General features: G+C 44.1%; 1 protein-coding gene across 1 annotated transcript; it reads right to left on the reverse strand.

Moving 5' to 3' along the window:
- Positions 1–35,129: 35,129 nt before the first annotated feature.
- On the reverse strand, positions 35,130–55,042 carry LOC137375084 (extracellular calcium-sensing receptor-like). Its single transcript, XM_068041712.1, has 6 exons — positions 54,930–55,042; positions 53,538–53,829; positions 47,949–48,767; positions 47,387–47,614; positions 36,122–36,245; positions 35,130–36,034 (listed from the first exon to the last, which is right to left on the reverse strand). The coding sequence occupies exons 1-6, from the start codon at positions 55,016–55,018 to the stop codon at positions 35,130–35,132; spliced, it is 2,457 nt and encodes an 818-aa protein (XP_067897813.1). The 5' UTR covers positions 55,019–55,042.
- Between the last annotated feature and the right edge of the window lie 17,047 nt (positions 55,043–72,089).

Raw genomic sequence — 72,089 nt, forward strand, 5'->3', positions numbered from 1 at the left:
GTAATGGAATACTCTCCACTTGCCTGGATGAGTGCGACTCAAACAACATTCAGGAAGCTTGACACCATCCGGAACTAAGCATCCATCCACCACCTTCAGCTTTCACTCTCTGAACCACTGACACACAGGAGCAGAAGTGTGTACCGTCAACAGGTGCACTGCAGAAATGCACCACATCTCCTTTGACAGCACCTTCCAAACTCACAACCTCTTCCACCTAGAAGGTGAAGGGCAGCAGATGCATGTGAAAACCACAATTTGAAAGTTCCTCTCCAAGTCACACACCATCCTGACTGGGAAATATGTTACTGTTCCTTCTCTGTTGAAGGGTCAAAATCCTGGAACACCCTCCCATTCAGCACTGTTGGTGGGCACGCACCAAATGGATTGCAGCAGTTCAAGAAGGCAGCTCACCAGCATCTTCTCAAGAGCAATTAGGGATGGGCAATAAATGCAGGCCTAACCAGTGATGCCCTTGAATTTTTAAAAAGCTCCCTCAATGCCAGGCACTGGGACTTTCACTTTCATTGAAATTACTTGGGGGGAAATTCACATCCTTTGCTACAATTAATGATTGGGTTTTCCCTGTATCTCTAAGCAGAACAATTGACTTTTCTGCCTCACCAAATGGATGCAGACACCTTACACTTGAACATAAAACGTCTATAACCTTTCAGGCCCTAATTTAATTCAACAACACACAGGCAACAACCCCTCTGCCCATTATTTAAAATTACCAAAGCCACTGGCTTGTCAGCCGCATCTCCTTTTGGGCATTCCTTTTAGTATAGGCGACCACAACTACCAGTTTGACTATAAAGTCCCAGCCTTCTGATTTTATATTACCACTTTTATGATAAAAATAGTATGTTGGTCCTTTTGACTCAACTCTAGACTCCTGATTATCTTTCACACTACTCTGGGAATTGCCACATCCTCTCCTTTATCTCTCACTAAAACCTTCTGTCTCTCCAACGTCTCTGAACGTTTCCAAACTGGGGCTTGTAACTACTGTTTTTGTGGGTCAATTCTTCATCATCTGACCGTACTGCAACATCCCTTATTTCACCAACGTTATGTTCTTCTACATGGGAGAATATTCCTGAAGGGACGCTATTTTTAAATTATTCTATTAGAACTACGCCCCTAAGGCTCTCAAGGTCTTGCTCAATCTTCATTGAGCTATATCACCTATCAAAAACCATTTCCTTCTCTCTAGTACATTCCATATATGTCTGGCCCTTGTATTTAATTCCTAATTTTTGCCTGTAAGCCTCTGGTACCAATTCATAAGCATTGGGAAAAGCAGTCTTTACTCAACCATAGTCCCTTGAGTGTTCATCTGACAGAGGTGAGTACACCTCCACAGCTTTCCATGCTAATAGCAACATCCTTTTCTTCCTCAAGCTTCAAGTGAGGAACCAACTCTTGGACTATCTCCGCTTTCCTAGCACCTGATTTCACACTAACCCCAAAGTGTGCAGATGTAGCGTCCAAATCGACCATTTTAAACTGCTGCAATAAACTGAGAATCAAATCTTTTTACTGAAAAAATCCTTTTTACATTGATGGCACTCATGTTGATTTCCCACTGAACACTTCCAAAGTAAATATTAAATCTTGTTTGTTTAAACACTGAAAAATTCCAGGAAACCCGTTTTACAAACTGATCGTGAATGATTAATATCCCACACAAGTCCCCAATTCGTTACGACTTCAAGAGAGACCGTTAAATTTAAAACACGAGATTTGAACTCCCCAGACCAATTAAAGAATTACATCACAAGATGTCATATTCTCAGACATTTACTACAAGTTAACTAAAAATCAACATTAATTAAACAGCACTTATTAGGTAGCTAATACACTAAATTACAGTGAAGGGTATTGCCTGTTAACTTATTAAGACACTTAAAATAAACACCACATTCATCTATTATACAGTGTTGTCAGCAAAAAAAAATGCATCCTTGCAGTTAAAAACTCCAAACTCCTCCCAGTTGCAATGGCTTGGATCTCCTAGTCCTCCTCAAAGCCAATATCCTGTTTGCTCACTTCTTCTGAGCACATTTGACCTGGACATCCATTAATAAGGCAACACTTGGTGAGCCCGGTAGTCTTTTCCCCTCCACTAACCTCAACTTTGGAATTGGGTTCAAGTTTTAGCAGGCTTTTCCTGCATCCATGATCTGAGAGCAGCTGCTTCCGTCTCTCTCTCTCTCTCTCTTGAGGTTGTTTTTAGTGATCTTCATGTCTTTGTTTCAGCCTTCCAGACTTAAGAAAGCCTCTTGAATTTATTCAGAACAAAAATATCAATAGTCTTTTGCCTATTGAGTCCAGAAGTCTAAGCATAGCTCAACCACCTGGGACTGCCTTTGTTTCCACGAGTTAAATATTGCAATTCAAATTTGCATTTATATATTTATAGGACCCTTGGCTCCTTGTTTATGATCTGAGACTCTGGGAGAGGAAAACCAATTATCCTTCAGGTTTTACAGCCTTTACTCTGCTTTCAAACAGGCCTTCGATCTGGGTTCCTTGTTGTCTTGGAAACCAAGATTCCTGACTTATCTCTGGGCTGAAATATTGTGAGGTCATGTTTCCTCCAAATCCATTTTTCACAGCTTTAAATACCACAGTGTTTAAAAGATAACCATATTACAATTATTAATATAACATATATTTAATATTACATATTACAATGCTAAGCGCATTGCACTGTCGAACTACAAGAAAACCTCCAGCGAGTTGACATCTGTAGCATTTAAAGCAGCCAGAAGCACTACACAAAGAACAGCCAGGTGCTGCGCAAATGACGACTGGCAACATCTATGCAGTTATATTCAGCTGGCCTCCGACACCGGAAACATCAGAGGAATGTATGATGGCATTAAGAGAGATTTTGGGCCAACCATCAAGAAGATCGCCCCCCTCAAATCTAAATCAGGGGACACAATCACTGACCAATGCAAGCAAATGGACCACTGGGTGGAAGACTACCTAGAACTGTACTCCAGGGAAAATGTTGTCACTGAGACCGCCCTCAATGCAGCCCAGTCTCTGCCAGTCATGGATGAGCTGGATGTACAGCCAACAAAATCAGACCTCAGTGATGCCATTGAATCTCTAGCCAGCGGAAAAGCCCCTGGGAATGACGATTACCCCTGAAATAACCAAGAGTGCCAAGCCTGCTATACTTTCTGCCCTCTATGAACTGCTTTGCCTGTGCTGGGGCGAGGGAGCAGTGCCACAGGACCTGCATAATGCCAATATCATCACCCTCTATAAGAACAAGGGTGACCACGGTGACTGCAACAACTACCGTGGAATCTCCCTGCTCAGCATAGTGGGGAAAGTCTTCACTCAAGTCGCATTAAACAGGCTCCAGAAGCTGGCTGAGTGTGTCTACCCTGAGGAATAGTGTGGCTTTCGAGCTGAGAGATCCACCATTGACATGCTGTTCTCCCTTCGCCAGCTACAGGAAGTGCTGCAAACAACAGATGCCCCTCCATGTTGCTTTCATTGACCTCACCAAAGCCTTTGACCTCGTCAGCAGATGTGGTCTCTTCAGACTACTAGAAAAGATCAGATGTCCACCAAAGCCACTAAGTATCATCACCTCATTCCATGACAATATGAAAGGCACAATTGAGCATAGCAGCGCCTCATCAGACCCCTTTCCTCTCCTGAGTGGTGTGAAACAGGGCCTTGTTCTCATACCTACACTGTTTGGGATCTTCTTCTCCCTGCTGTTCTCACATGCATTCAAGTCTTCAGAAGAAGGAATTTTCCTCCACACAAGATCAGGTGGCAGGTTGTTTAACCATGCCCATCGAAGAGTGAAGACCAAAGTACGAAAAGTCCTCATCAGGGAACTCCTCTTTGCTGACGATGCTGCTTTAACATCTCACACTGAAGAGTGTCTGTGGAGACTCATCGACAGGATTGCGGCTGTCTGCAACGAATTTGGCCTAAACATCAGCCTCAAGAAAACAAACATCATGGGACAGGATGTCAGAAATGCTCCATCCATCAATATCGGCGACCACGCTCTGGAAGTTGTTCAACAGTTCACCTGCCTAGACTCAACTATCACCAGTAACCTGTCTCTTGATGCAGAAATCAATAAGCACATGGGAAAGGCTTCCACTGCTATGTCCAGATTGCTCAAGAGAGTGTGGTTAAATGGTGCACTGACACAGAACACAAAAGTTCGAGTGTATCAAGCCTGTGTCCTCAGTACCTTGCACTACAGCAGCGAGGCCTGGACAACGTATGTCAGCCAAATGCAATGTCTCAATTCATTCCATCTTCGCTGCCTCCGGAGAATCCTTGGCATCAGGTGACAGGACCGTATCTCCAACACAGAAGTCCTCGAGGCGGCCAACATCCCCAGCATATACACGCTACTGAGCCTGTGGTGCTTGAGATGGCTTGGCCATGTGAGCCACATAGAAGATGGCAGGATCCCCAAGGACACATTGTACAGCGAGCTCGTCACTGGTATCAGACACATTGGCCATCCATGTCTCCGCTTTAAAGACATCTGCAAACATGACATGAAGTTCTGTGACATTGATCACAAGTCGTGGAAGTCAGTTGTCAGTGATTGCCAGAGCTGGTGGGCAGTCATAAAGGCGAGGCAAAAGTGTGGCGAGTCGAAGAGACTTAGCAGTTGGCAGGAAAAAAGACAGAAGTGCAAGGGGAGAGCCAACTGTGTAACAGCCCCGACAACCAACGTTATCTGCAGCACCTGTGGAAGAGTCTGTCACTATAGAATTGGCTTTTATAGCCACTCCAGGCGTTGCTTCACAAACCACTGACCACCTCCAGGTGCTTAACCATTGTCTCTCGAGACAAAGAGGCCAAAGGACAAGAACATTACAAAGTCCAGCGTTCATAACAGTTGATGAGAACAAAATACTAAAACCTGATTTGGACGTAGGCTGGAACTTTACCTTCCCAAATCAGGCATCCTCGGATGTGGCCAAAGTGAAAAATGGCGGCCGATGACGTCAGATGTGGTCCCCGACGTCATCACGCCATGGCCGGTATTTTACGCAGCCCCAGCGGGTCGGATGGTGGTATGGGGGTGGTGTAAAATTGAGCGGCCTACCCACCCCAATTCCACCTCCGGACAAGTTTACGGCGGTCATGCGGGGTGGGGGTGGGGGGGAACAGCCTCCCCGCCCGAAGTCAATCAAGACCCTTAAGCGGCCACTTAACAGCCACATAAGGGCCCTCGCCCCCCTCCACGGGTATTTTACCCATGGCAAGCGGGTGTGCTGGGGACGTGAAAGGCTGGCCAGCGATAGCTGCCGGCCTTTCCGCACCCGGGGTGGGGGGGCGACATGGCAGTCGGGCACAGGATGCCCTATTGAGGGTCACCCCTGCCTCCTAACCCCCAGGACCCAAGACACCCCCCCTCCCCCCAAATGACCACTCAGCCACACCAGGGAAGGACCAATCCCCCTGGTGAGGCATCCCCCTACTTACCTTCCCTCCTCGATCCATGGAGTCGGATGGGCTGCAGGCTCAGCAGTGGCCACCGTCCCGGTGCAGCTGCTGGGACTAAGAGCTGCTGGCCTGCTGATTGGCCGGGACCTCCTCCCTCAAGTGGGGGAAGTCCCACCTTGGGGCAATTAATGCCTGGGGATACGTAAAACATGAGAGGGATCCCCAGGCGAGGTGGAAGCGGGTTCGCCACCGACTTTCACGTTGGAGTCCGGCTCCCATCCATCCACCTTGAAATTCCAGCCCGTATCGTGAGTCGAAGAGACTTAGTAGTTGGCAGGAAAAAAGACAGAGGCGCAAGGGGAGAGCCAACTGTGCAACAGCCCCGACAAACAAATTTCTCTGCAGCACCTGTGGAAAAGCCTGTCACTCTAGAATTGGCCTTTATAGCCACTCCAGGCGCTGCTTCACAAACCACTGACCACCTCCAGGCGCGTATCCATTGTCTCTCGAGATAAGGAGGCCCAAAAGAAAGAATCGCCATTTTATGCTCGTGTGATGGTAAGTGAGAGGGGGCCATCATTTGCAGTCCAACTGAAGGCAATTGACTGTCAATTAAAGTGATTAAAAAGCCAATTGTCAGCCATTATACGTCAGCCATTCGATTTCACATTCTGTGCATGGGTCATACAGGGGGGTCACAGACCCGGCTGCTTTAAATGAGCAGCAACCGCTGTGTCACTGAAGGAGTTGGAGGTACTTGAATTTTCTTTTATGTGTGTTGTATTTATCAGTTAATTCCAAAGTTGGGGCAGATATTGTAGGCTCACCAGGGCTCTTCTGAGTGAGTAATACTCCTAGTAGGGCCGCAGCATATCTGTTTTATCCTCACTAGGGGAAAGAGGCTGTGAGTGCCTGTCCCTGAGTAGGCAGCAAAAAGCTGTCCCCAATACATCTTTGGGACTCTGCAGCCATGGACATTGTCTACTCTGGTAGAGGGTCCTCCAGCGAGAAAGACAGCACCAGAAGGTGGGACAAGGGGATAAGTGGCCAGGGAAATCAGCGACCTACTGGCCAACTGCAGCCTGGTTATGGGGGTGGGGCAGACGCCCACAGAGTGCACCGTGAGCAAGCATCTGTGAGGAGGTGAGTCAACACAGAAGGCAGGGTGTGCCTGCAGATGTCAGCTTCCTGCAGATGTCAGAGTGCCAGTGCCTTAGAAGACTCTACCTATCCCGAGAGACTGTGACATCTCTGTGTGAGATGATGGCAGTGGAGGTCAACTCTAACTGTATGGGTGGCCATCGAATGCCTGTGGCACTAAAGATCACAATCACTCAGAACGTCTATGAATTAGGCTCATTCCAGGCTTCCACAGGAGACGTGTATGGAATCTCACAATAATCTGTACAGCACTGCATAGGATGGTAATCGATGCCATTTCAGGTATGCCAAACAGTTCATCAAGCTCAAGACTGATTCTGCCAGTCAGGCCAAGACAACCAGAGAGTGCAGCGCCATCACTGGGTTCTCCATGGTCCACGTCGGGATTGACTGCACACATGTGGACATCAGAGCTCCTCTAGTTCAGCCACGGGCCTTCATTAATCAAAAGGAGTTTCAATCAATGATTGTGCAACTTGCCCCTAACCACCATAAAAGTATATTGCAGGTGTGTTCTCGTTATCCAGGAAGCAGTCACAACACATTTATTCACCAGAACTCCCAGGTGCCAAAGATTTTCAGCCCCTCCGAGTGCATGCAAGGATGGATACTTGGCGACAGGGGGTATCTGCGGAAGAGATTGTTGCTGATACCTGTGAGGAACCCACAGAATAAGGCAGAGCAATGGTACAATGCGAGATATGTGACCACTAGAGTCACCATAGGTCTTCTGAAGATGCGATTTAGGTGCCTAGATCAAACAGATGGTGCCCTTCAGTATTCACCAGCATGGGTATCCAGTATTGCAGTTGTCTGCTGCGCCTTACATAACCTGGTGCTGCAAAGGGGTGAGACCCTGAATCCCGAGGAAATTGTTCAGCACGAGGCATCCTCAGATGAGGAGGTTGAAGAGTTTGAGGAGGAGGAGGGTGTGCAGCCACCTGAACGTCCTGGGGAAGCAGTTGAAGGTTTGCAGGAGTTGGCTGCAGGAGAGGCATGGAAGGCTCAAATAGTCAGGCGTTTCTCCTGACCTGAGATTCATTTCCCATGCAGTCTACCAGTGACTGACATTTCAATCTGAATTCAGGCATTCACATCTGCTGGAATCCCAAAAGCACACACTTGCAGGTGCTAATCTCAGCTGCTCTGGTCCACCTTTCCCTCGAACACACCATGACCCGATGATGCACCTCCCTCAAATCTCCATTTCATAGAGTCAGAGAGAGAGAAAGAGAGAATCAGAGAGTTATACAGCACAGACACAGGCCCTTCGGCCCATCGTGTCAGTGCCAGCCATACAACACCTAACTATTCTAATCGCATTTTCCAACACATGGCCCATAGCCTTGTATGCTATGGCGTTTCAAGTGCTCATCTAAATATTTCTTAAATGTTGTCAGGGTTCCTACCTCTACCACCTCTTCAGGCAGTGCGTTCAAGATTCTAACCACCCTCTGGATGAAAAAGAAATCCTCAAATCCCAACTAAACTACCTGCACCTTACCTTAAATCTATGCCCCCTGGTTATTGACACCTCCACTAAGGGAAAAAGTTTCTTCCTATCTAGCCTATCAATGGCCCTCATAACTTTGTATATCTCAATCATGTCCCCCACCCCACCCCCACCCCCCCCCCACCCCTCAGCCTTCTCTGCACTAAGGAAAACAACCCTAGCTTTTTCAGTCTCTCTTCATGCAGGAGAAAAGATTCACCTCATACATTATCAGTCACTTGTGTTACGAAGAGCTGGTTAATTTTGAAAACAAATTTCTTTATAATTTCAAGAACCTGTCTGTGAGCTGATTGTGACTTAAATTTCTCCCTTGTTTAAAAAAGTGGAAAATCTTGATGCCGTATTTCCCCACGCCCCAGTTTGTGAACCCTGACATTTAAAGGACACTTTTGGTAAAGTTAAAACAAAGATGTAGGATTTATTAACACACACTCTGAAACTCGGGAGGGAGTTAACTTCACAACGCATGCTCACAAGCATACAAAGAAAGGTAAAGGCAACAAAAGGGCCAGGACATTTGCCAAGTAGAAAATAGCTTAATTACAAACTGACGGGGTCCCAGTTAAAACTAGAATCTTTTCTTAACTAACATAAGGTTCAAAGCTGGAACTAACTGACTGAAAATGCCAAGTGGAGTAGGAGTCGTAGGAAATCTCTTTTCTTGAACTTTCTTCTCGTGCATTTTCGAAGATAACCGGAGGCAGCTTAGTTTCTGATCTCACCTCTTTTCGATGAGAGAGAAACTGGCAGAGAGCAGAGGGATTTTCTTGCTGCTTTGCTTTTTTTTCATTGCATTGGTTAGTGGGGTGGCTAGGGTCCTAAAGTTTGGGACAGTCTTTCGGTAATCAATACAGAGCCATTTGGATCCATCCAATTTCGGGACCAGAACAATAGGGGAGCACCATCTACTTTGGCTAGGCTCAATTATATCGTTATCCAGCATGTACTGGATTTAATATCTTACATGTGTTAACTTATTGGGGCTCAGCCGGTATGGTTTCTGTTTGGTTGGAGATGTGCCTCCCACATCCACATCATGAACACTACACATGCAGTGTCTCCCACCCATCCTCCTCCTCAAACCAAAAAAAAATGACTCTTGTGTGGAGGGTTTGGAAAGGTAAGGTTTTCATTTTTTTTTAAATCTCTGTTGTCAATTTAGTGCGGAGGGGATGGAAGCTAGGGCAGTTGCATGTTCCTCTTGCAGGATGTGGGAGGTGAGCGTCACCACTTGTGTCCCTGCTGACTTCACCTGTGAGAAGTGCACCCAACTCCAGCTCCTCGCAGACCACGTTAGGGAACTGGAGCTGGAACTGGATGAACTTCGGATCATTCAGGATGCTGAGGGGGTGCTGGCGAGCAGTTATAGGGAAGTAGTGACACCTAAATTACAGGATAAAGGTAGCTGGGTGACCGTCAGGTGAGGGAAAGGGAATAGGCGCACAGTGCAGGGATCCCCTATGGCCGTTACTCTCAATAATACATATACCATTTTGGATACGGTTGGGGGGGGGGACCACCAGAGGAAAGCCACAGTGGCCAGGTCTCTGGCACTAAGCCTGGCTCAGTGGCTCCGAAGGGAAGCGGGGAGAATAGGAGAGCGATAGTGAAAGGAGATTCAATGGTTAGAGGAACAGACAGGAGATTCTGTGGTTGCAAACGAGACTCCCGGATGGTATGTTGCCTCCTGGGTGCCAGGGTCAGGGATGTCTCGGATTGAGTGCATGGGATTCTTAAGGAGGAGGGGGAGCAGCCAGAGGTCGTGGGACATAGCGGTACCAATGACATAGCTAGGAAAAGGGATGAGGACCTGAAAAGCAAATATAGGGAGTTAGGTTGGAATCTGAAAGGCAGGACGAGCAGAGCAGTAATCTCAGGATTGTTACCGGTGCCACGTGCCAGTGAGGCTAGAAACAGGGAGCGAGTGCAGCTGAACATGTGGCTACAGAACTGGTGCAGGAGGGAGGGATTCAGATATGTGGATCATTGGGATACCTTCTGGGGAAGGTGGGACCTGTACAAGAAGGACGGGTGGCATCTGAACTGCACGGGCACCAATATCCTGGGCGGGAGGTTTGCGAGAGCACTTCGGGAGGGTTTAAACTAGTTTGGCAGGGGGATGGGAACTGGAGCCACGGATCAGTGGATGGGGTAGCTGTTGAACAGGCAGATACCGAGTGCAGAGAGTCTGTGAGGAAGGTTAGACAGTTGACAGGGCAATGTTGCAGCCAGTATGATGGGTTGAAATGTGTCTATGTTAACGCAAGAAATGTCAGTAATAAGGGTGATGAACTTAGAGCATGGATCAGTACTTGAGCTATGATGTTGTGGCCATTACGGAGACGTGGATATCACAGGGGCAGGAATGGATGTTGGATGTTCCGGGGTTTAGATGTTTCAAAAGGAATAGGGAGGGAGGTAAAAGAGGTGGGGGTGTGGCATTGCTAATCAGGGATAGTATCACAGCTGCAGAAAGGGAGGTCGTCGAGGAGGGTTTGTCTACTGAGTCATTATGGGTGGAAGTCAGAAACAGGAAAGGAGCAGTCACTTTGTTGGGAGTTTTCTATAGACCCCCCAATAGCAACAGAGACATGGAGGAACAGATTGGGAGGCAGATTTTGGAAAGGTGCAGAAGTAACAGGGTTGTTGTCATGGGTGACTTCAACTTCCCTAATATTGATTGGAACCTCCTTAGTGCAAATAGTTTGGATGGAGCAGTTTTTATCAGGTGTGTCCAGGAAGGTTTCCTGACTCAATACGTAGATAGGCCGACTAGAGGGGAGGCGATGTTGGACTTGGTGCTTGGCAACGAACCAGGCCAGGTGGCAGATCTCTCGGTGGGAGAGCATTTCGGTGATAGTGATCACAACTCCCTGACCTTTACTATAGTCATGGAGAGGGACAGGAGCAGACGGGATGGGAAAATATTTAATTGGGGGAGGGGGAATTACAATGCTATTAGGCAGGAACTGGGGAGCATAAATTGGGAACAGATGTTCTCAGGGAAATGCATGACTGAAATGTGGAGGTTGTTTAGAGAGCACTTGCTGCGACTGCTGGATAGGTTTGTCCCGATGAGGCGGGGAGGGATAGTAGGGTGAAGGAACCTTGGATGACAAGAGATGTGGAACAGCTAATCAAGAGGAAGAAGGAAGCTTACTTAAGGTTGAGGAAGCAAGGGCTCTAAAGGGTTACAAGGTAGCCAGGAAGGAACTGAAGAATGGACTTAGGAGAGCTAGAAGGGGACATGAAAAAGTCTTGGCGGGTAGGATTAAGGAAAATCCCAAGGCGTTCTACACTTATGTGAGGAACAAGAGGATGGTCAGAGTGAGGGTAGGGCCGATCAGGGATAGTGGAGGGAACTTGTGCCTGGAGTCGGAGGAGGTAGGGGAAGTCCTAAATGAATACTTTGCTTCAGTATTCACTAGTGAGAGGGACCTGGTCGTTTGTGAGGACAGCGTGGAACAGGCTGATATGCTCGAACAGGTTGACATTAAGAGGGAGGATGAGCTGGAAGTTGTGAATGATATGAGGACAGATAAGTCCCCGGGGCCAGACGGGATATACCCAAGGATATTACGGGAAGTGAGGGAAGAGATTGCTGTGCCTTTGGCGATGATCCTTGCATCTTCACTGTCCACTGGAGTAGTACCGGTTGATTGGAGGGTGGCAAATGTTGTTCCCTTGTTCAAGAAAGGGAATAGGGATAACCCTGGGAATTATAGACCAGTCAGTCTTACGTTGGTAGTGGGCAAATTATTGGAGAGGATTCTGAGAGACAGGATTTATGATTATTTGGAAAAGCATGGTTTGATTAGAGACAGTCAGCATGGCTTTGTGAGGGGCAGGTCATGCCTCACAAGCCTTATTGAATTCTTTGAAGATGTGACAAAATACATTGATGAAGGAAGAGCAGTGGATGTGGTGTATATGGATTTTAGCAAGGCGTTTGATAAGGTTCCCCATGGTAGGCTCATTCAGAAAGTAAAGAGGCATGGGATTCAGGGAAAGTTGGCTGTCTGGATACAAAATTGGCTGGCCCATAGAAGTCAGAGGGTGGTAGTAGATGGAAAGTATTCAGCATGGAGCTCGGTGACCAGTGGTGTTCCACAAGGATCTGTTCTGGGACCTCTGCTCTTTGTGATTTTTGTAAATGACTTGGATGAGGAAGTGGAAGGCTGGGTTAGCATGTTTGCCAATGACACGAAGGTTGCTGGAGTTGTGGATAGTGTGGAAGGCTGTTGTCGGTTGCAATGGGACATTGACAGGATGCAGAGCTGGGCTGAGAAGTGGCAGATGGAGTTCAACCTGGAAAAGTGTGAAGTGATTCATTTTGGAAGGTCGAATTTGAATGCGGAATACAGGCTTAAAGACAGGATTCTTGGTAGTGTGGAGGAACAGAGGGATCTTGGGGTTCATGTCCATAGATCGCTCAAAGTTGCCACCCAAGTTGATAGGGTTGTTAAGAAGGCGTATGGTGTGTTGGCTTTCATTAACAGGGGGATTGAGTTTAAGAGCCGCGAGGTTATGCTGCAGCTCGCTAAGGCCCTGGTTCACCCACACTTGGAATATTGTGTTCAATTCTGGTCGCCTCATTATAGGAAGGATGTGGAAGCTTTGGAGAGGGTGCAGAGGAGATTTACCAAGATGCTGCCTGGACTGGAGGGCATGTCCTACGAAGAAAGATTGAGGGAGCTAGGGCTTTTCTCATTGGAGCAAAGAATGATGAGAGGTGACTTGATAGAGGGGTACAAGATGATGAGAGGCATAGATAGAGTGGATAGTCAGAGACTTTTTCCCAGGGTGGAAAAGGCTATCACCAGGGGGCATAATTTTAAGGTGATTGGAGGAAGGTTTCGGGGAGATGTCAGATGTAGATTCTTTACACAGAGACTAGTGGGTGCGTGGAATGCACTGCCAGCGGTTGTCGTAGAAACAGATACATTAGTGGCATTTAAGCGACACTTGGATAGGTACATGGATGATAGTAGAATGAAGGGTAGGTAGTTCGTTTGGTCTTCGAGTTGGTTAAAGGTTCGGCACAATATCGTGGGCCGAAGGGCCTGTACTGTGCTGTACTGTTCTATGTTCTCTGTTCTATGAACTGCTAGGGTGCTACGCCCTGGCTGATCTTTACAAATTTCATTAACTTTTCCCAGCAGGGAGGACACGTCCTCCCGCTGCATTTGATTCAGGTGTGGCAGCTGTGTGGTTAAGGCATCCAGGACTTCTGCGTTTGCCAGTCTGGTAGCCAGGAGTTCAACCAGCGTCTTCTCCTCCTCCTCGACTGACTCCTCCTGGCTATCCTTAGACATTTCCACCCTCTGGCAAACACCCACTGGTTGGTTGGGCTCTCGTCTGTAATATTTCTTATGTATTTAACGTGGCATAACCAGTGCTTCTTCCTCCTGTCAGAGGTATGGATTAGATAATTAACTGTGCTGGCCCATTTGGCCACTTGATACGGGCCACTGAATTTGGCTCAGAAAGCGCCAATGGGTAGGGGTAGTGGCAGTAGGTCCTGGTCTCCTAGTTGAAGGGTCCGGACCTGGGCTTACCTGTCTGCTTTCTTGTTTCATGATTTGCGGAGAGGGTTTTAAATGCTCTTTGGCCACCACACAGTCATTGAAGAGACGTTCCCGGAAGGTGTAAACATAGTCCCATATGGAGTCCTCCTGGTGTTCCAGGAGTTTCTCTTTCAGGAGCTTCAGGGGCCCGCTCCTCATGCCTGTAAAATAATTCAAAGGTGCTGAAGCCTATGGACTCATTTGGAGAGTTCCTGGTGGCAAACACTTGTCCCAGTCATGTGGATACTCAGAGCAGTAGATTCCAATCATACTTTCCAGGGTCTAGTGATACCTCTCTAGCGCTCATTGGAACTGTTTCTTTTTAATTCATTCATGGGATGTGGGCGTCGCTGGCTAGGCCAGCATTTATTGCCTATCCCTAACTGCCCTTGAGAAGGTGGTGGTGAGCTGCCTTCTTGAACCGCTGCAGTCCATTTGGGGTAGCTACACCCACAGTGCTGTTAGGAAGAGAGTTCCAGGATTTTGACCCAGCGACGGTGAAGGAATGGCAAGTCAGGATGATGTGTGGCTTGGAGGGGAACGTGCAGGTGCTCGTGTTCCCATGCATTTGCTGACATTGTCCTTCTAGGTGGTCGAGGTTGCGGGTTTGGAGGGTGCTGTCAAAGGTGCCTTGGTGCGTTGCTGCAGTGCATCTTGTAGATGGTACACACTGCTGCCACTGTGCGTCGGTGATGGAAGGAGTGACTGTTTGTGCATGGGGTGCCAATCAAGCGGCCTGCTTTGTCCTGGATGGTGCCGAGCTTCCTGAGTGTCGTTGGAGCTGCACCCATCCAGGCAAGTGGAGTGTATTCCATCACACTCCTGACTTGTGCCTTGTAGATGGGCAGGCTTTGGCGAATCAGGAGGCGAATTACACGCCTCAGGATACCTAGCATCTGCCCTACTCTTGTAGCCACGGTATTTATAGGGTTGCGCCAGTTCAGTTTCTGGTCAATGGTAACCTGCTTCAGTATCTGAGGTGTCGTAAGTTGTTCTGAACATTGTGCAATCATCAGTGAACTTCCCATGTCTGACCTCATGATTGAAAGAAGGTCAATGATGAAGCAGCTGAATATGTTTGGGCCTCAGACAGTACCCTGAGGAACTCCTTCAGTGATGTCCTGGAGCTGAGATGATTGGCCTCCAACAACCACAATCATCTTCCTTTGTGCTAGGTATGACTGCGACCAGTAGAGAGTTTCCCCCCTGATGCTCATTGATTCCAGTTTTGCTAGGGCTCCTTGATGCCACACTTGGTCAAATGTGGCCTTGATGTCAAAGGCAGTCACTCTCACCTCACCTCTTGAGTTCAGCTGTTTTGTCCATGTTTGAACCAAGGCTGTGATGAGGTCAGGAGCTGAGTGGCCCTGGCAAAACCCAAACTGAACGACATTGAGCAAACAGAGGGTGATACACTGAGGACTTCATCTGGGTGATTCTTAAGCCACATGCAACCTCCTGAAACACGCGGGACATGAGGTTGGATCCTGGTCTGATTGGGTCTCCCTCGGCAGAGCATACCACGTGAATAACTGGGGTAGTCCTTCGATCAAGGCCTAGGCTGTGAATTTCCTGAGTGGTATGATTTCGGGGAATTGGTTGGCTAAGTCCATTATGATGAGGAGGTATTGGTAGCCGTTCTTGGTTTTGGGTAGTGGCCCCACACTGTCTATCAATATTCGGTCAAAGGGTTTGAGGGGAGAGAGTTTAATTGTAGCCTAGGGTTTGCCTGCAACCTGGCAAGCATGGCAGGTTGTGCAATATTCAGCCACATTGGACTGGAGGCAAGGCCAGAAAAAGTGCTTGATTGTTTGGGCTAATGTTTTCCGAGTACCCACATGTCCAGCCAATGGAATAGCATGGGCTCTCCTTAAAATCTCTTGCCAGTATTCTGGGGGCGCTACAATCTGGTGGAGCACTGTCCACTCTTCATCCATAGGTCTCCTGGGACGTCGCCACTTCCACATTCCTATCCCATCTCACACGTAGTAACACTCAGGAATCAGTGTGCCCTCTGCCTCAGGGCAAGCACTCTGTGCTATGCACTTTATTTCAGGATCTGCCTTCTGTGAATTAATCAAGGAGGCTTTGCTGAGCACCTCCTCCCTTTCGGACAGGCCCTTGAAGAAGGTTTCAGCCAACCAGCCTTCAGCTCATCCAGTTGGGCCATTGATTCCCTCCCAACTAATCTGGCCTGTCTGTCTGGGAACCAAGTCACCACACAATCGGGGAAGATCCCTGGCATTTCTCCTGTAGTTGTTCAGTTTCTCTGGTTTTTCTGGGCTGGGCTGAGTTTATAGGGCTTGCTATTATCTTGCTGCCAGCCATGTCATTCCCCAGTACGAAGTTTATCCCTGCTATTGGTAACTCTGGGACAATTCCTACTGTTATGGGGCCCGGGAAAGGTTGCAGTTGAGGTAGACCCGATGGAGGGGGACAGACAGGTGGCCTACCCCCATACTGATGATCAGCGCCTTGGCTTTCATGAAGGTTTCTAGGGGAAGGCGTTGGCCGTTTTCCAGCATTAAGGACTGGGTGGCTGTTGTATCCCTGAGAAGTACAATGGACTTGCTCACCTCCTGGGAAGGGTAGGCGTACATGGTTCCTGAGAGGACAAAACTCTGGTAACTCTGGGCGATTTTGTCCAGTCCAGCAATGCATAGGGCAATACTCTCAGAGGGTCTAGGTTCTACAGTGAGGGCCTCTGCCTGTCCTGCTACGCTCTCTACTGGTGTAACCCCACCCCCACACCCACCCCCCGGGGCCGCCCTTGCAGATACCTTTTAGAGCCACTGACTTTCCTTTTAGCCTCCAACGTTTCAGCCTGGAGTGACCCACTTTGTTGCAGTGGGAGCACACTGGTCTCTGGGATTTCTCTTTGTGGGCTTTGGATGGACTCTTCACACCCTTATTTATACTCCCCTCTCCGGTTTTGGCTCTATTCCTATCCCACTCTCGCCTCTTAGCCTCCCACTGATTTTGGGGATGGTCTTGAAAGGATCTGCCTGAGCTGCCAGGCGAGCGGTCATAGCTATCAGCAGCCACTGCAGCCTCTCGAACAGTGTGGACTCTCTGCTCCTCTAAGTGCATTCTCAGGTTGAGGGGTCGGCAATGTTTGAATTCCTCCAGCAATAGTAGCTCACGTAATTCATCACAGATGCACTGTATTTTTGCAGATCAGACCCACCAGTCAAAAACAATTGGTTTCAGCTTTCAAATTACAGATTGTTCTGCATAGGTTTCTTCTGAGCATTCTTGAATTGATGCTGATATGCCTCTGGGAGCAACTCATATGGACTAAGGATGGCAGCTTTGGTCTGCTCGTAATTAGTGGATATTACAGGGGTCAGCATAGAATTGACCACTTTGAGGCTTCCCTGTTAACTGACCCCGGATCATGAGAGTCCACATTTCTTGTGGCCAACGTAGCCATCCCGCTACCTTCTCAAAAGTGGCAAAAAAGTCACCTTCTCCAAATTTTGGTACCAACGTAGAGCCTCAAATCCCGATTCTGGGTTCGGGAGATTTGGGTGGTTACCAGGTCAAGAGAGATTTTCCCTAGCAGCAACCATCATTCTTGCATTTCTCACTGCTTGAGCCTTCGGCTCCATTTGCATTTTTTTTTTGAGCTGGCAAACTCTTCCCCTCTCTCTCTCCTCTCTCCTGAACCTTAAGTTGCATCCTGAGTTTTTTCAGTTCAATTCGGGCAATGGGAGATCGGGCAGTTTCCCGAGTTAATTCCTCATCTACCTGTTCCAGAGTGGGACTGTGTCCAAGGTGCTCAGCCAGCACTCCAGAACGTCAGTTCATTTCACTTGTATCTCCCTACCTATAGCTTTTAACTGGTCCATAATCAGCTTTGCCAACGTTTCAGCAGTCATATTACCTCGCTCCAAAAACATCTTTGAATCAAAATGTACCATTTTCTAATGTTAGAGTACGAGGGATTGGCTGCGGTCATTTATTGGTTTTAACAATCTTTTCAGCTACTCAATTTTCCCCTTTTGGCTTCCAATCAGTTTATTTTAATTTCTGATTCAGCGTGTTTCTTATTATTTGGTCTTAATAACATGGGTTTACCGTGGACTTGTGCTCTCAATTTCTACTATGAACAGATAGTTAATTTGAAAACAAATTTCTCTATATTTTCAACAACGCGGTTGTGATTTAAATTTTTCCCATTTTTTTAAAAAAGAGGACAATGCTGATTGCATATTTCTCCACTCCCTCAGCTTGTGAACACTGACTTTTAAAGAACCATGACAACACGGTTGTTAAAGTTAAAGCAAAGAAGTAGGATGTATTAACACAAGCCCTCTCGGGAGGGTGTTAACTTCACAACACATGCTCATAAACATACAAGGAAAGTTAAAGGCATCAAAAGTGCAAGGTCATTTATCAAGTAGACAATAGCATAATTACAAACTGACGAGGGTCCTAGTTGAAACTAGAGTCCCTTTTTTAATTAACATTGAGTCCAAAGCTTAAATTAACTAACTGAAAATGCCAAATGGAGTAGGAGACATAGGAAATCTCTTCACTTAAACTTTCTTCTCGTGCACTTTCAGCGATAAGCTGAGGCAGCCTAGTTTATGATTTCACCCCTTTTCGACGAGAGAGAAACTGGCAGAGAGCAGAGAGATTTTCTTGCTGCTTTGCAGACTAGGGCATCTTTCCTTCTTCTTGCAGGCAGGCCTGGGAAATAGTGAGATGCAGCTTCCAGGCAGCTGTTTTTTTTTTCTGTAGGAGCTGTTCTCTAACTGAAACGGTTTCAAGACCTGACAGGCTAAAAAGAGTGGCTCCTGGGTTTTTTGACCAGACCCCTTCCAGTAGCTGTCCCACCTCCCGTTGGCGAAGTGATCTCCTCTCCTCTATTTTAAACAAGTTGAACACAAAAGTAAATCAACTTAAACAAGTTGTGTATAATGCCAGCTGATAATAGCACCCAAGTGCACAAAAATACTATCATGTTCGGTTGGTTTTCATCCATTCGTGACACTTAAGGCAAATAATCCAAATGAGAAACTTAATAAACATTTTGTAAAGTTGCACGTAAATTAACATGATTCAAAATCGTACCAGTGAAACCTAAGTGCAGCTACTGTGATTTCTTAAAACATTTTCGAGTGCTCACATATGTCGAATTCCCCTCACCACCGCAGAGGCAGGTGGCTGAGCAGGATGCCCCGTGGCTTGGGATGAGCCTGGCAGCTATCTTCTGGCTGCCCGAGTCAGTGAGGGCTCGGACATGTTGAGCAGGCCCTGAAAAGTCTAAGGAACACCTTCTGTCATCCTGGCATTCTGAGATGCTAGTGTCGCTGGCAGAGGGGCCAAGGAGCCACTGCATGCAAGAGGAATTTAAGTAGTTAAGAGCTAAATGAAAAAGCAGGACCTCAAATGTAGTAATCTCAGGATTACTTCCTGTGCCACGTGCTAGTGAGCATAGGAACAGGAAAATAGACCAGATGAAAGCGTGGCTGGTAAAATGGTGCAGGAGGGAGGGATTTAGATTCCTGGGACATCGGGGCCTGTTCTGGAGAAGGTGGGACGTGTACAAGCGGGCCGAGTTACACCCAGGCAGGTCCGGAAGCGATTACCTCGCTAGTGCTGTTGGGGAGGATTTAAACTAAAATGGCAGGGTGGGTGGGAACCTGAGCAGGGAGACTGCTGAGGAGGAAACAAGGATCGAAACGAAAGACAGGAAACAAAAAGGCAAACGTGGAAGGCATAGAAATCAAGGGCAAGAAATAAATACTGCCATAGTGTGGAATAATGCTAAGATGACTAAGAATGTTAAAAAGACAAGCCGAAAGGCAATGTGTCTCAATGCGCAGAGTATTCACAATATGGTAGGTAAATGTATCATGCAAATAGATGTAAATGGATACGATATAGTTATGATTATGGAGACTTGGCTGCAGGGTGACCAAGGATGGGAAGCGAACATCCAAGGTATTCAATATTTGGGAAGGACAGACAAAAAGGGAAAGGAGGTGGAATAGCATTGTTAGTAAAAGAGGAAATCAACACAATACTTAGGAAGGATAATAGCTCAGAGTATCCTGATGTGGAATCTGCATTGGTGGAGGTAAGAAAACGTTGGTGGGGGTTGTATATAGACCCGCAAACAGCAGTGGTGATGTAGAGGATGGCATTAAACAGGAAATTAGAGATGCATGTAATAAGGGTGCAACTGTAATTATGGGTGACTTTAATCTACATATAGATTGGGCAAACCAAATTAGCAATAATACTGTGCAGGAAGAATTCCTGGAGTGTGTACGTGATGGTTTTTTGGACCAAGACGTTGAGCAACCAACTAGAGAACAGGCCATCCTAGATTGGGTATTGTGAAATGAGAAAGGATTCATTAACAATCTTGTTGTGCGGGGTCCCTTGGGGAAGAGTGAACATAAGATGATAGAATTCTTCATTAAGATGGAGAGTGAGAGAGTTGATTCCGAGACCAGGGTCCTGAATCTAAATAAAGGAAACTATGAATATATGAGGCATCAGTTGGCTATGATAGATTGGGGAACGTTACTTAAAGGGTTGACAGTGGATCGGCAGTGGTTAGCATTTAAAGAGTGCATGGATGAATTACAACAATTGTTCATTCCTGTCTGGTGCAAAAATAAAACAGGAAGGGTATCTCAACCGTGGCTTGCAAAAGAAATTAGGGATAGTATTAGTTCCAAGGAGGAGAAATATAAAATGGCTAGAAGAAGAAGCAAACCTGAGGATTGAGAGCAGTTTAGAATTCAGCAAAAGAGGACAAAGGGATTGGTTAAGAAGAGGAAAATAGAGTGTGAGAGTAAGCTTGCAGAGAACATAAAAACTGACTGCAAATGCTTCTATAGATATGTGAAGAGACAAAGATTAGTGAAGACAAATGTGGGTCACTGACAGTCAGAAACGGGGGAATTTATAATGGGGAACATAAAAATGGCAGACCAATTAAATACACACTTTGGTTCTGTCTTCACAAAGGAGGACACAAATTACCTCCCAGAAATGTTGGGGAACATAGGGTCTAGTGAGAAGGAGGAACTGTATGAAATCAGTATTAGTAGGGAAATGGTGTTAGGGAAATTGATGGGATTGATGGCCAATAAATCCCCAGGGCCTGATAATCTACATCCCAGAGTACTTAAGGAAGTGGCCCTAGAAATAGTGGATGCATTGCTAGTCATTTTTCAAACTTCTATAGACTCTGGAACAGTTCCAATGGATTGGACGGTAGCTAATGTAGCCCCACGATTTAAAAACGGAGGTAGAGAGAAAACGGGGAATTATAGGCCTGTTAGCCTGACATCAGTAGTGGGGAAAATGCTAGAGTCCATTATAAAAGATGGAATAGTAGAGCAGTTGGAAAACAACGACAGGATTGGACAAATTCAACATGGATTTACGAAAGGGAAATCATGCTTGACAAATCTACAGGAATTTTTTGCGAATGTAACTAATAGAATAGATAAGAGAGAACCAGTGGGTGTGGTATATTTGGGCTTTCAGAAGACTATTGATAATGTCCCACATAAAAGATTAGCATGCAAAATTAAAGCACATGGGATTGGGGGTAAGGTACTGACATAGATAGAGAATTAGTTGGCAGACAGGAAACAATGAGTAGAAATAAATGGGTCTTTTTCTGATTGGCAGGCAGTGACGAGTGGGGTACCACAGGGATTAGTAACAGGACCCCAGATATTCACAATATATATTAATGATATAGATGAGGGAATTAAATGTAATATATACAAGTCTGCAGACGACACAAAGCTAGGTGGGAGTGTGAGCTGTGAGGATGATGCAGAGAAGCTCCAGTGTGATTTGGACAGGTTGAGTAAGTGGGCAAATACATGGCAAATGCAGTATGATGTGAATAAATGTGAGGTTATCCACTTTGGTGGCAAAAACATAAAGACAGATTATTATCTGAATGGTGATAGATTGGGAAAGGTGGAGGTGCAGCGAGACCTTGGTGTCCTTGTGCACCAGTCGCCGAAAGTAAGCATGCAGGTGCAGCAGGCAGTTAAGACGGCAAATGGTATGTTGGCCTTCATAGCGAGAGGATTCGAGTGCAGGAGCAAGGATGTCTTGCTGCAATTCTACAAGGCCTTTGTGAGGCCACATCTGGAGTATTGTGTGCAGTTTTCATCTCCTTATCTGAGGAAGGATGTTCTTGCTATGGGGGGAGTGCAGCAACGGTTCAGCAGACTGATTCCTGGGATGGCAGTACTGACGTATGAAGAGAGATTGGGTCGATTAGGCTTGCATTCGCTAGAGTTTAGAAGAATGAGAGGGGATCTCATAGAAACCTACAAAATTCTGACAGGACTGGACAAACTAGATGCAGGAAGGATGTTCCCGATGGTGGGGGAGTCCAGAACCAGGGGTCACAGTCTAAGTATAAGGGGTAAGCCATTTAGGACTGAGATGAGGAGAACTTTCTTCACCCAGAGAACGCTGAACCTGTGGAATTCTCTACCACAGAAAGCAGTTGAGGCCAAATCATTAAATATATTCAAGAAAGCGTTAGATGTGGTTCTTAGCCCTAAAGGGATCAAGGGATATGGGAAAAAAGCAGGAACAGGGCACTGAGTTTGGATGATCAGCCATGATCGTATTGAATTGCGGTGCAGGCTCAAAGGGCCAAATGGCCTACTCCTGCTCCTATTTTCTGTTATGTTTTCCACGTTTCTATGCATCAGAAGTGCCCTGACAGGAGCCCCCAGATGCATACTGCTGTTGCGCCTCTGCCCTCAGAGGTTCATTTGGGACTCCCTGCTGACCTGAAAGGAATGAGCACCTCGATGAAACCCCAGGAGCCTCGTCCCTCTGTCGCATTGACACTGATACATGGAGCTCACTGGCACTACATGGAGTGCAATTCTCCTCGCATTTCCAGCAGGCCTAGGTGATCTGCTGGATATGGCTCTCCACTGCAGTTGTCAATCTGTCAATGGAGGAAGCGACTCGCTCACATGAAAAGGACTGTACAGAACTCATGGCCTGGAAAGACTCCTCCAAAGTCCAGGCAGAGCACGCATAGTCTCTGGTAACTCTGCCAGATCTCCACGCACCTCAAGCTGCACCTGCAGCATCTCTCGCTGAATGGATGACCTCAGAGACTCAACATCAGCATGGGGCTCAGCCTGGCCTTGCCTCCAACAGTCCGCTGAGTGTCAGAAGCATCGGTTGAAACTGCCTCTGGCAGCTGATCTGACACTTGTGTAATGCTAGCTCGAGATTGCGACCACAAATCTGAAGACACTACAAGCCAAACCGAGGTGACTGTATCTGAGCTGGCACTTGGTGCGGGGAAAGAATGTGTTGCTGCAACCTTTGAGGTGCCTTCCTCCTCCTCAGACGTGGTTGGATGTCGTACAGATACATCGCCTGGCAGCAGCTGTGATTCACCTGCTGTGGAAAACAGAAAGATCTGGTCTGAGCAACACTCCAGACTGAAGTACATGACTTAGATTGCAGTGTGAACACATGGCTGTGAGTTTGAACGCATGAACTACCTCCATTCAGGCCTTTCTGGTGATCTTGGGGGGCCACCTTCTTCTGTTTTGTGGGCAGAAGACCCCTTGCCTTGCCTGCGCCGCCTGGAGGAGGACATGCAGGGAGTAATCAGTGAAATGTGGAGCCATCCGGTTGGTTCTCTCTGTCATTGCTGCAAGTGGCTTCTGGTCTTCCAAGGTCTCAGGCTGGATTCAGACAAGTTCCAGGGATCGCCTCTTTTAGTCAGAGGACAGTTCCTATTCCCCTCAGCCTGCTATATATGTCAGAAACGTCACTCTTGCTCCTGCCACCGTCCTCTGAGAAGAAAGCAGCGTTCTCAGAGCCACTTCTTCCGGCTCTTGCCCCGCCTCCACTGACATTGACCTTCCTGCCTGCGTGCACCTTTTCCATTCAAAGGTCTGCTGGTGAGATACGAATTAACTCGCGCTCAATCGCAGCAGCAGTTGCGCATGGAGCAGGAATGACTTCACCACCCGCTTCCACTTCCCAGATCACGGTCCCACCGGGTCACGAAACATTTCAACCATCGAGTCATAGAGTTATTACAGCACAGAAGAAGGCCATTTAGTTCACTGGAGGCCACGTCAACTCTCTGTAGAGTAGCACAGCCAGTCCCATTCCCTCGCTCTATCCTTGTAGCCATGCAAGTTTATTTTCATCAAGTGTCTATCCAATTTCCTTTTCAAATCATTTCTTTCCGACCCTCTTGTAGGTAGTGAGTCCCACGTCATTGCCTGTCATTGCGTTAGAAAGTTCTTCTTTACATTACCCCATGCATCACATGACCCAAACCTGGTAAGGCACTAGGGAAAAATGCAAGGTTGGTTTGCATCTATTTCAATGCAAGGAGTCTTACTAGTAAGGCAGATGAACTGAGGGTGTTGATTAGCACATGGGAGTATGATATTATTGCTATCAGAGAGACATGGTTGAGGTAGGGCCAAGACTGGCAGCACAATATTCCAGGGTATAGAATCATCAGGCGTGACAGGGGAGGGGATAAAAGAGGAGGTGGCATTGCACTGTTGATCAAGGAGTCAATTACTGCAGTCAGGAGGGATGACATCTTAGAAGGTTCCTCAAATGAAGCCATTTGGGTAGAACTTAAAAACAAAAATCACTTGGCTGGGTGTGTACTACATGCCTCTAAACAGTCAGGAAGAGATAGAGGAACAGATATGTAGGAAAATCTCTGAGAGGTGTAAAAATAATAGGGTAATAATTGTAGGGGATTTCAACTTCCCAAATATTAACTGGGACAGTCTTAGTGTAAAAAGCTTAAAAGGGGCAGAATTCTTAAAATGCACACAGGAGCGCTTTTTGAGCCAGTATGTAGAAAGTCTGAAGTGAGAAGGGGCAGTACTGGACCTAATCCGAGGGAATGAAGCTGGTCAAGTGGTAGAAGTGTCAGTGGGGGAGCATTTCGGGGATAGTGACCATAAATCTGTATGATTAAAGGTAGTTATGGAAAAGGACAAAGATGGACCAGAAATAAAGGTACTGAATTGGGGGAGGGCCGATTTCAATATGATAAAGCAGGATCTGGTCAAAGTGGACTGGGAGCAGCTACTTGTAGGAAAGTCTACATCATATCAGTGGAAGTCATTCAAAGAGGAAATTGACACAGTTCAGAGCCAACATGTACCCGTGAGGGTGAAGGATAGGACCAACAAGTCCAGGGAACCCTGAATGTCAAGGGATATCGAGGATTAGATAAGGAAAAAAAGGAGGCTTACGGCAGACCCTAAGCGCTGAAAACAGCGGAGGCACAAGAGGAGTACAGAAAGCATCGGGTGGCATTTAAAGAAGGAGTTAGGAGAGCGAAGAGGGGACATGAAGAAACATTGGTGGGCAAGGTAAAGGAAAATCCCAAGGCGTTTTAGTTGAGAGATACAGCACTGAAACAGGCCCTTCGGCCCACCGAGCCTGTGCCAAACCATCAACCCCCCATATATACTAATCCTACACTAACCCCATATTCCTACTACATCCCCACCTGTCTCTATATTTCCCTACCACCTACCTATACTAGGGGCAATTTATAATGGCCAATTTACCTACCAACCTGCAAGTCTTTTGGCTTGTGGGAGGAAACTGGAGCACCCGGAGAAAACCCAAGCAGACACAGGGAGAACTTGTAAACTCCACAGAGGCAGTACCCAGAATTGAACCCAGGTCGCTAGAGCTGAGAGGCTGCGGTGCTAACCACTGCGCCACTGTGCCACCAGCATTTTATAAGTATATTAAGGGTAAGAGGATAACCAGGCAAAGAGTAGGGCCCATTAGGGACCAACGTGGCAAACTTTGTGTGGAGCCGGAGGACATAGGTGATGTTTTAAATGACTACTTTTCATCGGTGTTCACTGTGGAGAAGGATGATGTCGGTGTAGAGATCATGGAGGGGGATTGTGATATACTTGAGCATATTAGCATTGAAACGGGGGAAATATTAGCTGTTTTAGCGGGCTTAAAAGTGGATAAATCCCCAGGCCCACATGAGATGTATCCCAGGCTGTTATGTGAGGCAAGGGAGGAGATAGCAGGGGCTATGACACAAATTTTTAAATCCTCGCTGGCCACAGGAGAGGCTCCAGAGGACTGAAAGACAGCGAATGTGGTACCATTATTCAAGAAGGGTAGTAGGGATAAACCAGGTAATTACAGGCCGGTGAGTCTAACATCAGTGGTTGGGAAAATATTGGAAAAAATTCTGATTGACAGGATTAATCTTCACTTGGAGAGGCAGGGATTAATCAGGGATAGTTAGCATGGCTTTGTCAGGGGGAGATCGTGTGTAACTAACTTGATTGAATTTTTCGAGAAGGTGACTAGATGTGTCGATGAGGGTAAAGCAGTAGAAGTAGTATACATGGATTTCAGTAAGGCTTTTGATAAGGTCCCGCATGGGAGATTGGTTAAGAAGGTAAGAGCCCATGGGATCCAGGGAAATTTGGCAAATTGGATCCAAAATTGGCTTAGTGGAAGGAGGCAGAGGGTAATGGTCGATCCCGGTTTTTGTGATTGGAAGCCTGTGACCAATGGTGCACCATAGGGATCAGTGCTGGGATTCTTGCTGTTTGTAGTGTATGTTAATGATTTAGACATGAATATTGGAGGTACGACCAGTAAGTTCGAAGATGACATGAAAATTGGTGGTGTTCTCAGTAGTGAGGAGGAAATCCTTAGATTACAGGGAGATATAGATGGGCTGGTAAGATGGGCAGAGCAGTGGCAGATGGGATTTAATCCTGAAAAGTGTGAGATGATGCATTTTGAGAGGACTAACAAGGTAAGGGAATACACAATGGATGGTAGGACCCTAGGAAGTACAGAAAGTCAGAAGGATCTTGGTGTACTTGTCCATAGATCACTGACGGCAGCAGCACAGGTAGAGAAGGTGGTTAGGAAGGCATATGGGATACTTGCCTTTATTAGTCGAGGCATAGAATATAAGTGCAGGGAGGTTATGCTGGAGCTATATAAAACGCCAGTTAGGCCACAGCTGAAGTACTGTGTACAGTTCTGGTCACCACACTAGAGGAAGGATGTGAGTGCACTGATGGTGCAGAGGAGATTCACCAGGATGTTGCCTGGGCTGGAGCATTTCAGCTATGAAGAGAGACTGAAAAGGCTAGTGTTGTTTTTCTTGGAGCAGAGAAGACTGAGGGGGACATGATTAAGGTGTGCAAGATTATGAGGGGCAGTGATAGGTTAAATAGGAAGAAACGTTTTCCCTTAGCGGGGGGTCAAGAACCAGCGGGCATAGATTTAGGGTAAGGGGCAGGAGGTTTTGGGGGGATTTGAGGAAACATTTTTTCACCCAGAGGGTGGTTGGAATCTGGAACGCATTGTCTAAAGAGGTGGAGGAGGCAGGAACCCTCACAACATTTAAGAAGTATTTAGATGAGCACTTGAAACGCCATAGCATACAATGATACGGGCCAAGTGCAGGTATATGGGATTAGAATAGTTGGGTGCTGCATGGCCGGCACAGACATGATGGGCCAAAGGGCCTGTTTCTGTGCTGTATAACTCTATGACTCTATGGCTTGAAAACCTTCTATCTGTGTCCTCTAGTCCTTGTGCCATCAACTAATGGGAACAGCTTTTCTTTGTCTACCTTATCTAAACCTGTTACAATCTTATAAACCTCTATCAGATCTCCCCTCAATCTGCTTTGCTCCAAGGTGAACAACCCAGCTTCTCTAACCTAACCTAGTCGCATCCATTCTTGTAAATCTCCTGTGGATCCTCTCAAATACCTACACATCTTTCCTAAAGTGTGGTGATCAGAACTGGACACAATACTCTAGTTGGGGCCGAACGAGATCTTTATAAAGGTGTATCATAATTTCCCTGCTTTTGTACTGAATTCCTCTATTTATGAAACCTAAGATTGCATTTGCTTTGCTAACTAATCTTTGAATGTGTACTGCCACCTGCAAAGACCTATGTACATGAACTTCCAGGTCCTTCTGCCCCTGCACACACTTTAGAACTGTGCCATTAAGTATATATTGCCGCTCCCTGTCGCTTCTGCCAAAATGCTTCACCTCACACTTCTCAAAATTCAATTCCATCTGTCACTTTTCAGCCCATTCTGCCAGACTATCTATGTCCTGTTGCAGACAATTGGAATAATTCTGACACCTTGTCATACCTTCAACTTTGGCGTCATTGGCAAATTTTGAAATTTTACTCTCTATGTCAGCATCCGAGTCATTTATATATATATATCTTATTTAAAAAGTGGCCCTAGCACCGACCCTTGGGGAACACTACTATCTAACACCCTCCAGTCTGAAAAACAACGACTTACCATGACTCTAAAATAAAAGCAAAATATTGCAGATGCTGGAAATCCACAGGACTGTCACTGACCTCATCGCCTCTTGAGACCTTCCCTCTACAGCATCCAACCTCATAGCCCCACATCCCTGGACAACCCGCTTCTACCTCCTTTCCAAAATCCACAAACAGGACTGTCCTGGTAGACGCATTGTTTCAGCCTGTTCCTGCCCCACTGAACTTATTTCTTCCTATTTTGATTCTATCTTTTCTCCCCTGGTCCAGTCTCTTCCCACCTACATCCGTGACTCTTCTGATACCCTACGTCATTTTGACAATTTCCAGTTTCCTGGCCCTAACCGCCTCCTCTTCAATATGAACGTTCAATCTCTCTACACCTCCATCCCCCACCAAGATGGTTTGAGGGTTCTCCGCTTTTTCCTTGAACAGAGGCCTAACCATTCAACATTTACCACCACCCTCCTCCGCCTGGCTGAACTTGTTCTCACAATGAACAACTTCTCCTTCAACTCCACTCACTTCCTACAAGTAAAATGTGTTGCTATGGGTACCCACATGAATTCTAGTTATGCCTGAGTTTTTGTGGGATCTGTCAAACATTCCTTGTTCCAGTCCTACTCAGGCACCCTCCCCCAACTCTTTTTCCAATACATTTATGGCTGTATCGGTGCCATTTCCTGCTCCCGCCCGGAACTAGAAAACTTGATCAACTTTGGTTCTAACTTCTACCCTTCTCTCACCTTTACATGGTCCATCTCTGACTCTTCCCTTCCTCGACTTCTCTGTCTCCATCTCCAGGGATAGACTGTCTACTAATATTCATTATAAGCCCACCGACTCCCACAGCTACCTCGACTACACTTCTTCACACCCTGCCTCATCTAAGCACTCCTTTCCATTCTCCCAGTTTCTCCATCTCTGACACATTTGCACTGATGATGCAATCTTCCACAACAGTGTTTCTGATATGCCTACCTTTCTCCTCAACCAAGGATTCCACCCCCCACCCCCCCTGTGGTTGACAGAGTCCTCAACTGTGTCTGGCCCATTTCCCGCACCTCTACCCTCACCCCTTCCCCTCCCTCCCAGAACCGTGACAGGTTTCCCCTTGTCCTCACTTTCCATCCCACCAGCCTCCATATCCAAAGGATCATCCTCCACCACTTCTGCCACATCCAGTGTGATGCCACTACCAAAAGCATCTTTCCCTCCCTTCCCCTGTCAGCATTCCAAAGGGATTGTTCCCTCCAAGACACCCTCATCCACTCCTCCATTACCCTCACCACCTCGTCCCCTTCTCATGGCACCTTCACCTGCGATCGCAGGAGGTGTAATACTTGCCCATTTACCTCCTCTCTCCTCACTATCCAAGGCCCCAAACACTCCTATCAGGTGAAGCAGCGATTGACATGTACTTCTTTCAATTTAATAAACTGTATTCGCTGCTCACAATGTGGTCTCCTCTACATTGGGGAGACGAAACGTAGATTAGGTGACCGCTTTATGCAACACCTCCACTCAGTCCGTAAGCATGACCCCAAGCTTCCGGTTGCTGGCCATTTTAACACCACCCACCACCACCACCCACCCACCCACCCCCACCACTCGCGTACTCACATCTCTGTCCTGGGTTTGCTGCAGTATTCCAGCGAACATCAATGCAAGCTCGAGGAACAGCATCTCATTTACCGATTAGGCACGCTACAGCCTGCCAGACTGAACTCTGAATTTAATAATTTCAGAGCATGAGGCCCCTCCTCCCCACCACTTTTTATGCTTAGTTATTTTTTTTAATTTTTTATTTGGTTATTTTATTTTAGTTTGGTTAGTTTGTTTCTACTGTCCCTATCCACTGGTTCTGTTTTTTAAAAAAAATAACGTTGTGCTTGGAGTGCTTTGTGCTTTACAGTCAATTCACACAATCTCTGTACTAACGCTTTGTCTTTCAGCACACCATTAACATACCGTTTGCCTTTGTTCCATGACCTTCTGGTCCGTTATTCTCTGCGACCTTGTCCTATCAACACCTTTTTTGTTGTCTCTTGTCCCACCCCCTGCTTTACTTGCTTGAAACCTTTTACATTTCTAATATTTGTCAGTTCTGAAGAAGGGTCGCTTACCTGAAATGTTAACTCTGCTTCTCTCTCCACAGATGCTGCCAGACCTGTTGAGTATTTCCAGCATTTCTTGTTTTTATTTCGTTTACCATGACTCGCTGATTTCTGACTTTAAGCTTTTTTTTTTATCCAAGCTGACAATGACCCTCCTATTTCATGAGCCTCAGTTTTGTTAAACAGTCTTTAATGTGCTGCTTCGTCAAATGCTTTCTTAAAATACATTTAGATAACATCCACTGGATTCCCTTCTTTAACTTCACAAAATATTCGATGGGATTACTCAACTAGTATTTACCTTTTACAAATCTGTGCTCGCCCTCCTTAATTAATTCAAACCTCTCCAAGTGCCTGTCAATTTTTTCACTGATGCAGGAATGGACCTGCATCTTGCAGATGTCATTCATTATCGATAAACATATTGCCATGTATGTGGACAGGGCTATATATTCATATGATATAATCTATATATATATATGGATTATATATATATAGATTATATCATATGCATAGATAGCCCTATATATAATTATATATATACTAGGAGCAAGAATAGGCAATTGAGCCCCTCGAGCCTGCTTCACCATTCAATACGATCATGGCTGATTCATCTTTGCCTCAACTCCACTTTCCTGTCCGTTCTCTATAACCCTTCAACCCTTTACTAATTAAAAATCTGTCTATCTCCTCCTTAAATTTACTCAATGTCCCGGCATCCACTGCACTCTGGGGTAGTGAATTCCACAAACTGACGACACTTTGAGAGAACTAATTTTTCCTCATCTCTGTTTTAAATCTCCTACTCTTTATCCTAAAACTATGACCTCTTGTTCTAGATTTCCCCACAAGAGGAAATATCCTCTCTATGTCTACTTTGTCAATCCCCGTAATCATCTTATATACCTCAATTAGATCTCCTCTCATTCTGCTAAACTCTAGAGAGTAACGGCCTAAACTGCTCAATCCCTTCTCATAAGACAAACCCCTCATCCCTGGAATCAATCTCATGAACCTCCTCTGAACTGCCTCCAATGCAATTACATCCGTCCTCAAGTAAGGGAACCAAAACTGTACGCAATACTCAAGGTGCGGTCTCACTAATGCATTGTACAGTTGCAGCAACACTTCCCTACTTTCATATTCTATTCCTTTAGCAATAAATGCCAAAATTCCATTTGCCTTCCTTATTAGCTGCTGTACCTGCATACTAGCTTTCTGCGATTCGTGCACGAGGACACCCAAATCCCTCTGCACTGAAGCATTCTGAAGTTTCTCTCCATTTAGATAATAATTTGCCTTTCTATTCTTCCAACCAAAGTGGATAACCTCACACTTATCCACGTTAAACTCCATCTGCCAAATTGTGTCCCATTCTCCTAACCTATCCATATCCATTTGTAAATGTCTTATTTCTTTATTGCAACTTACTATCCCACCTATTTTTGTGTCATCTGCAAATTTGGCTATAGTCTCTTCTATCCCTGCATCCAAGTCATTAATATAGATAGTAAATAGTTGGGGCCCAAGTACTGAACCCTGTGGCACCCCACTATTTATATCTTGCCAACCAGAAAAAGACCCATTTATCCCAACTCTGTTTTCTGTTGGTTAGCCAATCCTCTATACAAACTAATAAATTGCCCCTAACTCCATGTGATCTTACCTTGTCTATTAACCTTTTGTGCACCACCTTATAAAATGCCTACTGGAATTCCAGATGTACTGCATCTACAGGATCCCCATTATCCACTTTGCTTGTTACAGCTTTGAAGAACTCTAGCAAATTAGTCAAACACGATTTGCCCTTCATAAAACTATGCTGACTCTGATAGATTGCGTTTTGACTTTCTAAATGTCCTGTTATTATTTCCTTAATAATGGATTCAAACAATTTCCCAATGACAGATGTTAAACTAACTGGTCTATAGTTTCCTACTTTCTGCCTCCCTCCCTTTTTGAATAAGGGCGTTATATTAGCTTTTTTTCCAATCCACTGTAACCTTTCCTGCATCCAGAGAATTTTGGAATATTATAACCAATGGATCCACTGTCTCCACTGCCATTTCCGTTAGGACCCTAGGATGCTGGCCATCAGGCCCTGGGAACCTGGCTGCCTTCAATCCAATAGTTTGCTCACTACTTTTTCCTTGTGATGATGATTTTTCTAAGTTCCTCCCTTTCTATAACCTCTGCATTTCCTGTTACTATTGGGATGGTACTAGCGTCCTCCACCGTGAAAGCTGAGGCAAAATAAAGATTTAGCGTCTCCCCCATTTCTGTGTTCCCCTCTATTAACTCCACAGTCTCATCCTCTAAAGGAACAACATTCACTTTAGCTACTCTCTTACCTTTTATATGCTTATAGAAGCTTTTGCTATCCGTTTTTATAGTTTGCACTAGTTTTCTTTGATAATTTACCTTTGCTCTTATTATTACTTTCGTAACCATTTGTTGATGTTTAAAAGTTTTCCAATCTTCCAGCCTGCCACTGGCCTTTGCGATATGGCATGCCTTGGTTTTTGTCTTTATGTTATCCATCATTTCCTTGCTTAGCCATGGATGCCCCACCCCCTTATAATCCTTCTTCCTCTCGGAAATATATTTTAGTTGGGAGGAATTGAATATCTCCTTAAACATCTGCCACTGCTGATCAACTGTCCTACGTTTTAGTTTTCTTGCCCAGTCCACTAGGGCCAAATCTGTCCTCATGCCTAAGTAATTACCTTCCTTTAACTCCAGAACGCTAGTGTGGGACTCCAGTTTCTCACCCTCAAACTGAATTTGAACATCTAGCATGATATGATCACTCTTCCCTAGAGGATCCTTAACTATGAGAACATTAATTTAGCCCACCTCATTACATAATACCAAATCTAGAACAGCCTGCTCCCTGGTTGGTTCCACAACATATTGCTCCAAAAAACAATCTCTAATACCTTCAATGGACTCTGTCTCGAGGCTACCCTTGCCAATTTGTTTAATCCAGTCTATATGCATATTAAAAGCATGTATAAATTATATATATACCATACTTCTTGCTGAATTAAAGGCCGGAATTTGGGCTCACCGACCCAAACGTCAAGGCGAGCCAACCATCGCAGGGCCTGGGGTGCCATATTGGGATTTTACACTCCCCAAGCCAATAATTTGATTTGGGTAGGACTTCCTCCTTCTTGACGTCGGAAGTCCCACCTCCAATACCTGCTGGACAATCAGTGGGCCGGCAGCTCTTGGTTCCAGTAGCGCCACCAGGGGCGGGATTGTGGATGCCAGCTCCAGAAGACAGGCAAGTCTTGAGATCTCACCAGGGACAATTGGCAGGACCACAGCAAGGCACATTGGGTTGAGGGGGGTGGGCAACTTTATTTCAGTGGGACAGTTGGGGCTTTGGGAGGGCCCTCCATGGGCACAGGGTGGCCGATAAGGAGGGTCCCCATCCCACCAGGAGGCCGATATTATTTTACCAGCGGCTAGCGGGTGCCTCAAGCCCCCAGAGTACCACCAGTTATTACCTGGTGGTGCTCTGGGGGCTTGCGGCACCCGCTAACCGCTGGTAAAATACAAGCGGCGGTGGGCGGAGGGCTTTAAGTGGTTGTTAATTGGCCACTTAATGTCCTTGTTTGGCTTGGGGAAGGCGGGCCAGTTCTCGCCGCAGCTCCCCCTGGTAAAATTTCAGCTGTGGCGGAAAGGCGCGGGAATGGACCCCGCCTCCCACTTTATTTAACGCCACTGCCACCATCCCCCACCACCCCACCACCACCACCGGCCCACTCCTGTGGGAGGGCGTAGAATTTTGATCAAGGTTTGTTGAGTGATAAAGCGACCCAGGCATTATAGTATCATTTGCTCATTTGTTGGTGCCAACTTCTTCCCAGACTGTCATGGATCACCACCTCTGCCTGCCCTGTGCTGCCCTTCCATATTTCGCATAGGTCAATAGCATCCAGTCTATTTTATCCATCATCCACTTTATCCTCTGCTTTCCTATCCTACGTTTTCCGTCGATCTTTCCTTCCAATAATTGTCATTAGATATTTCCTTCCGCTAATTGTCATTTCTGTGTACGAATTTCTGAAAATGCACAACCAGGGTGGAGAGGTGATTGTGTTGGCAAATGTAAAGTAAGGACTGCCCAGTTTAAAGTTTAAACAACTATAGTGCCCTGCTCTAGACCCTGGTTAGGCCTCATCGAGGAGTGTCCAATTTTTCGCGACATCTGGAAAAGGTTCCAAGGAAAACCAATTGAATAATTCCTAACTCAAACTGCTTTAGTTCTAACAATAGGCACAGTTCCTTTGAAAAGATGTTTTACTTCTCCCAATGGACTGCATGGTACTCGTGGTACGAATACCAGGCAGTCACGAAGGCTTAGGTGCATCATAAAGAATTTGGACCAGGCTCGATGGACAAGCTGGTCTTTCCATATGTTTGTACGTTTTTGTTATTGAGGTTGTCTGTGGCTTTATTTTGTTGCCGAGGTTGTTTGGGTGCTTGGGCTGTATCTTGACATTGTGCGATATTGCAAAACAGGCGGCAGCGAATATAGAGACAGCCTTGCACACCAACACGATTTTTATGCCACTGCCTTGGCCTGTCAAAGTTAACCTATGAGGAATGCATCATACAACAATAAAATAAGTTCTCATTAATTTCATTGACCAACAGAAATTGAATTTTAAAAATTCCAGTTTATAATGCAGCTGAACAAGATGTAAATTACTGTGTATGGGGCTAGATTGTGTACAGAAAGTATTGACAATCCTCCTGAATATCTCAGTCTTATACCGGCCTCGATAGCATGAAGCCTCCATCAATGTCTGCAACTCTTTGTACTTAAGTGCTGCAGAACCCACTCCGTATAATTGACAATCGACCTTAACCGATGATACGTTTAATAAGCAAAGATTATGCACATTGATGTAACAATTGCACAGATAAAACATATTACTAGTACAAATGATCAGAAGTCGAGACTTACTATAAAGGCCCTTTGCCCATCATATTTTTCTTTGTGTTATTCTGCGGTTTCAGTAAGATAATATAACACTTCGGTCCAAAAATACAGACAAGCAAACCAAAACTTGATGCCCAGATAGCAAACACTTCTACCACCACAGTGTACTTTCCAGGGGAGCTTATATAAGCTGGGATATAAGTTATCCAAACAGCAGAGAAGATCAGCATACTGAAAGTTATATACTTCGCGTCGTTGAAATTATCTGGAAGTTTCCGGGCAAGGAAAGCAAGCAGGAAGCATATAGTGGACAGAAGACCAATATAACCCGAGACAAAATAAAAGGCTTTCAAAGATCCCATGTCACATTCCAAAATAGTTATTTCTCTATAATAGGTCATGTTTATTCGTGGATAGGGAGGTGATACAGTTAGCCAGATAGTACAGATCAAACCTTGAAGAAATGTAAGGATGAACACGCCTAACCGTTGCTGCTTAGGTCTAAACCAGTCCATCATGTTGTTGTTGGGAAGAGTTGCTTTAAAAGCTATCACAACAAGAATGGTTTTCCCCAAAATACAGGAAATACAGAGAACAAATACAATAGCAAACGCAGTATGGCGCAACATGCAAGACCAGCTGGTTGGTTCCCCAATGAAGGTAAGTGAGCATAGGAAGCAAAGCAATAGTGCGAAGAGAAGGAGGAAGCTTAGCTCGGAATTGTTAGCTCTAACAATAGGAGTTTCCCGATACCGGAAAAATATAGCAGCTGTAAGCAATGTAAAACAGACTCCCACTGAAGCAAGTGTTACTAACACCACTCCCAAAATCTCTCCAAAGGATAGAAATTCAATCTTCTTGCGAACACATCGATCTTTCTGTTGACTGGACCAATATTCCAAAGGACACTTCACACAATCTGTGGTATCTGGAAAAAATAATTTAGTTTCTATTTTTTGAAGCGAAAGTGGCTTGTGGCCACAGAATAACGCATGGTAAACTTGAATATACAGACCTGTTGTGTTGCTAATCTCCCCATCGGCGCATTCTGCGCAGTCAAAACAACATATCGGCTGAGCTTTCCTGCTAACCTTTCTTGTTCCAGGAGGGCAAGGTTCTGTGCAAATAGCATGTGGAATCTAAAGCAAAGGACAATATGCTAATGTTATCCAAATGTATTGAATATGAAAATTCAAGCCAACTGAAAAATTGTTTTCAGCTCATTGGTTCCACGGCTTTACATATATATATATATATTTATATATATGTGTGTGTGTGTTTTGCAGAGCATTACACAGGATGTACAGCAAGGATGAAGGCTATTCGGCCCAAGCTTTCCATGCCAATGTTTAAGCTCCATCCGAGCCTCTTTCCACCCTACTTCATCTAATAACATCAATATATCTTTCTATTCCTTTCTTCATCGCGTCTTTATCCAGCTTCCCTAAAAACTATACTATTCCCCTCAGCTTCACCCTGTGGTAGCGAGTTCCACATTCTGCATAAAGAGGTTTATCGTGAAATCGCTATTGGATATTTTAGGGAATATCTTATATTTATACCCCCGGGTTCAATTTTTCCCTTCAAATGGAAGCATTTTCTCCATGTTGTAACAATTCAAACGCCTTCTTAATATTAAAGACTTCTATCAACTCACATGCACCCCCGCCCACTCCCCACCCCCACCACCCCCTTGGGTGACAAGGGACACGCACTAAAGACATGGCTGCTTACACCTGTCTGGAACCTCATCACATAGGCAGAGGACACCTACAGTCCCTGTCATGTAAATATTTCCTCTCAATACAGAATACTTCCGATTTCCTATACTGTACCAAAATGCCGCACCTCCCACTTAACTACATTGGTTATTTTGCCAATTTCTTGCTCATTCTCCAATCATTGGACCAGCAGCTCAGTAGTATCAGCTCTACCACTGGGAGTGATGCGTGAGGCACGGTCACTGGGGCTCGACTGGCAGGCACCAGCAAAAGTGGGGGGGGGGGGGGGGAGCATTCTGTGCAAGGGTAGGAGGTTAACATGTTTTTTCCCCAGTGGAGGCCCTCCCTAGGCCACAGATTGCCCACAGAGGATGGCCAACCCCCAAGCCTGCAGTGAGGTTGCCTTGTTCTGCAGACCAAACAACGTGGCAGAGGCTGCACCCAGTGTTCATTAAAACCCAATGCTGGCAGCGAGAGGTCCTTAAGTAGCCATTAATAGGCCACTTAAGGACTTCAATTGGCCTCTGGGCAGGAGAGCCATCATTGGCCTAACACACGCCTGACTAAATTCTAGTGTGACAGGAAGGCGATGGGCCCTCTGACGCCCCACCTCCCAATACAATTCTATAGGCTCCCCCCCACCCCATCACCTCCAAACTTATCTCCGGGAGGCCCATGAAATTCAGCCCACTGCCTACAACCCATCACCCCCAGGGCTGGTAAAATTCTGTCCATGTCTACTGCCTAATCCTTATTTTCCCTTTGTTTTACTTCTTCAAAGATTCAATAAGATTGGTCAAGAATAACATTTACTTTTGAAATTAATTCTGACTGCACTTTAATCAGCCTCTAGATATTTTTTCTTTTCTATTGAATGCTCTATCCCGCCCAACTGCTCGCTGCACCCACCCACCTAAACGCTCTCCGCTTTAATCAGCACTCATCCACCCCATCCCCCCTCCGCTCGTTTCCCCACCTCACCGCTGATTTCGCCCTCCCTGCTGCTAATTTCCCCACTTCCCGGGCTGAAATTTATACTCCCTCCACCGAAATCAGAGGCGGGCGAAAACAATGGCGCCCGGTCTTTGCGGGCCACAGGTTGTGGAATTGCTGCAATCCTAAGTCTCATTTAAAAATAGCCATGGTGGCCCACCACCATCCCCTGCCGCCTGAATCACGCGAAGGGAGCGGGTTGGCAGTCCTCCACAATGGCATCAGCAACCTGTGCGCAGATGCTGACGCCATTTTAAAAGGGCTTTGAGTCCTACCGTTAAATTTAAATACTTAAAGAAACCTTGAGTATAAAAAGAATACATTTATTTTATCCCTCTCCCACACCGTTCCCCAATAATCATAAAATTAATTACATCTCCTCTGCTCCCCCCAAAACACTTACCTTGTCCACCTGACATACGCTCTACCCCCTGCTACCCCGCCCCCCCCCCCAACAATGTGCGTAAACTTTAACCTAGAACACTTCTAGCTATCCCCTACACCAATGATGTTACTTTGACCCCGTTGCCCCGACAATCCCTACAGTGAGAAATTTACTTTCTTCCACCGCCCCCGCCCCCGCCCTCCCCACCAGTGTTCCGCCTTTTTTGCCCACGCGGCTCCCAAGGCATGGCACTGCTGACCAGCGACAGGCGGATCGCACCGGGACAGACGGCGTGAACCACTGCAGCCAGCAATATCGGGCAGGGCCCTCGCGGCGCCGGGTGCGTGGCAGTCCTGCCCATGTCAGGGGTCTTCAAATTTCAGCCCCCCCACCCCCCACACCCCGCCCCCCGTCGTTTCTCCCCACAAACCTTGCTGCGATGGAGTTTGGTGCGTGATGACGTCAGCGCGCATGCGCGGATTTAAACCGCCAAACTCTCAAATGTTTGAACGCACTCGGATGACGTCAGTCAGCTCGCTGCAGCGCAGAGCAGTTAGGCGGGAAGGGAAGTGGAAGAGAGGCCATTGCAGACTACAGGCGCTTCTGTGTGTAAAATTGAGCAGCGCCATTTTTATTACAGGCAGCTGCTTAAGACGTCACTGACAGTGACGTCTTATTCACTGATACTGCATTGACATATTTGCGAGTAGCGTTCGAGCTGAAAACAATGTTTTTGAACCATTACATCTTTGAGTAAGTGTTCTATTGTCTTTCCTACCACTGACGTTTAGGTAATTGGTCTATAATTTCCTGGACTTGATCGATCCCACTCTTTAAATATACGGAATACATTAGCTGCCCCCTGTCCACTGGCACTATTCACTTTTCCAATGAATATTTCTAAGTATGTAATAGTGGTTCTTACCTAACTTCTTTTAATATATGAAAATGCAGTCCAGATGGACAATAGGCTTTATCCTCTCTCAGTTTGATTAATTTATCAATATCTCTCCCTTTCTATCTTCAATATTGTTGTTTTTTTTATCTCTTCTACTGCCATGTCCACCATGTTAGTCTCCATGATAAATACCGAGGAAAAGAATTATTTAATATTTCTGCCATTTTGCAATCATTACCTGTGAATTTATCGTATGTATTCAATAATGGACCTATTGCTAACCCAACTTTTGTAGTTGATGCAGTGTACATGGATTTTCAAATGGTGTTTGATCAAGTACCGCATATTAGACTAGTTAGCAAAATTGAAGCCCACAGATTGCTTTTGGTGTACCTACACCCTAAGGACTGTAAGAGTTCAAGAAGGCACCTCACCACCGCCTTCTCAAGGGCAATTAGTGATGGGCAATAAATGCTGGCCGAACCAGCGAAGTCCACATCCGATGAACGAATAAAAGTTAAAAGGGGCAGACGCAACAAGAATACGAAATTGGATAAGGGATAGAAAACAGATAGGTGTGAATAGTTGTTTTTTGGACTGTTCAGCGGAGATCCCAAAGATTCACTGTGTGGACCGCCGCGGTTTTTGGTATGCATTAATGCCTTGCTCTTGTGGATGGGCCATAATTTTGAAACTTCCAGCTGACACAAAATTTAGAAATGTAGTGAATAGTCAGGCAGATAGCAATGGAATTCAAGAGGACAAAGACAAACTGATGGAATGGGCAGGCACATGGCAGATCGCAGAATCACAGAACTGTTACAGCGCAAAAGGAGGCCATTCGGCCCATCATGTCCGCACCGGCTCTCCGAAAGAGCAACTCCCCCAGTTCCATTCCCCCGCTTTCACCCCGTAATCCTGCACATTCTTCCTTTTCATATAACTGTATAATTCCCTTTTGAATGCGTCAATTGAACCTACCTCCAACATGTTCTCAGGCAAAGCATTCCAGACCTTAACCACTCGCTGAGTGAAAATCTTTTTCCTCATGTCACTTTTGCTTCTCTTAACAAATACTTTAAATCTGTGCCCTCTCGTTCCCAATCCTTTCACGAAGGGACCGCTCATGATTTTGAATACCTCTATCAAATCACGTCTCAGCCTTCTCCTCCAAGGAAAACAGTCCTAACTTCTCCAATATAAAAGCTAAATACTGCGGATGCTGGAAATCTGAAATAAAAACAAAAAATGCTGGAACCACTCAGCAGGTATGGCAGCATCTGTGGAAAGAGAAGCAGAGTTAACGTTTCGGGTCAGTGACCCTTCTTCGGAACTCCGAACTCCGAACTCTGCCATACCTGCTGAGTGGTTCCAGCATTTCTTGTTTTTATTCCTAACTTCTCCAATCTATCTTCATAACTGAAATCCCTCATCGGTGGAACCATTCTCGTCAATCTTTTCTGTACTTTTTCCAATGCCCTCATGTCTTTCTTCAAGTGCAGCGCCCAGCTGATGCCAAACTAGTGAAGTATGCAAGTTCAACATAACGTCCTTGCTATTGTGCTCTATACCCCTATTAATAAAGCCCAGGATACTGTATGCATTATTAACTATTCTCTCAACCTTTCCTGCCACCTTCAATAGCCTATGCACATATGCAACTAAGTCCTTCTGCTCCTGCATCCCCTTTAGAATAGTACCCTTTATTCTGTATTGTTTCTCCATGTTCTTCCTACCAAAATGAATCACTTCACATTTCTCTGCATTGAACTTGATCTGCCACCTGTCTGCCCATTTCATCAACTTGTGTATGTCCTTTTGAAGTTCTACACTATCCTCCTCACAGTTCACAATACTTTCAAGTTTTGTATCATCTACAAACTTTGAAATTGTTTCCTGTACACCAAGGTCTAGGTCATTAATATATATCAGGAAAAGCAAGGGTCCCAACACTGATCCCTGGGGAACTCCGGTACGAACCTTCCCCCAGCCCAAAAAACATCCATTAACCACTATTCTTTGTTTCCTGTCACTCAGTTAATTTCTTATCCATGTTGCTACAGTCCCTTTTGCTCCATGAGCTACAAGTTTGCTCACAAGTCTGTTGTGTGGCACTGTATCAAATGCCTTTTGAAAGTCCATGTACACCACATCAACAGCATTGCCCTCATCAACATTTTCTGTTACCTCCTCAAAAACTCCAGCAATTTAGTTAAACATGATTTTAGCTTAAGAAATTCATGCTGCCTTTCCTTAATTAACTTGCATTTGCCGATGTGACTATTGATTTTGTCCCGAATTATTTTTTCTACATGTTTCCCACCACTGAAGTTAAACTGATGCTGAAAATTGTGAGGTGATACATTTTGGTGGGAAGAATGAGGAGAGCCATTACATGATAAATGGTACAAATTGAAAAAGGGTGCAAGGAGAGAGAGAGACATGGAGCTGTTCATGCACAGATCTTTGAAGGTGGCAGGACAGGTTAGCTGTAGTATTGGTTCCAGTTCTGCACACCATATTTAGGAAGGTTGTGAAGGCTTTGCAGAGGGTGCAGAACAGATTTACTAGAATCGTTTCACGGATGAAGGATTATAGTTACATGGATAGATTGGCGAAACTGGGATTGTTCTTCTTGGACCAGAGATGGTAAAAAGAAAATTTCATAGAGGTATTTGAAATCATGAAGGATTTACTTAAAGAGAAATTCATTCCCATATTTGAAGGTATAACCAGAAGGCACAAATTTAAGGTGATTGACAAAAGAACCAGAGGCAGGATGAGGAAAAATGTTTTTACACAACAAATGGTTAGGATTTGAAATGTACTGCTTGAAACTGTGGTGGATACAGATACAATCATAGCCTTCAAAAGGGAATTGGATAAATACTTGAAGTAGAATTAACAACATGGATATAGGGAAAGATCAGAGTGGGACTATTTGGATTGGTCTTTGAAAGGGCTTATGTAGAATTTGTGGGCCGAATTGCCTCCTCTGTGCTGTATTATTCTATTGTTCTCTGACTCTAAGAGCAGGTGAGTTCTCGTCGTGTCCCAGTCAATATGTATCTGTTAGCCAACATCACTAAAACAGGCTATCTGGTCATTATTACATTGCTATTCATGGTATCTCGCAGTGTGTGAATTCTCTGCCATTTCCTACATGACAACAGAGACTACGTTTCAAAAGTACTTCACAAACTAACAAACGCATTGGGATGTCCCGAGGTCGCGAAAGGTGCTGTATAAATGCAAGTTGTTTTCCTCCTTTCGGTTTTGTTTTCCAATTAGGTAACGCGACCAATCTATGAACCAATTTCCTCCGTTGCTGCTCTGAAGTGATGATACACGTAATATAACCAGAGCCTAACTTGAGTAACCCGTTAGTTTTGCGTTTTATCAATTGCACAATAGATTATCTAAATGTACAGGAAAATAAAATCGTATTAAATTAGTCAATTATCATGATTCGTCACCTTTCCTTGACCACCAATGCTCCACACTGAGAGAAAATGGCCAATAATGAATGATCCAATTTCAAGATTGTTTAAAAAATGGTGGAAACATTTGGTGGCTGCGGGCATTGCTTCGAATGAGCAGTATTAGGTTGCAGTGCAAATTGGAAGATCATGGACCTAAAATGCAAAAATATGAGCATAACACTGCGGATGCTGGAACTCTGAAATGAGAACAGAAGGTGCCAGAAATACTTAGCAGCATCTGTCGAGAGAAACAGAGTTAAAGGTTCTGGTCTGAGACCCTTCATCAGAACTAGCAAAAGTTATAAATGTTACAGTCTTTGAGCAAGTGAAAGGGAGGACAGGGGAAGACGAACAAGAAGGGAGGTCTGTGATAGGACGGAGTTGGGAGAGATTAAATGACAGATGTCATGGAACAGAATAGAAGTGGAGTGCCAAATAGTTACAGTGAAAGACAAAGCATGAGTCGAGAGAGAATGCTAATAGCAGAATAATGAAGATCTCTATACAAAAGCAAAAATATAATAAACACGTTTAAGACTAGAACATAAATAATAAAAAAGAAAATATATTTTAAAAAATAAAAAGCATTAATAAATAAATGAAGAAGTTTAAGGCTAGAACATAAATAATAAAAATATATATATATACTTAAAAAAAGAATTTTTTAATAAAATTTTAAAATTGGGCTCATGCTCTGAAATTGTTGAACTCAGTTGTGGTGTCCAGAAGGCTGCAGAGTGCCTAATCAGAAGACGGGGTGCTGTTCCTCAAGTTTTCATTGGGCTTCACGGTGGGCCGAAGGGTCTGTTTCAGTGCTGTATCATTCTATGACTCTATGACTCTATAACATTGCAACAGGCCAAGGACAAAAATATGGGCATGAGAACAAGGCGGTGAATTAAAATAGCAAGCAACCAACAGCTCAGGACCATGCTTGCAAATGGAGTGTAGGCGTTCTGCAAAGCAATCACCCAATCTGCGTTTGGTCTCCCCTGTGTAGAGGAAACCGCATTGTGAGCAGCGAATACAGCATACTAACTTGAAAGAAGTACAAGACATACGGGCCGAGTGCTGGAAAATGGGATTAAAATAATTAGGTGCTTGATGGCCAGCATGGACACGATGGACCGAAGGGTCTGCTTCTGTGCTGTATAAATCTATGACTCTATGTCTCTACAAGTAAATCGCTGCTTCACCTGGAACGAGTGTTTGGGGCATTGGAAGGTGAAGAGACAAGAGGTAAAAGGGCAGGTGTTGCACCTCCTGCGATTGCAAGTGAAGGTGCCATGGGAAGGGGATGAGGTGTCAAGGATGATGAGAAGTCAACCCGGGTGTTGCAGATGGAAGTCTCCCTTCGGAATTCTGACAGGGGCGGGTCGGGGGGTGGGGGGAAGATGTGTTTGGTGGTGGCATCACGCTGGAAGTGGCAGAAATGGCAGAGGATGATCCTTTAGATGTGGAGGCTGGTGGGGTCTGGTCAGGACAAAGAAGGAGGCATATGTCAGGTATAGGCAGCTGGGATCGAGCCAGTGCCTCGAGCAGTATAGGAGATGTAAGACTACACTTAAGAAGGAAATTAGCAGGGCGAAAAGGGGCCATGAGATTTCCCTGGCAGATAAAATAAAGGAGAATCCTAAAATATTCCATAAGTATATTAAGAGTAAAAGGGTAGCTAGAGAGAGAATATGTCCCCTTGAGGATCAGTGTGGCAATCTATGTGTAGAGCCACAGGAAATGGGTGAGGTCTTAAATGAATATTTCTCATCCGTATTTACCGTGGAGAAGGTCATGGAAGCTAGTGAGTTCAAGGGAGGGAACACCGATATCCTGGAGCATATCAACATTACAAAGGAGGAGGTGGTGGAGGTTTTGAAACACATTAAGGTGGATAAATCCCCAGGGCCTGAACTGGTGTATCCTAGGATGCTCTGGGAAGCAAGGGAGGAGATTGCTGGGGCCCTGGCAGAGATCTTTTGTATCATCGTTAGCCATGGGTGAGGTACCGGAAGACTGGAGAACAGCTAATGTTGTGCCTTATTTAAGAAGGGAAGCAGGGATAAGCCAGGGAACTACAGGCCTGTAGCCTTATATCAGTGGTGGGAAAGTTATTGGAAGGGATTCTGAGAGACAGGATTTATATGCATCTAGAAAGGCATGGTCTGATTAGAGATAGTCAGCATGGCTTTGAGCATTGGGAAATCATGTCTCACGAATTTGATTGAGTTTTTCGAGGAGGTGACCAAGAGGATTGAAGAGGGCAGGGCGATGGACATTGTCTACATGGACTTTAGCAAGGCCTTTGACAAGGTCCCGCATGGTAGGCTTGTCCAGACGTTTTGAACACATGGATCCAGGGTGACCTAGCAAATTGGATACCAAATTGGCTTGGTGATAGGAGGCAGAGTGTAGTAGTGGAGGGTTGTTTTTCAGATTGGAGGCCGGTAACCAGTGGTGTGCCACAAGGGTCCGTGCTTTGCCCTCTGTTGTTTGTCGTATATATTAATGACTTGGATGTGAATGTAAGGGACATGATTAGTAAGTTTGCAGATGACACCAAAATTGGTGGTATAGTGGACAGTGAAGAAGGTTGTCTAAGGTTACAACAGGATATAGATCAAATGGGAAAGTGGGCAAGGGAGTGGCAAATGGAATTTAACGCAGACGAGTGTGAAGTGATGCATTTTGGGAAGTTAAACCAGGGTAGGACATATACAGTGAATGGCAGGGCCCTGGGGAGTGTTGTTGAGCAGAGAACCTTGGTGTGCACGGACATAGTTCCCTGAAAGTGGCAACACAGGTAGGCAGGGTGGTGAAGAAGGCGTATGGCATGCTTGCCTTCATCAGCCGAGGCATTGAGTACAAGAGTTGGGACGTCATGTTACAGTTGTACATAACGCTCGTTAGGTCGCATTTGGAGTACTGTGTGCAGTTCTGGTCGCCGCACTGCAGGAAAGATGTGATTAAGCTAGAGAGGGTGCAGAAAAGATTCACAAGGATGTTGCCTGGTTTCGAGGGCTTGAGTTATAAAGAGAGATTGAATAGGCTGGGTCTGTTTTCCCTGGAGTGAAGGAGGCTGAGAGGGGACATGATAGAGGTTTATAAAATGATGACAGGCATAGATAGGATAGATAGCCAGAGGCTGTTTCCCTTGGTAGGGGTGACTAAAACTAGAGGGCATAGATTTAAGGTGAGCGGGAGGAGGTTTAAAGGGGATCAAAAGGGTAACTTTTTCACACAAAGAATACTGGGTATCTGGAATGAGCTGCCTGAGGAGGTGGTGGAGGCAGGAACAGTAGCAACATTTAAGAGGCATCTGGACAGGTACTTGACTGAGCAAGGCATAGAGGGATATGGAATTAATGCAGGCAGGTGGGATTCATATAGATAGGCATTATGGTCGGCATGGGCACGGTGGGCCGAAGGCCGGTCTCTATGACTCTACCAGGACAGCCCTGAGTGTGGATTTTGGGACGGTGATAGAAGTGGGCTTTTCAGCGTTGCGGGACTATGCAGTGGGAAGCTGTAGAAAAAAGATCTCCAGAGGAGATGAGGTCAGTAACAGTCCTGGAGACAGTGGCTTGATGTTCAGTGGTGGTATCAAAGTCTAAGGGGAGGTAGGAAGAAATGTCTGAGAGTTAGCGTTCAGCCTCTGCAGAGTAGAGGTCCATGCACAAGACAGCTAAAGCACCATCCGTATCAGCAGGTTTGATCACAACGTTAGGGTTAGACTTGAGAGAAAAGAGTGAAGCAAGTTCAGAGAGAGATGGGTTAGCGGGCGGGGGTGGGGTGGGGTGGAGGGGGAGAAACTGTCACGCCGACAGTTTTCAATGAAAAGATCAAGAGCGGGTAACAGGCCACAGGGAGGGTTCCAGAAGGAGGGAGAGTACTGGAGGTGGGTGAATAGGTCCGCTGATAGGACGTATCCTGACCGAAGACGTGAGTTCCGAAAATGCCTGAAATCCTAACTGTTTCTCTCTCCACAGATTCTGTTGCAGTATTTCCAATATTTTCCATTTTTCTTACTGCGTTGAATTCAGTCATGTGCACGTTAGTGGTCATCCACCCACATGCAAAAACTGGAAGGCTTACGGATTTTGATAGTAAGAATTAACAACAACAACTTACATTTATATAGCGCTTCGACGTAATAAAACGTCTCAAGGCCCTTACAATGCAAAACGAGAGACACTTTGGAGGAAGCTGTCAAGACATTTCAAGGAGGCTGCATTATAAGTGATGAATTCTATAATTAATTTGGCGCCGTATATTTGAAACGTGCAGAGAAATTACTGTTAAACGAGAGAGTTTTCAAGAACTTCAAAAAGTAACAATGGGAAGCAAAGAAAGAGATAAAGTAAAAAAGCAAAACAGGAAGTGCTGGAAATACTCAGCAGGTCTGGCAGCATCTGTGTAGAGAGAAACAGAATTAACGTTTCGGCTCTGTGACCCTTCATCAGAATGGTTCTGAAGAAAGGTCACAGACGTGAAATGTGAACTCTGTTTCTCTCTCCACGGGTGCTGCCAGACCTGCTGAGTATTTCCGGCACTTTCTATTCTCATTTCAGAGTTCCGCAGTATTTTGCTCTGAAGCAAAACCAAAAAGACGGTCCTCTGAATTGTTTTAGAAAACCATTCATTTGTATTAGCCCGGGCAACTGGACATGGGCAGTAAACATCAACCTTGCCAGCGACGCTCACAACAAAAGAATTAATAAAATACAAGAGCAATTCTTTTCCGTTTTGCAGGTCCAAAGCTCATGGATTTTCTATGCTTCTCGAATAAGAGTTGGAGGGAACATACCTTATTTCCAACACTGCTCCACACGATATCGCCGATATTCAGGACAAGTTGGTGACCTAAAGGCGCTGAACCATCATAATAGCCGATGTTTATAATGTCAAGTGTACCCTCCGAATTCCGTTGTAAATTTATTAATTCATATGTTGGAATTGGATCGCCATTTCTGTCAAAATACACGAGTTCTCCAGTCCGAGTTGTGAAATTTACTGCGTGTAGATAATGGAGCAGCTACATAAGAACAATGCAAGGCATGGAAGTCTTGGGTTACAAACTTGGTTTAGGTGTACATAGAAAAGATATACATTCAAATTCATTTATATTATGTTCAAAAGACGAAAGGTAGAAAATGGAGGAGAATCAGCACCAGGTAAGGAATAATTAAATAAAAGCAAATAAGGAATAACCAGATGAGGAATAACTAAAGTTTGGTGGTTGACCATGCATTACTTCGCATACTTCTGGAACAATCGTCGCTTCGAATCTGTCATGATGTCTGTCAGCATTGTAGATGGGTAGTCTCTGGAAAGGATTGGGTTAAAATAAAATTTATATGTTTGCCTACCTGCCAGGGCTCAAAATTTGAGATATGAGCACATGTGTTATTTATAAAGGGTCCACTGCCTTCTTCACAGAAAAACATATCGTGAAGTGCATGAGCAACAGCATAGACCGCTTTGTACACATGGTAGGAACTTCCATCCATTATTGCTGGAAGATATGCGTTTTCTGTCCCATCCAATTGTTCCTTCCCTGTGCATTGCCGTATTTGAAATGGAGAATTTCTTTCCATTGTCATATTGCACATGAATACACTTTCCCAAAATTCCTTCACCAAAATGCTATCATGAAACTTAGAAGGATGAACCTGAAGAAGGTAATCTCTGAGCCTGGCTATCTCTGTCCTGCGGGTTGCAACACCGATTGTCCCAACGAGAAATCTTGCGCTTTCTTCAGGTGGGAGTAAATCTTCTGTAACCCACCCTTCACTTCCAATCCACTGTATGCCTGTTACGTTTTGACGCAAGATTTCCTTCAGTAAAATTCGCATATCTCCGGTATTAACAAAAGCCACCACGACCTTTGTAGTCGCCTGTTTGATCACCTGCACTACTTTGCTGATTTTCTCCGCAGGATCGGTCCTGTAAAATGACTCAGAATATGCAATGCAAACCCCAGTTTTTTGGACGTGTTCGACAAATGCTTGCATTCCAAAATTACCGTAATCGATATTACTTCTAACTGTTCCAATCCAAGTCCAGCCGAAAGTTCTCACGAGTTCAGCGAGAAGTTTGGACTGATGGTTATCACTTGGTATAGTTCTAAAAAATGTAGGATATTCTTGCTTCTCGCTGAGGCAGGAGCAAGTAGAATAGTAGCTGACCTGTGCAAAGAAAATCATTAATATGAATAGGGTTGCACACAGTAAGCCATAAATGTGTTCACTGAATTTTTTATAAGTTTTGCATACCTAATATGATTTATTGCAAGTTTGCCTACACAGTGCAATTTAGACGATATTTATGCCAATTTGTAAAATTAAAATGTCCAAAATAAAATTGAAACTTATAGAATCATTTTCAATCTTTGCATAATATAATAATTTTCCACTGCTCATGATTGTAGTTGCATCGTAAGTACATTGGGACGATTGCAAACCTGCGGCATGACTGATAAAATTATAGGATGCTACAGCACAGAAGGAGACCATTCGGACCATCAAGCCAGCACGGATCTTTGAAAGAGCTATCCAATTCGTCCCACTCCGCTACTCTTTCTCCACAGTCCAGCAAATTTTCCCCTTTCAAATATGTATCCAATTTATTTTTGAAATTATTATCGGATCTGCTTCCACCGCCATCCTAGGCCTTGCATTCTAGATCGCATTTCGCTGAGTAAAAAAATTACTTCCTCGAATGGCCTCCGGTCCTCTTGCTAATTGCCTTACATCTGCGTCCTCCAGTTACCGAACCTCCTGCCACTGCAAAGATTTGTATAGGTACACTCGTTCTTTCTACCAACTTTGATATTATGTTCTGTATGACCCGTTCAGGTCCTTAACATATAAACAAAAAGAGCAGCGATCCTAATACTGACCCCCGAGGAACAATGCTGTACACTTTCCACCAGTCTGAATAACAACCATACACAATTGCTCTCTGCTTTCAGTCCCTGAGCCAATTTTATATCCACTTTCCTTTTCATCCCACGGTTTTAACATGTCTCGTACGTCTGAATCAAATTTCTCTTTAAGCTTCTCCGCTCTCCAGAAAATTATCTCAATGCATCTAGTCTCTCCCACTTAACTGAGCGGTTTCATCCCCAGTAGCATTCTGGTAAAGCAACTCTCCATCACGGCAGTGACCAGAATTGGGCACAATGCTCCAGCCAGGGTTTAAACAGTCTTTCATAAAGGTTTTGCATAACAAAGAGAACAAAGAACAAAGATAATTACAGCTCAGGAACAGGCCCTTCGGCCCTCCAAGCCTGCGCCGATCCAGATCCTCTCTCTAAACATGTCGCCTATTTTCTAAGGTTCTGTATCTCTTTTCTTCCTGCCCATTCATGTATCTGTCTAGATACATCTTAAAAGACTCCATCGTGCCCGCATCTACCACCTCCGCTGGCAATGCGTTCCAGCTGCCCACCACCCTCTGCGTAAAGAACTTTCCACGCATATCCCCCCTAAACTTTTCCCCTTTCACTTTGAACTCGTGTCCTCTAGTAATTGAAACCCCCACTCTGGGAAAAAGCCTCTTGCTATCCACCCTGTCTATACCTCTCATGATTTTGTACACCTCAATCAGGTCCCCCCTCAACCTCCGTCTTTCTAATGAAAATAATCCTAATCTGCTCAACCTCTCTTCATAGCTAGCGCCCTCCATACCAGGCAACATCCTGGTGAACCTCCTCTGCACCCTCTCCAAAGCATCCACATCCTTTTGATAATGTGGCGACCAGAACTGTACGCAGTATTCCAAATGTGGCCGAACCAAAGTCCTATACAACTGTAACATGACCTGCCAACTCTTGTACTCAATGCCCCGTCCGATGAAGGAAAGCATGCCGTATGCCTTCTTGACCACTCTATTTACCTGCGTTGCCACCTTCAGGGAACAGTGGACCTGAACACCCAAATCTCTCTGGACATCAATTTTCCCCAGGACTTTTCCATTTACTGTATAGTTCACTCTTGAATTGGATCTTCCAAAATGCATCACCTCGCATTTGCCCTGATTGAACTCCATCTGCCATTTCTCTGCCCAACTCTCCAATCTATCTATATTCTGCTGTATTCTCTGACAGTCCCCTTCACTATCTGCTACTCCACCAATCTTAGTGTCGTCTGCAAATTTGCTAATCAGTCCACCTATACTTGCCTCCAAATCATTAATGTATATCACAAACAACAGTGGTCCCAGCACGGATCCCTGTGGAACACCACTGGTCACACGTCTCCATTTTGAGAAACTCCCTTCTACTGCTACTCTCTGTCTCCTGTTGCCCAGCCAGTTCTTTATCCATCTAGCTAGTACACCTTGGACCCCAAGCGCCTTCACTTTCTCCATCAGCCTGCCATGGGGAACCTTATCAAACGCCTTACTGAAGTCCATGTATATGACATCGACAGCCCTTCCCTCATCAATCAACTTTGTCACTTCCTCAAAGAATTCTATTAAGTTGGTAAGACATGACCTTCCCTGCACAAAACCATGTTGCCTATCACTGATGAGCCCATTTTCTTCCAAATGGGAATAGATCCTATCCCTCAGTATCTTCTCCAGCAGCTTCCCTACCACTGACGTCAGGCTCACCGGTCTATAATTACCTGGATTATCCCTGCTACCCTTCTTAAACAAGGGGACAACATTTGCAATTCTCCAGTCCTCCGGGACCTCACCCGTGTTTAAGGATGCTGCAAAGATATCTGTTAAGGCCCCAGCTATTTCCTCTCTCGCTTCCCTCAGTAACCTGGGATAGATCCCATCTGGACCTGGGGACTTGTCCACCTTAATGCCTTTTAGAATACCCAACACTTCCTCCCTCCTTATGCCGACTTGACCTAGAGTAACCAAACATCTGTTCCTAACCTCAAAATCCGTCATGTCCCTCTCCTCGGTGAATACCGATGCAAAGTACTCGTTTAGAATCTCACCCATTTTCTCTGAGTCTAAGCATAACATTCCTCCTTTGTCCTTTAGTGGGCCAATCCTTTCTCTAGTTACCCTCTTTCTCCTTATATATGAATAAAAGGCTTTGGGATTTTCCTTAACCCTGTTTGCTAAAGATATTTCATGACCCCTTTTAGCCCTCTTAATTCCTCGTTTCAGATTGGTCCTACATTCCCGATATTCTTTCAAAGCTTCGTCTTTCATCAGCCGCCTAGACCTTATGTATGCTTCCTTTTTCCTCTTAGCTAGTCTCACAATTTCACCTGTCATCCATGGTTCCCTAATCTTGCCATTTCTATCCCTCATTTTCACAGGAACATGTCTCTCCTGCACGCTAATCAACCTCTCTTTAAAAGCCTCCCACATATCACATGTGGATTTACCTTCAAACAGCTGCTCCCAATCTACATTTCCCAGCTCCTGCCGAATTATGGTGTAGTTGGCCTTCCCCCAATTTAGCACTCTCCCTTTTGGACCACTCTCGTCTTTGTCCATGAGTATTTTAAAGCTTACGGAATTGTGATCACTATTCCCAAAGTAGTCCCCTACTGAAACTTCAACAACCTGGCCGGGCTCATTCCCCAACACCAGGTCCAGTATGGCCCCTTCCCGAGTTGGACTATTTACATACTGCTCTAGAAAACCCTCCTGGATGCTCATTACAAATTCTGCTCCATCTGGACCTCTAACACTAAGCGAATCCCAGTCAATGTTGGTAAAATTAAAATCTCCTATCACCACCACCCTGTTGCTCCTACATCTTTCCATAATCTGTTTACATATTTGTACCTCTATCTCACGCTCGCTGTTGGGAGGCCTGTAGTACAGCCCCAACATTGTTACCGCACCCTTCCTATTTCTGAGTTCTGTCCATATTGCCTCACTGCTCGAGTCCTCCATAGTGCCCTCCTTCAGCACAGCTGTGATATCCTCTTTGACCAGTAATGCAACTCCTCCACCCCTTTTACCTCCCTCTCTATCCCGCCTGAAGCATCGATATCCTGGGATATTTAGTTGCCAATCATGCCCTTCCCTCAACCAAGTCTCAGTAATAGCAATAACATCATACTCCCAGGTACTAATCCAAGCCCTAAGTTCATCTGCCTTACCTACTACACTTCTTGCATGAAAACAAATGCACCTCAGACCACCAGTCCCTTTATATTCATCATCTGCTCGCTGCCTGCTCTTCCCCTTAGTCACACTGACTGCTTTTGTATTTATGCTTCTATTAAGCCAGTTTTGCTGCAAGCCTTTGTAAAAGCCGTCTCAACTTGTGCTGTCACTTTCAAAGACTTGTGTACTTAAACCCCCAGGTCTTTCTGTTCCCACACCCAGTCTAAAATTGTACCATTCAGTTTATAATGCCTTTCTTCACGTTTCGTACCAAAATGTACCTTCACACTTCATACTATTCTCTTGCATTTCATCCTCCTTGTGTCTTCCAATTTCACAAGTCCGACTATCTCCTCTCGAAGTCTATTAATATCATCCGCAGATTTTATTATATTTCTGAGTTTCGTTTCATTGCAAACCGTGAAATTACGTTATGTATACCAAGAAGAACTGTTAACCGAGCACTAACCCCTGAGGGACACCACTGCACACTTCTATGCAGACTGAAATACAACCACTCACCACGAATATCTGCTTTCTATCCCTTAGCCATTTTCTTTTCCAAGCAGCCGCTTCCCTTTTAATCCCCGGACTTTAATTTTTGTTAACCGTTTTATTATATTGTACTTCAATAAACACATAAGCACTATATAACCGCAGTATCCTCCTCAGTATCTCCATTCCTGCGAGAGAATTGAATCTTCGAATTATGATTTTATTACCCCTACACTTTGCAATTCGCCGAACACATTAAAAACGCAGCATTAACGCAGGTGGAATTTTGTTTTGTTGTGTGTGGCTGACCGCCGCAAACTGACTGAATATACCATCTTAATGAAAATACACTGAAATATTTGACATATTACCATCGGAATCCCGAAAGACCCAACTGCCCTTGCAGCTACTATCGAAGACGTGGATATATCACAGCCAATAATGGCAACGACATTGGAGGAACCTTTACATTGTGGGTAATCAATTAGTTCTTCTCCACTGTTGACCAAAGCGAGTGCTACTTTTGCCGCAATCGGAGAGGACGAGCAGTCATCGTAGATTTTATATCCCAGTGTGATATTCGGAAGTAGGGTTTTGTCCTGGTTTATTTCTTCAATAGCAAATATCATGGTCTGCATCAACCGAAAGTTTGACAAGTGAAAACTGCGAGATGCATAAAAAATTGGCATGATAATAATTCAATCAGGTATTGTGGAATATTATTGACGTAAAATATTTTCGTTCCTGCGAAACTGTATTCTAGCAAAAAAAATTTAATGAAATAGTAACCACAAGATTGACTTTTTCTTTCTGACGAGCAATATGATCGGAAACCCCATTCAAGCGAGGATTCACATTCTAGTGACCTGGCGATACATGCAACCCTGTACTGTGGGGCGGCACAGTGGTTAGCACCGCAGCTTCACAGCTCCAGCGACTCAGGTTCAATTCTGGATACTGCCTGTGTGGAGTTTGCAAGTTCTCCCTGTGGCTGCGTCGGTTTCCTCCCACATGCCAAAGACTTGCAGGTTAATTGGCCTTTATAAATTGCCCCTAGGTAGGGAAATATGGGGACAGGTGGAGATGTGGTAGGAATATAGGATTAGTATAAATGGGTGGTTGATGGTCGGTACAGACTCGGTGGGCCGAAGGGCCTGTTTCAGTGCTGTATCACTAAACTAAATAGGGATACTTGTAAATGGATCGCAATTGAACGTGTCATCGGTTATAATTTCAAAATATAACGCATTGAAAAAGTAACGATCAACGCAAATAGTTAAGAACTTAGTGATATCTTTGCAGACACCCTTACTTGTTTTCAATGTAATTCAATGATTTAACAGCCTGAACAACAGTTGTCATCTAACATGTTAAGACCAGGGATTTCTCCTTAGTAATCCCGACTGTTACACGGTGCATTGTTTAATACCCACTGCACCAGACTGTCGGACATTTTTGAGTATGCACTTGCCGATCCTTTCTCAGATTATAGTTACAGAACAAGTTCCAATAACATCAGCGCTGTGTCGATGCACAATATGTCTAATATGTGAAGGGTGTTCATTCTGAGGAAATGAATCTCCGTTTCAAATCGACTAAAAATAGCGACACTACATATCAAAGATAAACCTGTTTAAATCCACCAGATGATAACTAACTACCGAATACAGAAAGTTATATTTCGGACTGGTGATCGAATGAGATTTTCTGTCGTTTTGTGCAGCATGGGCAATGGCAGTTGTCCTCGGCACAACCGGACTTACCTCCGGCATTGTGATTCGGTCGGAGCAACGGTAAATGAATGGACGCTCTGAATCGCATCTAAATGCACGGTAAATATTCCACCTAGCATGATGTCCCCATCCTCAGATAAATCGGGTAAACTATGTTTTTCTCGACTTTTGCACGTTATTCTATGGGTTTCCCGCGTCAGCACAGCAGCTATCAGCAGGAAAATCAGAAACAGAGCCATTGTTTTATTTCAAGGTACCTGTCACCAGGTTATCTCTAACTATGACCCGATGTGCTTATATATGGGCACAAATCTATTGGTGCAATTGCATGACAGCCAATGGCTTGGCAACTTCCCTGAGACGAGGATTCACACGTAACATGGGGATAGAAAGGGGGAATGGGACTAACAGGATTTCTCTATAGAGAATCGGCCTGGTCTCGAGGGGCTGAATGGCCTCCTTCTGTCTCATTATGACTAATAAAAACAGGCAACTGTTTAAATCCCAGCAGAGTAAACATTTTTCCGAGGAAATTTCAAGCAATTCCCATGGTAATGCAAAAGGCTTGATGCTGCTAATGTTCATCACCAGATAAGATACAGAATTTCTGAACACAAGTGTTAACTCTAGCAATGAAAATTAATTCAAAGTTAAATCGTAAATCAAAAGCAAAGCAAAGGAATATATTTCAGCAACCGAGAAGTTGAATTAAAACCTTCCACTTATCATCGTCTCATATTGTTCCTTCAGACACGACAGGAAATGAGACCAGGCATCTATAGCGTCATCTTTCTAAATTTGCTTGAATGTAAATATATGTGTAATGGTCGCATTTAGCAGCTGGCTCAGAATCTGGTTTGATAGAGACCTATGAATGCGGCCTATGTTAGTATCTCAGTAGTTCCTATTGATGAAATACCCGGCCTTTTCTGTTTCTGGAAATAAATCAGCTGGCCATTGCCTCTAATGTGGCTCTGAGGTTGACCTTAAAACTGCCTGTTATCGGAAGAAATAACGGAAATCACCCAAAGAACCTTGTATGCTGTGCAACGAAGCACATTTACTGAGCACGTTAAAAAGACAAGTAGTTCTGCGTAGCGTTGACCAGAGTAACACAGGATTTAATTGCGACACAAACTGGTTGGTTGTTCAACATTATTTATGAACAATGCAGAACTTCGGAATGTGAAAGTAACAGTTAACTTCCTATAGCTCTTTTTCTGGGAGGAAATCAATCCTACCTTCTTTTCTCGTTTTTTTAACCTTCAGGGCGTGTATCTTGTGATCATTACTTGACTTTCTGAAGAGGCAGACTTGCACCTCTCTTCAAAGAAACCTTCCCTATAATTCTGGATCAAGAATAAATGCCGTTTACATCGCGCGCATCATAAACTTGTCAATCTCAAAGACCCATCTCCTCTGACTGGTAAGAAGCAAGGAAAGCGAATTCTACTCATCCGGATAACCCGCCGCCGAATTCCTTAATATGATTACGTATTTTCCCCCATTTCACAAAATTGTAGATACAGTGAGGGTAAGATATGATGGGGTAATAGTATGACGGCGTTAGCTTTGTGGTCAGCGCTATGATTATGGCTTGCGTTTTATTTTTGATTAAACTTTCATTTTCTTCTTCTCCCCTGTCTTGAAGATGATGACACGTTTTGTTGTATGTCCCGCTGGAACACTCTCTAGTTCATTTAGCTAGCCACTTTCCACGTTTTCTTCCAGACAATCATTATTGCCCAGGCTGTTTGACCAGAATGAGAAGGCGGTGCTGGCGCGTCATCGGATTATGAGGAGGAGTAACCGTTCTAGATTATTTCCTCTTTCAATCCGGAGACACGCAGGGCAACACGTAGGATTTCACTCTGGATATTAAATCTGGTCGGGAGATGTTCTTGCCAATAATATAGACAGTGGGCTAGACCTTGACTTTGTGCGATAGTGTAAGACGGGCGATGGCAAGTGGAAGCTAATGGAAATGAAACTGGAGAGATTTAAAACGGACTGCTGACACGCGATCACTTGTTCTGTCGCATTAAAATCAGAACTACAGCCAAAGAGAGCTAAAAGGTCGGTGTCATTTCTTACCTCATAGAAAATTGTGCAGAAAGTTACTGGCGCTGGTTGTGTCACCTAGAATCGTTAGAGACTCACTTTGTTTTGCGGCTGGTATACTTTCAATGGTGTTTGCTTCTGCGGGGCATCGTTGCTGGTAAACGCAGAGAAAGGTTTAACAAAAACTGAAAAATATCAGTTTGCATAAGATTTGTTACTGACAAGGGTGAGTGCAAACAGAAATGCGGTACTGAAGCAGTGTTGCACTTGTAGGCGCTGCTGTCTTACACATGATGTGTTAAGCCTCTGTCCCAACTGTCCTGGGGAGGCAGTGGCGCAGTGGAAATGTCACTGGACTAGTAATCCAGAGGCCCAGGCTAGTGTTCCATGGCAGATGGTGAAATTTGAATTCAATTAATAAATCTGGAATTAGAAATCTAGTATAATATTGACCAGGAAACCATTATCGATTGTTTCAAAATTCCATATAGGTCACGAAAGGAAACCTGCCGTCCTTACCTGGTCAGGCCTACATGTGACTCCAGTCCTTCCAGGACAAAGCAGTCTCCTTGATCAATACGCCATCCACCAACTGAAACATTCACTCCCTCAATCACCAATGCACAGTGTGTATCATATACAAGATGCCCTGCAGCAAATCACCAAGCCTCCTTTGACAGCACCTCCCAAACCAGTGACCTCTACCACCGAATAGGCCAAGGGCAGCAGACACAATGAAACATCACCACAGCAAGCTCCCCTCCAAACCACACACCATCCTGACTTGGAACTGTATTGCCTTCCTTCACAGTTATTGGGATAAGGAGCAAAGATGGGTGAACTGAACTAAGGTACAGATCAGACTTGACCTAGTTGAATGGTGGAAAGTGCTAGAATGACTGAGTGATCTACTCCAGTTCTGATAGTCATATGAAACAGTGTGTAACGCCTCTCCGGGACATCAGCTGGCCATTTTAAAATGACTCAATAGTTCCATAACTTCCTTCGAGGTAACATTAGTTCGTCTTTATCATTTGAACGTGAAACATCACTTGGACAGAGCGTTGCAAATCTGGCGGGGAGGTTCGCTTCGCACCAACTGGGCCCATAGACTTCCTTTCCATTCATTTCAACAGAAGCGAGGTTCTTCTAACGGTTTAATATGCATGTATTTTAATAGAAAGAAGATGGCTGCAACCTTGAACTGCGAAAGGATGATCGTGACAACCATCATGAGTCCTGTAGCACAAACAAACAGAAAAGCAGCACCAGTGCAACCGGACAGTCGCCAATTCCAACAAATCCCTTGCCACATACAAAGATTTCTCAAGGGAGAACAGAAAACCCAGGGGGTAAAAATTAATTATATGCACAGCTTCAAATAAATACTATAGAGACACATAAATAGCCTGCTGAATGTCAGTGAAGCACTAATGAATTTCCAGCATGTCGTCGACATATCTATATTTATCAGAAGTTGTTTTTATTCGACTAACGCTACAAATGTTAACAAGTAGTGTGACAGATAAACTGAATGGATTGTTCCCGTTAAGTTACTGCGTGTTTTTCTTCAATGATAAAAGTCTGATTCAATGTGTATAGTTAGACATAAGGTTGAAATTTAGAAGTACGGTGAATCACGGTAAATATATATGTGGAGTGATCAACGTGCATACATACAATGACATTCCTTTACATATATGCACCTTTCCGTTCACGCCATTTCTCTGGCGATTTTGCAGATCTTCCTCCGAAAATATAGCGGGCCATCTGGAATTGAATCTTATAGGATAGTACAGCGCAACAGGAGGCCATTCTGTCATTCATTCCTATGCCGACCCTTTGATAAAGCACGCCAATGAATTCTGCTCCCCTGCTCTTTCCCTGTGTCCCTTTCCCCCCTTCGACTGTGAATAAAAATCATTTTTGAAAGTTACATTTGAATGTGATTCGATCACCCACTCCAGCAGTACATTTCTGATTGCAAAAATAGACTGCGAGAAAGAAAATTCTCCTTATCTCCCCTCTAGTTCTTTGATCAATTATATTAAATCTATGTAAATTGCTCACCGCCCCTCCTACCAGTGGAAACGATTGCTCCCCACCGACTCAATCAAAAACACGCATAATTTTAAATGTCACTATGAAATTTCTCCTAACCTCCTCTGCTGTACGGAGAATATTAGTTTTTCTACTCTTTCCAAATAACTGAAAGCCTTCATGCCTTGTTTAATTCTGGTAAATTTCCTCACACCCTCTCAAGGCCTTGATATCCTCAAAGAACATAGTACTCCAACTGATCTCGAACAATGAGTTATGTAGTTTTAGCGTAACGTCCTTGTTTTTGTCTCCCTATGCCTTTTTAAAGCTTATGTTCTCTGTGTTTTGTTTTAATAAACACAACTATATCCCTTGAAAAAGCTCTGCCCTTGTCTATCTGTTCGAGAAGTTCAAGTGCATGGCTTTTCGGACAAAAATTCCGCCATAGGTAACTCCACCATAAACACTTTAACCGGCCATTCACCTGTTTGCTGCATGTGAAACCTTGCTTTGCGCAAATTAACCAGCAAAAAAATCTACTGGTGAGGTCTGATGAGGAAGAGTGAAAAACACCAGTTGCGTGATATAAATGGAATAAAGTTAGACCGGAGATCAGAAGAAACCTGTTGCTGCAGTGTTCCAGTGAATATTAACGCAAGCTTGAGGAACAGCACCACATTTTCCGATTAGGCACTCTATCGACTTCCGGACACAACATTGAGTTCAATCATTTCAGAGCATGACATATTTCATTGTATTTTATTATTTTTAACCGTGTGCCTCGCTTAAACTTGTTTTTTTTTCATATTTGTGCTTTTGACACTCTCTGTGGACTAATGCTTTATCTTTCACCACAGCTCTCTTTGCCTTTTTCCCATGACATCTCTGTCATCTAATCTCTTCTGCCTTCTGCCCTGTCACACATCTTCCCTTTCGTTCTCTTCTCCCCACCCACCCCACCCCACCCCCGCTTCACTTGCTTAAAATCTATTACATTTCTAACCTTTGTCATTTCTGATGTAAGGTCGCATACCTGAAACGTGAACTGTGCTTCTCTCTCCACAGATGGTGCCTGACCTGTTGAGTATTTCCAACACGTCCAGGTTTTATTTCGGAAGGAAGTAACCATGTTTCTGCATATGAATTTTGCTCTGTTTATGAAGTTGAGGGGCATAATTATCTGTTTTTAAGATGAAAAACAGAGAATTTACAGCACAGAAACAGACCATTTGGTCCAACTGGTCTGTGCGATTGTTTATGCTCCACAGGAGCCTCCTGCCACTCTACTTCACTTAACCCTTTAAGTATATCCTTCTACTCTTTTCTCCTTCATGAATTTATCTAACTTTCCTGATTTGCATATATGCTATACATCTCAACTATTCATATGGTAGTAAGTTCTACTTTCAAAGCACGTTCTGGGGACGGAACTTTCTGCTGAATTGTTATTGGATTAATTACTGACTATATTATGTTTGTGACCCCTAGGTTTGGACGCCCCTATTAGTGCAAACATGTTCGCTCCGTCCATCGTATCAAAACCTTTCCTGATTGTAAAGACCTTTATTTGGTCACCTTTCAGCCTTCCCTTTCCTAGAGAGGTGCTCCCGCCTGATAGCTATAACTGCTCATTTCCAGTATCATCTTTCTGCACCTTCTTCGGTGCCTCGATATCCATTATGTAATATGGAGACGTGAACTCTACATAACTATGGTCTGACCAAGCTCCTGTATTAAATGTGCAGCTATCTTTAACCGAGACTAGGAATAAAAGATGAAGTTCCATATAGTCTGGACTTCCTTAGTAAGGCATAAGATTTCTCTCTTACTTGAAAATGTACGGTCATTTTTTTCCCTTGTTATTTGTCCATTGCATTCTCCTCTCTGGAAAGAGTTGACTGTTGTGGTCAGATGGAGTTGCATCAATCTCACCCCATCGTCACTCTCAAGAACCGGGTATGCATGTGTGAGCCTTGATAGTCAACCTGGCATTTATACATGAGCTCACTTCGTGGATTCTTGAGCAGGAATGAAAATTTAAAAACCCTTTCCTCTTAATCAAGTCTTCCATTCCAATTCTTACTCTCTAACCGTTGTTTCAGCTAACGTGTTGCCTTGGGCAATCTAATTTTGCACAGATGGTCACAAATAACCAGCAGACCTCTTATTTATTTGCAAATTCAAATGTTCTTTCAGGCGTGGGCCTGGACGTTTATTGCTTTATTTACATCGATGTTACAAGCAGGACGCTTTCAGATGGTAATGAGCGTGTGCCTCCTGCCCACCAGATGGAGAAATAGACGCCTTTTCGCACCCGAACATGGCTGCCGTACCTTCGGATTTCTAACCCTCGACATTTGAATATCTGTTCACTAAATTTGTGAACTCTTTCTGCTTTAGGTTGTGCAGATTATGTTGGGAATAATCCAGGTGACATTCGGGTTTGCCCTCTACTACAGTGATCCAAAGGGAATATTCGTTGGAACGCCTTGGTGGACAGGCGTGTTGGTTTGTTCAGATTTTAATTAAATAATATTGAATCAATTATTGCTTTCAAACATTTTTAAATGGTATATATTTGCACAAATATAGAAACAGTTAATCGTGTTTGTTGCTCCTTGCTTTCTATTACCATCGCAAGTACCATCATTTATGAGAATTAAAATTTCTCAGCAATCCGTATGAGTTTTTCTGTTGATACAATTCCTTCAACAGTTTGGTACTGTGGAAAGGATACTTGAACCAAAATATAAATAGAAAGTTCTGGAAATACTCAGCAGCTCTGAAAGCACCTGTGCAGAGAGAAACAGAATTAACGTTTCAGGTCGATGACACTTCCTCAGAACTGAGAGTACTTAGAGAGGTCTTTAAGCATAGCCGAGGAAGGAGTATGGAGAGGGGAGAAAGAACAAAGGAACGGTCTGTTGTAGGGTGGAAGGAAGGAGAGATTATGGGTGATGGTGCAAGGTCAAAGCAGATAGTGACTGGATAAGTAAAGAAACAAAAATATGTCTAAAGGCTGTGGAGACGTGGAAAACAGAATCATCACCAATAGATGGGGAGCAGAGGTAATGATCTTAGATTGCTGAACTCAGTATTGAGTTTGGAAGGCTGTATAGGGCCTAGATGAAAGATGAGGTGCTGATCCTCGAGCTTAAGTTGAGCTTCATTGGAACAGTGTATGAGGTAAAGGACAGAAAGGTCAGAGTAGCTGTGGAGAAGAGAATTTAAATGACATGCAACCAGCACCTAGGGATCATGCTTGTGAACTGAACTAATTGTGTTCTGCAAAGTGATTACTCAATCTGTTTTACATCTTTCAGTGGACAGGAGACCAAATAGTAAGCAGCAAATACAGTACATCAAATTGAAATAAGTTCAGGTAAACTGTTGTTTCACTTGGAAGGAGTTTTGAAGACCTTGAGCGATGAAAAGAGAGGAGGTGAAAGGCAGGTGTTGCACCTCATGCACGCATGCAAAAGTGTCATGGAACGGGGAGTGTTAGGGGTTATTGTGGAGTGAGCCAGGGTGTCACGGAGGGAAGTCCTTTCAGAATACAGAAATGGGAGGGAAGGGGAAATTGCGTTTGGTGCTGGCATCATGTTTGAGGTGGTGAGGAAATGGTGGAGGATGATCCATTGAATGCCGAGGCTGGTCAGGTGGAAAGTGAGGAGCAGGGAAAGCCTACCGTGGTTTTGGGGAGGAACTAATGCGAGTGGAAATGCAGAAAATGAAACAGATATGGTCAAGGGCCCTGTCAACCATGGCGGGCGGAATTCTTAGTTGAAGAAAAGGAAGACATATTAGACGCACTGGAATGGAAGGTGGTATCATCACAATAGACTTAATGATGATTGAAAAACTGGGAAAATGAAGTAGAGTTCTTGCAAGAAGTGGGATGTGAGGAAATGTAGTCATGAGGCTGTGGAAATCAGTAGACTGATAGTGCATATTAATGGACTGCCTTTGTCAGAATTGAAGGCAGAGAAACTGAGGAAAGGAAGGGGAGCGATGGACCATGAGAAGATGAAGGAAAGGTGAAATTGACAGGAAATCTGACGAAATTTTCCAGTCAGGGTTGGATATTTTTCTGTTATATTTGAACTGAGTTCAATGGAAATAAATATAATAAATCTATAACATGCTGTTCAAACCTACAAAATACTTAAAGGGTAGATGTAGCGAAGATGTTTCCCCTGGTTGAAGGGTCTAGAACCAGGAGACACCATTTCAAAATAAGAGGGAAGCCACTTAGGACCGAGATGAGGAGAAATTTTAAGCAGACGGTTGCGAATCTTTGGAATTCTCAACCCCAGAGGACCGTGCAAGCTCAGTCACTGAGTATGCTTAAAGCAGAGATTGACAGATTTCTAAATATCAATGACATAAAGTGATATGGGGATGGTCTGGGAAAAAGTCACTGAAGTGGATGATCAGCCATGATCGTACTGAATGGAGAAGCTGGCTCGATCGGTTGAATGGCATACCCCTGTCGCGATGTTCCTATCTTCCTGTGTTCCTATAGGGCATTAAAAACTTTCCATTGATGTGAAAAGATTCCCTCGCATGATAGGTTACAGCTGAACCTTGGCCATAACTTAAACTTTCATGCCTAGGTAAAAATGAATGATAGCCAAAAGCGTGCTTTTCTTACCGTCACCCATATCTGTCCCCCACTTTCAGTGCCAGCTCGCTCCCTCCCCTCTTTTTCTTTAGCATCAGTGGAATTAAGATCCAGCAGCATGTAAAACGGGCTCTTATCGGTTTTTCCCTTTGGTAACGAAAGGATTTCTGAGTTTGCACGACGTACTCCACATGGACCCTCCAAGACCCTGTCCTACCCATAGCTTCAGGACAGCTTGAAATACCGACAAGAGAAAATTGCTATACATGGAATGACAATGGTGGTTCACAAAGTGTCCATGAGGAAATCTTGCCCCTAATTGTTAAGCCCCATAGCACAGAAATATTTTATCTGTCCAGCCTGATTTCCCATTACTATTCAAGCAATGTCGCAAAACCTTCTCGTCAGTGCTCGAATTATACAATGTAGTTGATATCAACTGCTAACACTTGACCTTTTTTCACTTCTTTTCCCAGTACATAACTTCTGGAGCCCTAACTATTTTGGTGCAGAAAGAACCAAAGAAATCATTGGTAGGTAATTATTTGAAGTAAAATCCATTTTACTTCTCTAAGTATTAATGTAAATTAACAACACTGAATTCCAGGTGACTATATTTGCTTAATTAACTGCTTTACTCTTTATAGCATTCTGCTGTAGCCCATAAGATTATTCGGGTACTGTGGCATTGTGGTTATATCACTGGACTAGTAATCTAGAGACCTGTACTAATGATCCAAAGATATGATTTTGACTCCCGCCATGGCAGTTGGCGAATTTAAATTTAATTAATTAAAGAAAATTTGCAATGAAATGCTAGTATCAGTAAGGTGACCATGAAACTCCCAGATTGTAAAAAAAACTGGTTCACTGCTGTCCCTTTAGGGTTAGGAAATCTGCCATCCTAACGCGGACCAGCTCGTACACGACTCAATACCCACTGCAATGTGGCGGACTATTAATTTCCCCTGAAATTACCTGGAAAACCATCCAGGGGCAATTAGGGATGGGCCTTACCAGTATCCTGTGAATAAATGGGGAAAAAACAAGGCTTAAGTTTCTCGTGTATCTTATTTTCTTTCAGCTGCTAGGAGGCTTAGTGATGAATATCCTGAGTACCATTGCTGCAGGACTTGGCATTGTGTTCTACTCGGTCCACTTGCGAATGGGTCCATGGTCGTTTGGATCTCAATGTTTTCGCACTATGGTAAATTTGCGAATATTGTCAGATTAAGTTTATAGCACTTAGTGTATTGATAGAGTTTGCACTTTATACTTCACATTCTTTTAATGTATATCGATTTAAATATAAAATAAAATGTTCCATCCAGTAACATATTACTTTTTGCAGGAAGGTTTCCCCGCATTAGTTGCCTGTCTTTTGTTGTTCACCTTACTGGAATTTGTCATATCGATCCCAGCGTCCACGTTCAGTTGCTTTGGATTAGGATGCTGCGAGCCGGACAATGAACTGGTAAATCCTGACTGAAATGCATAAAACATATGTTTCACCTATTATTCCTTACCAATATGTGGTCAAAGGAAAGATGCTAGGGGAAAGAAAGGACAGTCAAGCCTTAAAGCTATTCCAAGTCATATTTAATTGAGCAGGTGCTTCAAACGGATTTGCCGTCAGTGGCATGTTAGGATTTCCAAAGCCAAATATGAAGCAAAATAACTCACTGGCGAGAAGTATTGTTTGGCATCAAGAAGCCAGCTAGATAGGGCGGATTTTCAATTTTGCTGCTCCATTTTCAAGAAGTCGTATGTGTATTGTTTACCCAAACCAATGTCACCAGCAAATACCTAAATACTTCTGCTCCTTAAGTTGACAAACGCTAGCAATTGTGAAAGAAATACTATGATGCTATTTAACACCGGGTGAGTTGTAAGCTTCCTCCCTCATTTCCCCAGAAATGAATGGGCTAGAAATATACCAATTCATTCAGTGTGGATGTGAAAGTGGTGAATGAATCACCACACATTGTGGCCAAAACAAATTGCTTTGGCAAAACGTGTCGGAGCTCCATCTTATTTTTGCACACTATATTTTTTGTACATGTACATGAGTACATGTATTAATATTGGTGGTGCAATTTCCCCTCCGATAATAGATCTCTGAAAAGAGTAAGAGATTTGTTTCCGTCTTTGTTTACTTACTTTGATTTCATTCAATCTCTTTGCAGAATGCAATTGTGAGCCAAACTGCCACCGCTCAGAACTATCAAAGCCCGGAACCTGAGAATACCTACGAAAATCTTCGCCTCACCGTTCCGATTATGACACCCTGACATTTAAGTGATTTGTCTAATTTGAGAGTTGGAGGATCCGGTTACGCAAACCCGGATTTGAGACACCCTTGTTATCATTTAAATATATCTGCTTCCAGTTTAGAATAATTTAACGGCATGCTCCCATCACCGTTTTCTAGAACTACATACAAATTAGCTCAAGTGCTCATATTATGCCTGCCATATAACTTGCTGTTTTTTTTAAATTAAAATTTACTAGTCGTTAATGCAAAATCAATGAGCGGAAATGTTCCCGAGTGCCCTCCACAAACACCATCCCGGCCCACCTCACCCACCGCTCCCACAACCGTGGAAATTCAGTCCCAAACTTTTAGTGACATTACAGGCAAGCAACGTCACAAACTTTCCTATATTATACCAAGAGTGGAACTCTATAATGATCTATCACACCGCAGTCACACTATTCACTCTGCTATGATCATCAAATTACCCCAAGACAATGTTGTTTGATTTTGCTTCTCTTAGAGTCAAGATTGCCAAATAAAATTTCAAATCTATAATCGGAAGCGTGGGACTTAAGTATACGAAGAATCCACAATACTTCGGCACTTCCCCAAATTCTATATTTTCCAGAAGTGAATATTGTGTGTTGAGAAATCGAAGCGCCTTCTGATTGCAAACAAAAAAGAATAAAGAAATGCTGAAAAAGGCTTGCACCATACTGCTTAACGGATTGACAAATTGGGCCTTGGAAAGTATTTCCCTATATTAACCTCAATTATTCTGCATAAGACTCGTTATAGCCTTCTGCTCAGTAACGCATCGAAACGTTGGGATGGAAGTTCATGTGTATGTAAGCCTAGAGACGTGTAGTCGACTGTGGAAAAAAATCCTGATGTAAAGATCGGAGAAATATGCGTGCAAGTGTGTTACGCGAGTTATTCCGCCACACCCGAAATTCTTCGCTCTTCTCCGCGCGAATATGAATCGCTACAGTTGATTACATCTTGGCTCAGTATGGCTTGTTCCGCGGCTAAAAAACCAGTACAGGTGAATTTCTTCCAATTACGCAGCTTCAAAACGGTTGTAAAATTAAGCCCAGAGTTTTCGGTCGAGCAGGAAACAGTCATATTTTCTGCTGTTCATTGTATTTTCTATTGCTTTTTAATTTTATGTTCGAAATGAGTTACATTAAAATTGAAAATATTACCGTTGCATGCTCTTAAAAGACAGAAGCGTAGAATCATGGAATGAAACAAAACTGAAGAAGGCGGTTTGGCCCATCGTAGCGGTGCAAGTTCTTTACAAGAGACATCCAGTTCGTTCCATTACACTTCACTTTTCCCAGATCCAAGCAAATTTTACCCCTTCCAGTATTTATCCAATTCCCTTTCGAAAGTTATTCTTGAATTTGCTTCCATCCTTTCAGACAGTGCATTCTAGATCATAACAACTCGCCGTGTATTGTTTTCAGATGTACTCTCTGGTTCTCTTGCCAATTACCTCAAATCTGTCTCCTCTGGTTACTGACCCTTCTGCTACCGGAAACAATTGCTCTTGATCTGCTGTATCAATCACATTAACTTGTATTTATCTAGCACCTTTAACATAGCAAAACGTTCCAAAGTGCTGCACAGGAGGATTAACAAAAAAACATTGACACCAAGCCACGTAAAGAGATATTAGAGCAAAAGACCAAAAGCTTGGGAAAGAGGTATGCTTGAAAGAGTGTCTTATAGAGAGAAGGAGACATAGAGAGGTGGAGGCGTTTATGGAGTGAATTCCAGAGTGCAAGACCTTGGCAGCTGAAAAGCACGGTTTCTAAATGTGGAGTAATTGAAATTGGGGAAGCTCATGAGCCAGAATTGGAGGAGTGCAGAGTCTTTTCCGCTGCACTACCTTTGCATTCCCTAACAAGTCCTATGGGTTTACCATGCAATGTCCAGCACTCTGAACGAAGATGACCCGTTTTGTTGCAATGATAAAACTTTGGCTTGTGAACCTCACTTCTACCCTCAACACCTTCCTTTCTGACCTAAGGAGGAGATCCTGGGGCATTCCCAGCTGTTCCTTCTTGTCCCCGGCTAATTGCCTTCCTTTCACTCTCCCACTTTCTATCCTGCTCGGATTTATGGGGTGATGGACAAAATAGATCGGCTTATTCACAAGCTCAAAAACATCAACAATTTCTGCTGCTTGCATAGCTTTCAAAACTTTCAGCTTATCTATGTGAATTCTCACTACTGAAGGATGGAGTTCTTAAACTCTTCTCAGAGAATCTTGAAGGTTCTCATATGCCCGTATCCAATGGTCAAAATTCATTTGCTTCACCCTCTTGAATTGTAAATATGTCTGCCCAGCCAATCTCCGTAAGTTCTTAAACTTCTGATGGTAAGCTTCAGGGACTAACTCATACGCAGCAAGAATTGCCTTTTTTGCCATCTCATAATCTGCAGAAGCATCTTCAAAAAGCATGGCATAAGCTCCATTATCTCTGCCTACCAGTCTGCCCTGCATGAGCAATGTCCAACTTTCTTTTGCCATTTCATCTGTTCGGCTATTTTTTTAAAAACATGAAAAATGCCTCTACGTCCCTTTCCTCGAACTTAGGAAGAGCCTGTACAAATTTAAACAACCTCTCGCTGGGTCCTGATCTAAACTCAGATTCCTCCTGACCCTAATTTTCCCTGGATTCAATACTATCCTTTTGCATTCGTTCCATCTCTTTTAACTTAAATTCCCTCTCTTCTCTTTCAGTTTCTCTCCAAAATGTTCTCTCGTTCTCCCTTTTTTATTTTTCCAATTCAAGTTTTCTTAATTCTTTTTCCTGCTGAAGCTCCAGTTTGTTTTTTCATTTCTCACTGAATCCTAGCCAATTCCACTTCATCACTCTAAGAGCTACCACCTTTATGTCTTCCGTATTCCCTTTCTTGTTCCTCATATTGCCCTTCATCTGTATCATCATGATCATTATCTTCTTCTACTCATTCCAGATGTTAGGCTATTATGTCAATTATCTCTGCTTTTTTGGCACCTAAGTTCAATTCCACACCCAATTTCGCTGCCAAATGTTTTAATTTGCTCTTAGTTAAAGTTATCAAGTCATTCAGGGAAACCTTCCGCTTTTCCAAAAATTCTGCGACAGCCACTGATGTCATAACAATGGTATAGACTGTACCTTATTATATAAGAGTGCTGGGTCTTTTAATTTCTTTGTAATTGGTGTTATATTTAGATCCCAACAATCGAATTTCCAACTGATATAATCCCAGACTCGAGAGAAATTAAACATGATGACAAATGCAAGACCCCAATTTGAATGTTATCTCAGAAATGATTAATTAATGATTCCAAATGTGAGCCATCCAAATTATCTGATTCTATCCCAGATGCAAGCCACCAAATTAGATATGATTCAACTGTGAACGAGCCCCCAATTAAGATATGATACAAATCCACAGATGAGAAACCATATTAATATGTGATTCAAATCTCAAGTGAGCCCCCTATTAATATGTTATTCAAATCCCAGACGAGCCCCCAATTAAGATATGTTATGACCGACCGTTCCAGTCAAAGCCCCCAATCAGAATATACCATTATGATTGTGATGGGAGAAAATCACTGTTAATTCAATCCCGAATCTCCACCAATCGCCTAAGATATCACTTTAATCTTTCCAAATTAAAGAAAGACCAAGCCAAATTGTACTATTAACCCCCAAACGAGGCTAACCAAACCAGGTGTCTTTAAATCAACAAATTAACTGTTTAATTAGAAAACTAAATTCTTAAACACTTCTAAGAAATAAACAACATTAAAAATAGAAAAAATTAGAGTCCTTGCAAATTTACAGTCCAATGTTGCTTGAAGTCCTCAAAGCTAGAACAGTTCTGAAGAAGGGTCACTGACCTGAAACGTTAACTCTGCTTCTTTCTCCACAGGTGTTGCCAGACCTGCAGAGTATTTCCAGCATTTCTTGTTGTATTTGCTTCAATAAATGTTCCTCACCCACGGCGGACCTCGCAGTACCTCAAAGGTTAGTTTCACAGGGAACCACACTCGGTGTAACAAGCAATAGTCTAGTCACAACGACAGATGAAGGAAACACTGTGAGAAAGGAATGGACTACTCCAGACTCTCAGTGATAGGACTTTCCCTTGCATAAAGAAAGAATTAAGGTACTGCTAGATTCTTTTGTGAAAGGTCTTCAGGATGCAGGCAGTGCATGTGACATGCCAGAGATGTCTTACTGCTTGAACACCTTACCCTATGCCATTTCTTGCAGTGAAGCAGAAATAAAACATGTTACTGCATTTGCCAAGTGACTTTGGAGGGGAGGTAATTCAAGTTCTGTTCTTATTCATCATCACATTCGAAGAGAGCAATGGTACGAAGAAAAACATGGCAGAATGTTTTTTCTTTGTATCACCATGTTAGCTGCTGATGGACTGCACACCTGTTATAAAGATAATCAAGTTCTGCATATACTTCTATCCAGGCGACCTCAGACTTCCAGATGTTGAGCTCTATTCATTTTATTCCTGGTATGAGGACATTGGCTGGAATATGACTGAAGATAGGCTAAAACACATTTTAATTTATCTCAACAGGACTTTGTCGATTTAAGATCAAGCAGAAGCTTTGGAATCTTACTTCTCTACCTCATCACAGAGTTTCATCAATTGACCATTGACGTTCAGCATGTCGGGATAGAGTCATCCCAGTAGATATATTGCAACCATGAGATCACCGACACTTCACATAATTTTATTCTGAACTTTGTGATAGCATTATAAGGTTCATTTCTGGAAAATTTAGATGGTCTATGTAAAAACGCGGACTATGATTGTTGTCAATGTTGCCTTTTGTATTATTGTCCTGTTTCACATAATAGGGTATGATATTTTATTGAATGTTTATATTTTAGGAAATATTTAGTTTAAACAACCTATTTTCGTTGTTTGCCGTTATATGGGTCAAGAGGGAGGTGTGATGGAATATAGGTATAATAGGATTAATTTAGGTAGAATTTAGAAATAGTTAAAATATTATATCATTTAGAATTAAAGGGCGGCACAGTGGCGCAGTGGTTAGCACCACAGCCTCACAGCTCCAGGGACCCGGGTTCGATTCCGGGTACTGCCTGTGTGGAGTTTGCAAGTTCTCCCTCTGTCTGCGTGGGTTTTCTCCGGGTGCTCCGGTTTCCTCCCACAAGACAAAAGACTTGCAGGTTGATAGGTAAATTGGCCATTATAAATTGTCACTAGTACAGGTAGGTGGTAGGGAAATATAGGGACAGGTGGGGATGTTTGGTAGGAATATGGGATTAGTGTAGGATTAGTATAAATGGGTGGTTGATGTTCGGCACAGACTCGGTGGGCTGAAGGGCCTGTTTCAGTGCTGTATCTCTAATCTAATCATAAAGAGTGAATAAATGGTCAGGTTTTCAAGACTCACTGACATTCTCCTTTAAGAAGGTAGAGTTAAAAGATTTCAAGATCCCTGTGATGAACCAGAAACAAGTTGGGAAACCCATTTGTGTCTCTGTTGTCAGGGCTTTGGAAGATAAACACACACATTGAAATATCCTGTGTGACATCAGTAAGAGGTAGCAATAAACTTAATTGGTTTGTGGGGTTGTGCAGACATATCGGCTCCAGAGGTTGTTTTGGGGTGCCATGGAACTGGAATTATGGATAGTAGAATAATAGGCGGCACCGTGGCGCAGTGGTTAGCACCGCAGCCTCATAGCTCCAGCGACCTGGGTTCAATTCTGGGTGCTGCCTGTGTGGAGTTTGCAAGTTCTCCCTGTGTCTGCGTGGAGTTTCGCCAGGTGCTCCGGTTTCCTCCCACATGCCAAAGACTTGCTGGTTGATAGGTTAATTGGCCATTATAAATTGCTCCTAGTATAGGTAGGTGGTAGGGAAATATAGGGACAGGTGGGGATGTGATAGGAATATGGAATTAGTGTAGGATTAGTATAAATGGGTGTTTGATGTTCGGCACAGACTCGGTGGGCCGAAGGGCCTGTTTCAGTGCTGTATCTCCAAACTAAACTAAACTAAACTAAAATGGAACGGACGTACAGGAACAAGAGGTCAAGTAAACACAATTATAAACATTTTGTCCAGATATATGCTCACAACTTCAAGAGCAAGAAAATTCCAGTAAAACATTAAGTGGAGATGATAGTTAAAGATATGAATTTTA

Source organism: Heterodontus francisci, chromosome 11 (genome assembly GCF_036365525.1).
Source record: "Heterodontus francisci isolate sHetFra1 chromosome 11, sHetFra1.hap1, whole genome shotgun sequence".
Taxonomy (NCBI): Eukaryota; Metazoa; Chordata; class Chondrichthyes; order Heterodontiformes; family Heterodontidae; genus Heterodontus; species Heterodontus francisci.

Bases quoted from the DNA above. Each gene is read 5' to 3' on its own strand.
- LOC137375084 (XM_068041712.1), bottom strand. From the start codon at position 55,018: ATGCTAGGTGGAATATTTACCGTGCATTTAGATGCGATTCAGAGCGTC. The intron at 48,768-53,537 runs GTAATATGTCAA...TTCTTTGCACAG, and splicing joins GGTCTTTCGGGATTCCGATG to GTCAGCTACTATTCTACTTG. The intron at 47,615-47,948 runs GTAGGCAAACAT...GTTCTTATGTAG, and splicing joins CAAATTTTGAGCCCTGGCAG to CTGCTCCATTATCTACACGC.